We start from the raw sequence: 72,089 nt of genomic DNA, 5'->3' as shown, positions 1-72,089 counted from the left end.
CCAAACTCATGTTCTTTCTGCTATATCATTCTGCCTCTAAATATTACAGATTTGCAGGATTCCTCATACAGTCAAGTCCTATTTTTTGTGTTTTCATGGATGAGGCCTCTCAATAACCATGATCCAAACCTAATGAAGAATAAATACATTTTAAATATAGACATGTATTTGGATAGGTAACTTTATAAATGATTTCTATAGAGTTCTAGGGAAATCCACAAAGTGATTTCTAAATGTATCTTGCACATGGTATTTTGCTTAGATTCTTAGACTAACAGTTAAAACAAAATGAAACCAACATCTCAACTAAACAGAAGCCCCTTTGTGGGCACAGAACATGGTGTCGCAACCCCCACCAGTCTGAGAAGAAAGCAAAACACAGCACAAGTGTCTTGGTTTTAGCACCCCTGGCTCTCTCTCACTCACACTGTGGTTATGAATACAAATTTTGGGGTCAGAAAGGACTACATTTGAGTTCTGGCTTCTTAGCTAGTAGATAAGAGGACTTGGGCAAGTTATTTAATTTCAAGAAGTCTCAGGGGCCTCATCTAAAAATGGGGATAATCATGGTGTCTACCTCAGAGGGTTTGTTGGAGTGGCTATGGAATGATGCATGTAAAATCTCAGCACAAATGCCTAGCATGCGAGAGATGTATAATAATTGTCAGCCATTATTTGTCTTCTTCACCATCATCTATGTCATATATTCTCTGTGAGCCGACATGAACATAACGATAACCCCAAGGTCAAACAGACCTGGGAATTCCCTAGAAAATTAAGCATAAACTTACCATATAACCAATAAATTCCACTTCTAGTTGTCTCCCTCCAAAAAAATGAAAGAGTATGTACACATAAATATGTGTATGTAAAAGTACATGGCAATAATATTTATAATAGCCCAAAATTGAAAACAACCCAAAAGTTCACCATGAGGTCAATGGGTAAATAAACTGTTGTAGCATATAAAAGAATACTATTCTACAGTAAAATGCATAAACTATTGATACACACTACAACTTGGATCAATCTCAAAATAAATAAGCTGAGTGAAAGAAGCCACACAAAAAACCCTGAACATATACTATACGATTATTTATATAAAATTCTAGAAAATTCAAACTAATCAGCAGTGTTGCAGATCAGTCGTTTGGGGCGGATAGAAAGGAGGGAGCCCAAGAACATTTGGGGGGTGGTGATGAATATGCTCTCTATTGTGATGATGGTTTTATGGGTATATACACATGTCAAAAACTTATCAAATTGTGTATTTGAAATAAGTATGTGTAGCTTATTGTATGTCAATTAAATCTCAATAAAGCTGTTTACAAACCCTTTACAATGGCTTTCATTGCTTTCAAAATAAAATCTACACTCTTTATGACATATTATGTATTACTTATTTCTTTTTTTTTTTTCTTTCTTTTTTTGTAATCTCTCTTCTTACTTCCTAAATGATAAATTTCTTCTGGGGAGAGGCCATATTTGTTTGGTTCCCTATTGGCTCCCCAGTACCCAACATGGTGCCTGGTACAAAGGCAAATTGTTAACGAATAAATAAGGAATACAAAATCATCAAAGGCCAAAGGGTAGTCTGGAAGATATGTACTATACTAGAAGCCAGAGGGAGGAGAAGGAAGAGTGGAATTTAACTGCCATGGGGAGGTAAACACGATGTCCTGAAGGATGGTAAGAGTGTAAATAGTAAGGGAGAAAAAAGGAGGACTCCATTTAGAACAAAGGTAAAGAGGCGATAGGCTATCAGTTTGTTTGCGACTTAGGGAGGGAAAGTAGGCTGGTCTAGATTTTGAAGAGCCTCGGTTCCCATCACAAAGGCAGCATTTAGGACATGCAGGATGAACTAGCGAGAATGAAGGGAAGCATGCTAGTAAGGAGGTCAGATGCAGAACAGTAACTGGACAGCCATAAACATTTCAAGGACTTTGGATTCACCTAGGACCCTTCTCCCAGTAATCCTGAAAGGGATCATCAAAGCCAAGCTGCTGGACCAAGCTTCCTAGGAGAGCCTCAAGCCACCTTCCTTCCTTCCTCATCATTTTCAAAGTAATGCCTACACACCCAGTGGAGGTATAGTCCAAGCGCTTTCCTATGTACTTCTCCTGAGGTTACCCTCAGGGAAGAGAAAGGCAATTGCCTTGGAGGTACTTTGCCCTGGCTTGGGGCTTGAAAAAAAGTCATGTCTTAATTAAGAACCAAGTATAGTTATTTTTAGACACCCTTGTTTCAATACCTCACTTTTCTCCATCCTCTAAGGCCCTGGGCAGGAGAATGGGTGGGGGCTGGATTTGTAATCCACCATTTCTTTCTAAACTCAGCAGGAAGCACTTAAAGGGCCTGGCTTTGTTTTGAAGGGAGAAGAGAGGAAGCAAAGCAACTGAAAAGGTACTGTTTACTTTTCATTCAATGCTAAAGTCAAATAGAATGTGTTTGCTCTTTGCTGAATACGAGGAATGAAAGGTTTGTATTTGAACCTCATGAATGGGACAGAGTAAATGTTCTCTTTGCCTCACATCCACAGCAGTCCATTTAGATAGTGCTTGAAGTTTACCAAGAACTTTCACAGACATTATCTCACTTGATCCCTAGGGCAATCCTATGATGAAAGGGGGTGGGGGGAGGGAGGGAGGATTATTATGATTTCCATATCACAGATGACCCAATGCCCTGAATCTGGAAGCAGGAGCTCAATAGATGTTTCTTTAATGAGGTTACTAAGGTTAAGTGACTTGCCCGGAGCCACAGAGTTGAGTTAATCAGTGTTCTCCCCCTGCCCCCTATCAATAATCCTTAAACACAGAGGGAAGCTCTACTGTAAATTTCTATTCCATGGATCTGGGTATCTTTTGGTAACAGGCCCTGCTTTTGCTGACACTCCTCATCATTACACAGGAAGATAATAATAAGAGGCACTCATTATTGAACACCCACAATATGATTTCATTAGCATTTCATTTAATCTTCACAACAATCCCAAAAAGTTAATTATATTATCTTCTTCCTGCAAATGATAAAAGTAAGTTTGAGCAAGATAAATTAACTTTCTCAAAGTCACTAGTTGTTCCAACAGCCAAGTAAAAAAGAGTCGGGATTCAAACCAGACCTTCTGGGGATTACCTTTGGGTCCATCCTACCCCCCCCCCCCACCACTCCCCATAATAAATATACACACAAGCCATAAGGGAATGATGAGTTTTTTTATTTAAAAAAAAAAAAAAAGGAAAAATCTCCTGAACCTTACTATTTGGTGGAGCCTTTCAATTTAGCAAAGCACTTCAGAGTTTCCTGTCTTCATACAGACTGCCATTGTTAAGCATTAGGGAAGGGCCAGTCTGGTATGAGATGAAATACCTAGTAATTCCAAAAGCAATGAACCCCAGCAGGAACTCACATTGTAAAACAGACCAAATAATGAGAAACACATTTATGTTCCCCAACCAGCAAAGCAAAAAGAGAGAAGGAGACATGGTCTTTTGTTCTGAGCAGCTGGGTTGCTGGAAATTTGTCATCAATCAAAACACTAGACAGAAAGAGGGAGCAGAGACAAGCTCTCGTGGTCAGAGCAAACAGGTAGGGCAGACGGTTGAAGGGGTTTTGCCTCATTAAAAAGATTCTCAAATTGAAAAGCTTGAGAAACTCGGTGCTAACTTACAGCGACTGCAGAGACAGGGTTTACTAGGCAAAATGTCAATCTTTAACTCTCCTAGAGAGGCCTCTGGGACATTGCCCCAGTCAACTCTGAGAAAGGGGGTGAGATCCTCTGTCCTTGGAGTCTCAGCTGGTCGCCTGGATTCATTGTGACAGTCTGCAATTAACCTCATTATCCATATGCAACAGGCTATTATTTTAGGAATTGGAGCTTGTCAAGAGGTACCCCAGCTAATTTTTCCGTTTTCCTCAATGCCTTGTCTGTTATTTGTAATATTCTCCATCAAAGCTTTCAAACTGATGTTGTCATTATTAAACAATTTATAACAATTATTAATAATTGTTAAAGCTAGCCGATGGGTATGTGAGATACTATAATTTTTACAAAGAGGTTTTGTCTTCATTTGAATGATAAATAACATTTAACACACATTAGCATCCTTTCTTAAAACTCAGAACTAACTCTCTCTTTGAAAAAATTATTTTTAAACTCTTAAGCTGTTCTACAAACATTATTTTTTGGATGCGTTCTTTGCCTTTTCACTTTGTAGTCCCTTTGTGTCCTCATCTCTCTATCCTACACTCAGCAAATGGCTTCTGGTAGATAATGCTCTCTAGAACACCCAAAGACTTAGGTTCTGTTTTCTGAAATATGTGTAGTTTGCTCTCTTGGACTGATGCGAATCTTTCCTGACACCTGGTCAGAGGTTAATCCAGAAATGTTCTCTGAAGGATTGGTACCAGGGAACTCGCAGTGACTACTCAGTACCCATTGGTTTCTCCTTGAAGGACTTCAAAGAACAGATTGGCTTAGGGATCTTCAGGGCCATATCACAGAACTTCTGTTGTTATACATGTGCAGTGGTCTATTGTACTCATTGCTAAGACAAACCTAAATGATGACAAAATATCATTTCCTTCTTCACCACAAGGCCATAAAAGTTTTCAAGTTCTAGATAATCCAATTCAAATATATATCAGACGCAGGTCATGAGAGTTGCTCTGACAACGTGCAACTGCCCAAGTTGAAACTAAACTAGTGTGGGACAAACAAATTTCTAAACCAAAATGAAGTAAATGATGCTATTGACTGTGAAAAATGGATGAAATTCTGTGAAATCAGAAACCACATTTCATACACCTTTCAATTGCCCATATGCTAGTGGCATGCATATGTAGCCATTATTATTGCCCCCCAAAATACTGACATGTGAAACATCATTCTACCATCAAACTCAAAGGCAATGCCACAGATGTATGTAATGCATAATGCTTATAATTGGCAATATGCACACATTTCTCTAAGTAATATCTGGAGGATTCAAGTAAGACTCCATTATGCAATCAGTGTCTAGAGGAAGCCAAACTGGCATTTACTATGCTTATCTCCCTCAAAAAATATTATACATACCCACTTGCATACATTTATCTTTTTGTATATTTGTTATGGGTCAAATTGTGTCCCCTAAAAATTCGTATGTTGAAGTCCTAATCCCCAGTACCTCAGAACATGACCTTATTTAGAAATAGAATTGTCGCAGATGTAAGTAGTTAAGATGATGTCATAATACTGGAATAGGGTGGAACCCTATTCCAATATGACCAGTGTCCTCATAAAAAGGAGAAATTTGGAGACAGACACACAAAGAGGAAAAATACCAGCCAACATGAAGGAAGAGATTGGGGTGATGAATCTACAAGCCAAAGAACACCAAAAAGTGCCAGCAAACCACCAGAATCTAGGAGAGAGGCATGGGACAGATTCCCCCACATAGCACTCAGAAGGAATAACCCCTGCTGCTACCTTGAACTTGAATTTCGAACTTCCAGAACTGTGAGAAAATAAATTTCTGTTATTTAAGCCACCCAGTTTGTGTTACCTCTTTACAGTAGCCCCAGAAAACTAATACAAAATATATTTACAAATATATAAATCACTAGGTCTCAAGAACTCAAAATATGGGGGAATAAACATTTGAATCTAGTTCTAGAGGCAGACCACTGCCCACAGCCTGGTTTCTCATTGCCCCAGCACTACCGGTTCACAGCTGTCATAATTATCGTAATAAGATGATGAGAGTAGGAAAGTCTGAAGGAAAAACATGCTCATTTAGTATCAGGTAATCTTTAGTTAAGTCCCATATCTGTTTATCCATTACAAAAGCAAATATTAGTTTAAATAATTACTAAAATCATCACCTACTTGATCAATTAACCAGTTTGTAGTTAGAAATATGATAGTTGTTTATTCTACAGGCCATGGGTTCAACGGTGAACCTGACCACCAGCCATAGGTACAACGGTGTAGATAGGAAACTTCTGACCAGAACGGGAAGCTGATATCCTTCCAATTGCTCTCCAATAAGGGTTTTCACAGCACTAGGGGAATCTTATCTTCAAAACGCATGCACACATTTCAATATAAGTTCAGAAAGCTGTTTCTAACATCAGAAATTAACGCTTTTGGTACTGGATCCTCTTAAGGGTATTTAAGAATGTCTGTGTCTTTAAAACTGTGTGTGGATTCTGAAATACCATTGTAAATTCAGAAATCTGACTTTGACTCTCAGATTTACATTCAACATTTGAGGGAACTTGGAGAGTATGTTCCTAAGTGTTGCCATATACAAAACAGAAAAATATTTTCCCTTGGGATTCTTTTGCAAAATCTCAGAACATTAGACTTTGACCTAAGGACCAGTGTCGAATTTATTTTCCCTGATGGATTCATTTATAGAAAGGCAAAGTTCAAACTTCAACATTTGGCACTCGAATGCAAAATAAGAGAAACTTTTTTCGTTTGAGCACAAGGCTACAAATTAATAGCAAGAACTTGAACTTTCTTGTATTGTCTTTCTTGTGTGCGTTGATTTAGTGGGATGATGGGAAAGGGCGGGTAGGGAAATAAAATTTACTTTCTGGGTATTCTAGAACAAAATATGTCGATCTACAGTGTTTTGTAAATTTACACGTGAGAATAAGAGGATATATATGTATAAATATAAAAATGTTTGATTTTTGAAAGTATTATTTGAAGAAGGTCATTTACGGTCTCTGCTGAATTCTGAATTTGAATGCAATCATTAGCTCCCTGAATGAACACTGTTAGAAAGCAATATTATACATTATTTAAAATTAGAAAAGACAGAAAATAAAAATTATCATTAATTTCACCACTCAGTAATAATTTGGAATACTTCTTTTTCTATATTACTTTTATCTCACCCCTCTCAGAGTGTAATTACACTGAATAGTTAGGGGTTTTTTTTAATGTGTTGTTCTTCTACTTACCATTACTTTGGAATCATTTCCTTATTTCACTCTTTTCTAAAGCACACTCTATCATTGATGAGTAGTAGTATTTATAGGGAAGGAATGGGTTCTGAGGTAGAAGGGAGACCTTTTTGTTTCTTCTCTTTTGCATTATTTAAATTTTGAAACAATATGCATGCATTAATTTCCAATTAGAAAACAAATGCATCTAAAACATTACCTTCATTGACTGTATAATTCCACTCCTTAGAGGAACTTAAACATATTTAGGTGTTTACCATCCTTGGTCACATAAATCTTTTCCCCAGTATTTTACTATAACGTATAACACTTCAGTGAGTACCCTTAACATACATGATCATCAACATGATGGATTATTTCCTTTGTCTGGGTTCTTAGAACTTAAAATATTGGATCAATGAATGAAAACTTTTTAAAGGCTTTTATATATTCCTGCAAATCATTTTCTAAACTATGGCACCAATGTGCCCTCGAACCAGCCAAATACACCTGAGCTACCTCACCTGGCCTCTCATTGCTCTGGTACCAACCTTTTCTCTCTCTCAAAATATAAGAAAGAAGATGAAGCAGTGGAGTGTCTGGATAATTGGGTCAAGCAAGGGTCCTGGGTCCTTGGATTAGGTTTTCAAGAGATGAGATTTTCATTACCACTCTTTAGTGTATGTGATTGTCTCTGTGTTGCATATATATACATGTGCTGATGGGAAATGTGATACAGAGTGAGACTGAAGCCAATTAAAAAAAAAAAATGCAAACTGTGATCTTATCTTGCCTCCAGTCATCCTTCATTTAAAAGTAGCACACTTTCTTTTCGTCAGTTGCATCAGGAAATGTTCTCATGGGTAATTTCAGGGAATATCTCATTGCTCACATTCACGTCATCCTCCTTTGGATCTTATTTGCATTCTCACCAGCAAATGCACCTGAACTCAGGTCACCACACCTCTTATTTTGTCACCGAAATGCAAGGTGGACTCTTCTACCTAATCCCCTTGTCCTTCCTATTGGTGTAAAATAAACAACAAAAACCAAAAGGATTGCTTTGGCTGCCCGAACCTTGTCATTTTGTGCTGCTGGTGAAGAAGAGGGGGGAGAGCATCAAAGGAGTCAATTTGTGGGCTCTTGATAGGACTGAGAAGGCGACTAGGAGAAGAAGAGATCCAACCTTCTTGGAGCTCCGAAAGTAAAACACGGAGTCCCACCCAGAGTCGTGGGCTTCTCTGCTTCCTCCTCACAAGGAAACATGAGCACTTTCTCAGCCTGAACTTCACAACATCTGGAGAACCAGAGTGACTTACCCATGGTCCTTAGAACATACTTTACAAACCCCTGCATTCAAGTCTTTCCCTGAAAAGAAAAATGACCCTAAAGCCCTCTGTGGACTAAGAGCCAGGCTCCATGTTTGTGGCCACTGTGTGCTAGAACATGAGAATGATCTTGAATATCCCCTGGATCAACTTCACTCTCTTTCTGTATGTTTTACAGACGACAAAGGGGCACAGGTCAGAGAAACTCAGCAGAGAAGAAAAATTAGAATGAAGTAGAAAGTGTATTATTCCCATTGTACATCTGAGGAAACAGACTTAGTAATATTAAGTAACTTGCTGAACATCGCACAGTTGGGAAGTGGTTGAGCTAAAGTTCAGTCCCAAGTCTGGCTGATTCTGAAGTCTGGGCTGCTCCACGTCACTCCACATGCTGACCCTGTGAACTAGGAAATAATGTAATTTTCACCTCAGGGTAGAAGACAGAAGGAACGCCTGTTAACTCACCTGTATGACCAGACCTGGGAGTGTGCTCAGTTCACCCTTACACATCACCGACAGAGCACTCTAGCACAGTAGGACCCCAAATAAATAATGCGAATATGAACAATGAAACAGCTTCTCTGAAATTACCCACGAGAATGTCTCCTGACTCAGCTGGTAGAAAGAGTGTGCTACTTCCAAATAAAGGGTGATGGGCAGCAAGATAAGAACCCACAGCTTCCATCTGTTGAATGGGCATTGGTCCCACTGTGTGCCATCTCGCCCACCACCTACAATTGTGTACATGTGCAACTCGGAGAGAGAGATTCAGTATTAACCTCCCAGCAGTTGACTCAGACTTCTGCTTTCATCACAGGTCAGACTTCCTTTCCACACCAAATGTGGTTTGCTGGTCTCTGCTCTTGACCCCTTTCTTTCCTCTTTCACTTTCAGAAAAAAGGATGTTGAGAGCTTTAGTGGAATGGGCACAATTGGGCTAATGGGGTAAAATAAATGCAACTTCAGCAACATTAATTAGTCTGATGTTTAGTAAGAACTGAAGTGGGAAATTAAGTCACGGAATGGCTAATTTGACCTGAATTATTTGAGATAACACTTTGTTTCATTTTACTTACAGAAGCTCAGACACAGAACAGATATATATACTGGGATAAATGTGGAGAAAAGGTGTCACCTGAAATGAGCTCTTTTTTCTGGGTCAGAAAGCCTTTTCTGAGTGCTGACCCTACCCTGGTGAGCTCATAGCCTCTCCCGTCCAGGAAAGCCAGGGGTTAGCAATAGTTGTCTAAGTAATCTCTCAAGTGACAACATACCACAGAGTGAGTCAGGAATGTACCTCCGGGTGCCTGTGTTAGTACTAACCGTCCTTCCCAAGTCTGCCAGACGTAAGGTTACCAAATCGTCCCAGTTTGCCTAAAAACTTTCCCAGTTCAGTACTGAGAGTCTCACATCCTGGGAAATCTCTCAGGCCCCAGCAAACTGGGATAGCCAGGAAGTGAGAGAGGAGCAAGGCATCCTCCAGTGTTATACCTGTCCATCTCTGCCTCTTTCCCTCTTACGAAAGCAGAGCTGCCTACAACCCTCGTAGGGTCTGCTGCTCCCATCTAGCTGCACGGAGAGGGCATTTATGGCAATCGGGGCAGAGAGCAGAGTATCCAAATTTATCCCTTTAAACTTTGTATTACTTCTTCGAACTGAGATTTGTGTATGTACATGCATGTGCATATGTTTACTTAACATACATGAACAAGTAATAAGAAAATTTTTAAATAAAGATAAAGAGAAAAAATATTCATATACTACCACCCAATAATAACCATTTTGAGAATTTTCACTTGTACTCTTGTAGATTATCATGTAGGCATATATGTATGTATACACATATATATGTATATATACATATATATGTATATATACATATATGTATATATACATATATATGTGTATACATACATATATGTATATGTGTATACATATATATATACATATATATATAAAAATGTAAGTAATAGTAAGTCCATTCAGAAAAAAAATAGTAACAGAAAAAATGATGCTTCAAAGCTATTGTTCACTCAACAGTATGACAACAGTATGGAAAAAAGTTTATTTATATAACATTATTTTAATAGCCACAGAATATTCTATAACATGTTTACACCAAGATTACTCAACCACATTGATTAGGTAGGATGATTTTTTATTGTTATAAACAGTGCTGAAACCAACGCATTTGTTGCTATATCATTAAACACATTTATTTCTTATTTTTTCTTATTTTAGAATAATTCTTAAAAGTGGAATTTCTGGGTCGAAGAGATTGCATTGCTTTTAAATCTTCTGACCTAAATTATAAACGTCTTCCAGAAAAATTATCACACTAGCATTCTATAAGAATGACTATTTCCTTTTTCCTTGAAGAGCTTAGGTTTGAGTACTGCATGATCTGTAAGAGGTATCTCAGAAACTATTATTAGGTCAAGAAGAAGCATTAGAGCATTTGCAAAACAGTTATTGCATTTTAGAACTAAAAAGAATCTCAGAGATCATCCAGTTCCTCCCTTTCATTCTCCACATGAGACAACTGGGAGGACAAGGGAGGAAAAATACCCACCTGGAATCAGCGGTGCTCAGAGAACAGGCTCTTGAGCATTGTGCCGGGCTGCTGATCCCAGATTTAAATCATCTAGAACTAGTTAAAACAAAGATTACTGGGCTCCCTTCACCTCCAAGGTTTCTGATTCACTAGGTCTTGGGAGTGGACCCAAGAATTTGAATTTAAAAGTCTCTAAGTGGTGATGATGTTGCTGGTTGGAGGCCACACTTTGGCACTCTCTGCTTTAGTACAGTCCCATAAGCCTGAAGTGCTGAATCAATTATTAAACTCACATGAATCTTCACAATTTTCTTTCGAGTGCTTTCAATGCTTGCATGTGCCTCTCTTCTCTTGCCTTTTTGGAGGTAAGAATGATTAGTTTGGGTATCAGTCAGGCTACCAAATGAAAGTCAATGGAATCCTCTCTAGTAAATGCATGAAGGAAAGATATATTAAGGTATATCAGAGAACTCACAGACACATTGGGAAAACTGGAGAAATATGTCCTCGGATCAGCTTCCAGGGACAGCTCGCAAAACGATATTGGAGAGTGAGTCTGATCGCATGTACCCACCACCCCTCCTGTTTCTCCCCATAGCTCAAGTCCCAGCCAAAGTCTCGTGCCAGGTGGATCTGATTTTCAAACTCAAGTCTTATGTATGGGTCCTGGGGGAAGGGGGGGGGGTTAGAAAATGCAGATTTTTTTGGCGGGGAGGGATTTTATATTTGGAAAGGCAGGAGACTAAAGACTATGAAAACAGCAGTGTTCAGAAGATTTGGGGTAGCCATTATGCATACAATTCATTACTGGGAAAGTAAAGGTAAGTGAGAAACTGGAAGTTATAAAAAAATAAAATAAAACTTCAGCTATCTGGGATTTGTTTCAGAATAATGGGTTAAGGATGGACAGAAAAGTGATGTGTAGATGAGGTAGTATTGATTATGAGTAGATTATTGTTGAGGCTGGGTGATGAGTATAGGGAGGTTTATTGTCCTGTTCTTCTTTAGTGTTTGCTTAAAATGTTTCATAATAAAAAAGTAAAATTTTAAAAGGCATCAAAAGCGGAAAAAGAATAGGATTATGCAGTGATTTTTGAGCTCTCAATGGTATGCTCTCTCCAAGGAACATATATAATGTAATTAAAAAAACCTTTGGAAAGGAATTATTTTCATGACATAATATTGTTTTAACAACATTCCCAAAGGAAATGTTGATCGGGTAGATGAAGGTAAGACATTATTATCACAGTCCCTGTGTTTGCTTCACCCTGACATATACACAATTACTACCTATTACATGCGATGGAACAAAAAGGTCCAAATGATTGGACGACTATATAGAGTCCCTAGGAAATAAAGGTGCAGGGCCCCAGTTAAACTTAAATTTCATATGGACAGCAAATACATTTTTTAGTATATCTGTGTCTCATTTAATATTTTGGACATGCTTATACTAAAAATGTATTTGAAATTCAAATTTAAAAAGGTATCCTATATTTTATCTGGCAACTCTACTTCTATAGCTTATAGAATGTAAGAGGTTCCCTCCTTCTTACCCTTCTCCAACTTATGCCACTCTTTATCTCATGCCGAACCAACTAAACTAGACTTCTATAATTATGACTCACTGAGTATGTGACCATCAACTTTCCTTATGTTCCTTAAAAGGCATTCTTTCCGACCCTAGACAAGTTCAAATTAGACTGTCAGCCTGACCTTCTGGCCCTTGAAGAGAAGTGGGAAGGAGAGAAGCCATTTGTCTAGATTTTCCCAAGCAGATGCTCTCTCTCTAAGATGAGGTAGACAGACTTCACTGTTCCGCAAGTACCTTTCGACATCCTTCCAACATGGCTGATATTAAGACCCCTGAGGCAGAAGGGTCATTCCTGTTGCTGCATCCTTTATACATCCAGATGGGCACCACAGACTCTGGACTTCAAAGAAAACAAAAGAAGAGAGATTTCATGCTGGAAAGCAAGATATGACCTCATCCAAACTAACTCTGTCTCAGTATGTCATTGCTAGTTTCTAGATTGTGGAGTTTTTGTAACAGGGAAGGCCCTTTAGTCTTGCCCTGCCTGTTGGTCACATGACAGCTCGTTAGCATCTCCACTGGAAATGAGCCAGAGGAAGGAAGTGATAAAAAATCATGAGTCACACGTGACTTGCCAGAAGTTCTGGTAAAAGGAATAAGAGTTGTTTAAAGGAAGAGAATACTTAGAAAATAAGAGTTTTAGAAGATTGTGGGGATTTCTATTCTTTCGTTCCTCCAAATCAGAGGCAAAGAGTCAAGTTTCAGGGCTGGACCTCTCCTGATGGAAGTTTTTAGACAGAAATTAAATTCCCTTTCCTAGAGTCATAGAAAATATCTACCCTTCATGACTTCTATTGAGGTTAAACAAATATTAGAGTTTTAATGGGAGAAATCCAGTGATTTTAAAAGCTGGCTGCATGATCTAGAGGGCTAGGAAGAAGGCAGAATTCTTCATGAGGTTAGAACTGCTTTTGTTCAGGAAAAAAACATAGAACAGTAGGTATTTCCAGAGTAGGCTGATGAGAAGTCTCAACAAAGAAGAATTAAATTGTTTGCTTTCAATAGAACAAAGTCTTTATTTTTTTTAGGTGGGGAAGACAGGGTTTTAGTAGGTCATAGAAAAGGAAAGAGAGATGAAGAAATGAGAGGCAGAGGGGAAGGGGAATCCAAGCAGAAATATCAGTAGGCAGGGCCACAGAGGAAAGAATGGCCAAGGAGAAACTGCTTACACCAGAGGCGGCTGAGGGATGCTAGGGCAGCGATACCTAGCATCCACTTTGAAAAAATTATTTATTATGAGAAATTGCAAGCACATGCAAAAATAGACTAGTATAATGAAACTCCAATTTCCATACCCAACTTCAATAAGTATCGCACAGTCAGTCTTGCTTCATCTAAAATGTACCACCCCCTCGTCCCTCCCCCATAAAGTATTTTGAATGAAACTCTAGATGTAGCATTCCGTTGGTAAATATTTTAATATACCATTCGATTTTACGTAGTAGCCTATTCTGGACTGTATTGTTGTTGTACAGTAAATGAAAATTCACACCAGAGGGCTCCTGGAGATGTATAAGGTACATCCATTCAAAGGGAAGACTACTTGGGTTATACGGTCATTTGAACTTTTATCAAGTTCCTCTTTTTTTGCTAGCTAATTCTGTACTGTACTTCATTCAACCACGCCATACTGTATTCAACACTTAATATTTCAAGTGAGAATAACAGTCAACAGTTTGTGTTATTCATTTTTTTTTTCCTCTTTAGAACAATGCACTGTTTAGGGAAAACAAAAACAGTCTATAGCCGAACTAACATTAGTGTTTCCAAAATAAAATGGTCACGGTCCAGAGCAAAGGGTTAAACTTGCCCTTCGATGCTTCATACGTGCTCGCTACACTTGGTGATCTTCCTGGATTGTTCCACCCTTTTACCAAAGGCCTGTTGTCAGCGGTTTTCAAAAAAAATTGTTTTAATGTCATTTCTTTCCCAAATCAAAAGCCCATAATAAATCTTTCTTTCTCCTCCCTCTGAGCTTTTCTGACACCCATGAAGAATTTTCCTTTCAAAGTCCTTTCTTCTTACCTCCTCCACTTAAAGTTTCACTTGACACCTGCCTTCCAGGTAAGACAACACCCTAGAACTCATAATCTTGCCAGTTTAGTCTTTAAATTTCTTTTTTAATCACCGATAAAAATCTTTGCTCAGTCAGCACTATAAACCACCCTCTCCTCTGAGAATTTAGGTTGTGTACTTGCAAACAATTGGATAACTCCCCCCTGTAGCTTCTGAAGTACAAGGGCCTCACATACACACAAAAAACCATAATCCTCTCTTACAGACCTGGTTCTCAGATTTGAGCATGCATCAGAATACCTGGAGGGCTTGTCAGCACAAAGACTGCTGGAGTCACTGATTCAGCAGGTCTGGGGCGGGCCTGAGAATGTGCATTTATACGTAAAGATAAAAATGACCTGGTCTCTGGCTTCTTAAAGATGGCAGTCCGATGGATAAATCTCTTCTTTCATCTGGGTAAAATTGAAAACTGCTCTCGCATTTAATAGATTTTTTTTTTTAAACTAAATCTCACCACAGTTCTTGGAGGTAAGTAAAACCTGTGTTTGAATTCTTATTCTACCAAATATTAGCTCTATGATACTGAACAAGTTACTTAAATTCTCTAAGCCTGAGTTATCAACCAGATAAGAATAAAAACCTCCCAGGTAGATAATGCCCCTATTTGTGAAGATGATTTGTGAGCTGCAAAGTACTCTGTAAGTGTATAATATTAGAAAAAGACAGCCAGTGTCAGGAAGACTGCCAGAGTATTATGGGAACACGGAAGAAGTGCATTCCGTGGGCATGAGGAAGGGCTGGATAGGGTAGGCTTCGTGGAAAAGGTGGAGTCTTCACTGGGCCCCAAAGGTGTTCAAAAGGCAGGGAATTGAACAGAGAAGGGAGGTATTAGGAAACGAAGGGCACACAGGCAAGAAAATGCATGACATATTAAGAGTGGAGGGTAAAGGGAGATGATTAATCTATTGATATAGCTGGACAAAAAATTTAAAGCCATGTTACAGAAAGCTTTGAATACCAGGAAAAGGAGTTTGAACATGATTCAGTAGGTAATGCGTAGTCAACTAAAGGTTCTAATCAACAATTCGTCCTGCTCAAAAAAATAACTAGCACTGGTCTGCGAATGGGGGAATTCGGAAGGGGAGGCTTATTAAGAGTCTATTTTCCTTAACAGCTCTCCCTACCTTCCCACTCCTTGTTCCCTATCTACCTCCCCACGCTCCACCCGTGCAGCCTTGTAATGGCAATCCTCTGAATCATCTTATCTCCTCCCCAGAGAGCCCTTCAAAATGCCGGGCTGTCCTGCTTCGGGCCTAGTCCCGCCTTCTGGAGTATTACATTCCATACCTCCCTTCTTCCTAATGTCCCTGGCAGGCCTCTTGTCCTTATTCAGGTTTCTCTTCCTATTGCTAAACGTGCCCGGTGTTTCTGCCATGCCGGTTACCCTTCTCTAGATATAATTTCCTTTCTCCGATAGAAAGAGAAGCAAACGAAATTCATTACCAAAGGCATTGGGATAATTTAAGCAAAAATTGGTGGATGGATAAATTTAATTCCCCACCCCTGCCTCTTTCTCTTACTGGGTAACTTTCTTGGGAGTGCCTGAGAGAAGGTTAAGTTCGATGTCCAAGTGGGTTCTCACTTGTCTATGGTGTCACTTACACCTCGAAGCCTTGGTCATATTTAAATCCTTCATCTCATTCTGACTTGGGTTTGCTCTGCTTTATAGTCGAACATGATATGTTCCGTATTTTCCCCCTTAAGGAAGTTTATGGACGCCAGTCCTGAAAATTCCACCCTCTCTGCTTCACCCTAAAATGTGTCACATGATTCACTTAATTTTCTCCTTAAAATTTCCTTTTTCCCTTTTCACAGGAATGATAGTTAACTTCTGGACGATATTACATTGCTGTTCCTTCATTTCCATTTTCCCGAGCTGATGGGGTTAACCTGTCCGTGGCTGAAGTGTGCATACCCTGGGGATCATTTGTGGATTCACTAAGCCCATATTGTAAGTCTCTTTAGCAGGAATATGCCAGAATGAACTGCTAATAAAGTCCTACTTCTGATAACTGGTCAGTACTATTCCCAGTTAAGACCATGTTCAACCATGCTGTATACACAAATCCCATCACCTAATATTTATATAGAAGCTCTCAGGAGTTCAAAGTACCTTTAGACATTTCATTATTATTGTACACAAAAGTCCTCAATAGCTTCTCCTCAATCCCTGAATCCTGAAAGCATTTTCCGATACGTGCCTCCCTCATTTCCACATACTATATAGAACATGTGTATCTAAGGAAAAATAAGAACAGATTGGATTTTCACTTTGTGTAGAAACAGATTTCATTTTGCTTACAAAAGTGAAATGTTTGTCTGAGCTCGGCTGATGAAACAAGATGTTTTGATTTGATAAAGATTCTCTTTCGCATAGTAGCTCAGTGTGGAGGCAGAGTGAGATTCATTTGAAAACAATTTTTATTGACTGTGACTCATTAGAAAGAATGTCACGTGCTGGCATCTCATCACTAAGCAGGGGCTCTTTCCCTTATAGGGCTTTGGCTCAGATATGATTCAGGAAAGAAAAAATGAACTTCCGTGGGAAAGCAACTAACTCAGCCAGGACCAGATGAATACAAATAAACACATGACACTCTCTGCCACTCTTTCGTGTTACCTCCTGCGGCATTGGAGGAGAAAATTTGGCTCTTACGGCTCTGAAGATGAAGAACTCAAAGAAATGCTGATTTCTCCTTAGAAAGACTAAAATAAACCAAGAAGACTATGCCTTCTATTAAAGAAAGCTTCAGAAATTAAAAAGGGGGAGGGAGATACAGGAAGTACCTATATATATGGGCACTATAAAGTGCAGTGTTAACTGCATCGTGGTATTTTATAATATACTATAAAATTAGATTTTTTTCATAAAGTTAATTATTAATAAGGGAAAAACCCTAAAGCAAAAGTTTTACTGGACTAAATATAATTTCGTCCCAGCCTTTACGGCTCTGACTGTACCAGAGGGAAAAGAATTGAAGTATGTTTAAGCTCATTTAAGAAATAAGAGGCTTTCTGATACCACATATTTTTTACACCAGAAGAACATATTATATAGTGACATTTTTAAAAAGTATGACGTCATGTGTCTTCAAAACAAAAACTGAATATGGAATGGTTAAAAACCTTGTAATTGTTTAAATAAAAAAAGAACTGGAAAACCAAAAGAAAATCGTGAAACTAGTTATTGACTAGTTTCACTGGTCTCTGCCATGCTCCATTTTCTAACGTGCCCACCAGTGATGAGGGCTCCTTCTTCTTCCCCACCCACACGTTGCTATGCACACCTTCTCTCGTGCTTACACTTCTTGGAAGCATTCAGAAACGTAGGTGGAGAAATTTTAATAAGAGAATGAACAATACTCTTCGATAGACAAGAAGTCTTCGTCTAGATAATATATAACATCTTGCATCTTTGGGATGACTTGACAGATTAATGCTACTATAAGGTGGTTAAGACACAGCCTTCAGCAAAGATAAATGTTGTTGATTCACTGTTCTTCCAAAACCAAGGGCAAAGCCATGATGTGGTTTATGGCTGAGAAGATAACCAATATTCGAGTTGACTAACAGCGAAAGCCAGAAGAAAGATTATATATTTGTTATCCAATGAACATGGTGGATACAGAAGAAAAAATCCTGAAGATGAACTGAGTAGAAGGTGGATGTAAATTAAAGAAAACCATGAAGGTACAGTGAAAAGCCAGACAAGAAAATGTTTTTGTACTTCAGAAGAAGCAAAAAGATGAATCCTGTAGTTTGATCTCCATGAAACAGATTTCAGGCTGAGGAGGTTCTCTAAATGGTGGGGCAAGATGTTCAGTGCACCTGAGAACACTGTGTAATAACCCGGATGCTGAGCTTCTCTCTGCACTGCCGCTTTCGTGGGCGGGCCGTGCTGGTCCCTCGTGCGCGGGCTCCAACTGAAGGGGAGAGCACACGTCAGGGTTTAATGAAGAACTGGCCCCAAAACAGAGAAGGCTTATATCAGCTGCTCATTCATGAGAGCTTCAGAGATTAAAAAAGATGAGGAAAGTAGGTTAGTGGTCGTCTCGGGCTGGAGGGGAGAGAGGAGGTAGCAAGGTGATAGCTAAAGAGTGTCGAATTTTTCTGTTCTAAAATCCTCCGTGGCGATGGCTGCACATATCTGTGAATATATGAGTGAATTGTATGGTATGTAAATTATGTATCGGTAAAGTCCCCCTTTTTTAAGCCTGTAAGAAATTAGAAGTCAGTGCGCCATGAGAATAAACCTTAATGCAGAAACTTCACAGGGCAAGGCTGAGTGTCACTGACCCTGAAAAGGAAAGGTATTTAGCAAATGCTAAACACAGAACCACAGGGAAACTCAAAATTGCTATAGTCCTTATTTCACACCTCTTAGGGGAATTATGCCTCTCATTCTCTAGATACCACTGTTTCCAAAATTGAATGACCTTGTTGGTGCTCACAGACCACGGGTGTGACGATGAATGTGTTAGAGTTGAACACTTGAAAGGAAGTTATAGCCATAGAATGAATCACATGGGAACATTTTCCACGTTTCCCTATAGAATGGGGAACCAGTGAAAGGAGTCAATTATCCTGCCCTATTTCTCAGAAAAATGAATTGGGAACTGAAAACTGGAAATGGTTTTTTATTCCTTTACATAATTAAGACATCACTTGCAAGACTTGTACTTCTTGGGTGTCCCCCAGAGCGCTCCACACAGGGCTGGCATTACTAGAAATGTAACAAATACTTTCTGCTTTTAATTATATTGAATTCCAAAGAGGGAGCTTAAAGGTTAGGCATTTTACGATGGGTGTGCATTCTACTTCCAATTGTAATAGCTAGAATATAAACCCTAGTAAAAGAAAAGTATTTATTAAACACCAAAGCTCCTCTGAGAAATGACTGAGTCAAGTTTACTGGTTATCATTAGTTTTATTAAAATCTTTCGGAAAAACTGACCTAGCAGATGTCTATAACCATGCAATCTTCAGCTTAGAATAATGTCCTGTATTATACCGTGTAAACACAAGAACTTTCTTTAGTGAGCCCAATAATCTTAGCAACAGCTCCCTTTCCAAATGTGCCAAGAAAGATATGTTGCTTTGGGTTACGGACACTGGAAAATCAACAGACCAAAACACCCAGAGGAACTGAGTAGAGAGAGGATTGAGTCTGGTCACCCTACAGTCTCTGAAGAGCTGCAGAGTGACAAAGCCAACTGCAGTGCCCTTGCAAAGTTCTCTCCCACTGTCTGACCCCCCACGACACCCCTGGGCCCTTCACACATGCTCTGCCAAAATGCCGAGGAAAAGAGAAATTCAAAACGAAGTCAGCCCCAAGTTAGAAACGTAGTTCATAGAGCCATAGTTTAAAAAAATAATAATAACTTTGACCCGTTTGACCTATACACATGAGACCGGAGCCAGATCCTTTCAGACACCAAGTGTTCTCTTTCTGTGTGCATTTGCAAGGATGCAATGTATTGGTTAAGTGGGTTAATTGGTCCTTATGAGCAATGAGTTCTTGTAGGTATTCATTATGAATGTGCTGTAGGTAAATAAGTGGGTGGGGGGAAAAGCCAATCAATTTCCTTCTTTCTGTCCATACTGGTAGTTCTGACAATTCTAAATACAACAAATGCCTCAGCAAACATAACTAACTCTCTTTCCGCTACTTTACATATGCTGTTTGAGTAAAACCGTCTTTGTCCCCTGCACTCGCAACTCGCATCTGCAGGATGACAAACCATTATGATTGCATAACTTGTTTATATTTCTTAAAATGCTTTCATATGTGTTTGATCTTCATAACTGAGAGAGGCATGCTCAGGAAAAATTAACTAACTGAATTTTCTTGCCTTTATGTTACTATTGTCAAAACAAAACAAAACAAAACAAAAACAAAAACAAAAAACCTTAACCAGACACTGCAGAGGAGTTGGTGAATTTTGACGTTTTGGGGAGGTGATTTGATAATAGGGGTCCAAAGCTGTATACATGTTTTAACTTCTCGACCCTATAATTCTTTTATTCTTTTAATAATATTTGAACATCTATCAAGTGTTAAACACTCAAGATACACTGAAGAACACAGGCCATCTCTGTGCTCTCAGGAAGCTTACATTTTCATAAAGAGAGAACGACAATGAAAAAGTACACAGGTAAATAGAGAAGATAAATTCAGACAGTGATACAGCCTAGGAAGAAAAGTAAACCACGGATACGATGGAGCCTTGGGCGAGTGAGGAGTTTTCTTCCGTTGGTGGCAAGACCCCATGGCCAAGAGGACGATGCCCTCACAATACTCAGCCTCCTACTAAGAGAGCCCCAAGGAAAAAAAGAAAACACAAAACCAAACCCACCTTTTCCAGGCCTTCCTGAAAAGCAAGATAGCGTGTGAGACAGTGTCAGGTCAATCACGTATAGTAAGATTTCAGGGACAGCTGGAAAAACAAAAAAAAACCCTTGAATTTCTTTTTTTTCTTGGTACATGTATACAATGAAATATTACTCAACATTAAAAAAATGAAGTCTTACCCATTTGGAAGAACTTAAATTTCAAAAGTGGTACATTAATGGTAAGGGAAAGAGAAATTCCTGGCTTAGCTATGGCTCTGAAAATATATGTCCTCTGCTTACTGTACTTTTTTAGCTGTAAAGTTTTAAGTAAAACTATTCAAGTTTTGATAGGGAGAGAGGCTGTTGTGAAAGAATGTTAAAGAATATATAGGTGGTGTAACACTCCGTGCTAATATGTACAGAAAAATTGCATAGTACCTGATAGAAGCAAAATGGGGTAGGGAGAATACTGGAGTAAGCGTCCATCGACCTGGCTGCCAGTCCAGGTTCTGCTCTAAGAAGCTATGCAAGCTTGGCAATCGGTCATACAACACCACAGATCTCAGCTTCCTCAACTTAAACTGAGTAAATTGGAGTAGGTCATCTATAAGGCCTCATCCACCTTCTGTAAGGCCTTGTCTACATTTCTTCTTTTTCCCTCCTTCTACTATTAATATCACACACACACACACACACACACACACACACACACACGTTGAAGATTAAATCTCACTCTGACCTTTATATGAATGGGTCCATGGAGAGGGAAAATTATAATCATGAAATAATGGACCATTTATGTCCAGAAAACTTAATAAAGATTTTAAGATGATGAAAGAATGTGTCTGTAATCTTTGGGTATAACATATTTTATATGTGTGAATAATGTACCCTGTAGCTAAATCAATAATAGAGGCTTATATTCGTATAATGCTTTAGTGTTTACAGGGCAATTTTATGTTATATTGCTTTCACTTTTGAGCCTTTGAGAACTTCAAGAAATAGGAAGGGCAATAAGAATTGTTTCCTTTTTACAAAAAGAGAGACTGAAACTTGAAAGTGTTAAATGACTCCCCCAGATTTACACAGCAAGGGACCATCTGGGACCTCATCCCAGCTTCAGGGCTCCCCTTTCCCCTTCACTTTACCTTTCTGTTTTACCCATTTGCATAGCCCAGCTGAAATCACTAACACCAGAACAGTGAAGCAAGGGGATACCCAAACTTTCACAGTTTTCCCAGAGATATTCGACCACTGCTTCGCATTAACTCACACGGTGGTCACATTTTAGTCTCTTCTTGGTGTATGTGTGTGGGGGGGGGCAGTGTGGGGGTCTAAGAGACTCCTTTTCCTATTCTTTTTTTTTTTAAATTTTAAATAGGAAAATAGAATGCATAAAATATGCTAAAGCCCTTCATTTAAAAATAATAACTAGCATTATATATCCATCATTCATAACTGAACTCATCTTGAATAACAAAACAGTCTACATCTGCACAACATAATCTACTGGATTTCTTTCTCCCTTTAGTTGATTATCCACTTTCAGTATGCCTAACAATCCAAATACAATGTGAACTCCAAATTGTTGCAAGTATTAGTGAGTTCGTAAGACATCATAGAGTTCATATAGAGGCCTACTCCTCTATAAGAATCACAATTGGTTACCAAAATAGTAAATATTTATTTTAATTCAATTGAGTAAACAAACAGAAATATTTGAAGATCATAAAAGGATGGACCAAATACCACAATCTTGTTTTCATTTTTATTTGTCATCTCATTAAAATGGATAAAACCACTGCCCCTGAGTTCTGAAAGCAGGAATTAAGTCTCATGGCCTTAATACCTGGAGCTCTCTCCATGGGCAAATATGCTTCTAATTTTAACTCTAGAAGCGTTCAACATTAATTAAGGGTCCATTGTGCACAGAGTCACATAAGCGGTCTTAAAAAGAAATAGTCCTTGACTCCACCCTTTTTCACACTTCACATTCACTTCATCGGGAAATCCCCTGGGCTCCACCAGATTACCAGACCTTCTCAGCACCTACACTGCCAAGTGAGGCCTCTGGATATTTGCAGCAGTCTCCTAACCGGTCTCCTTGCTTCTGCCCTTGACCCCCCGCAGTTTGTTTTCAATGCAGCACGAGACAAATCATATCACTCTTCTAGTTCAAAACTTTCCAGTGCCTCACATCGCACCCTAAGGAAGGCCCTTACCACAGCCCCAACACACTGCAAGATCCTGCCCTTTGACGTGTCTGACCTCAGCTTCTATTAATCTACCTGTCTGCCACTCCATTTCAGCCTCCTTGGCCTCCTTGCTGTTTTTAAAATGCACCAGGCATATCTTGCTTCAGAACTGTCATCTCAGCTGGTGCCTCTGCCTCAAGCAGTCTATAACCAGACCATCCTTGGCACATTGCCTCATTTCTTTCAAGTCTTTGCTCCAATGTCACCTTCTCAATAAGGTCTACCCTGACAACCCTGTTTAAAATGGCTACAAGTACCACCACCCCTCCCCAGTGCTTTCATCCCCCTTACCCAGTGCTTCCTTTACCCCTCGCGCTTACACCTTCCAATCTACACAATAACAGACTCGTTATGTCTATTCTCTTCCTCTCCCCACTAGAATGTACACTCCATAAAGGGAAGAAATTTTGTCTGATATGTTTCACTGTGTCTAAAACGGTGTTTGGTATATAGAAGGCCCACAAGAATGATTTGGCGAATAAGTGAGTGAATATAGATACCTACTCCTTATTTTGCAAACCAGGAGCTAGTTAACAAATATGATTTCTAAGCCTGGAGCTCCAAATTATTAGATTTCTGAGCTGTATGCTGAATCTTCTATGTGGCTACTGAAGTGTTTGCCAATTCCTGATTCAATGTTCATTGGCCTCATTCTGCTATTAGAAGCCATGAGGGGAAGAACAGACTGGAGCTCGGAAAAGTATATGAACAAAAAGAAATAAGTGACTAAGAAGCACATGAGGAAGGACTGTTTAACTTCAAGGATAATTGAAGAAGTATATATCCAAGCAAGAAGACCATCTTTCAATTATTATGTTAACAAGGGTTTTTAAAAAATTATATTACTCAATGCTGGCCAAAAAAAATGTACTTTTAGATACTGCCCTTTTTTTAAAAAAAAAAAAAGATTTTTTGGAAAGTTATGTGGCTAACGTGTCAAAAGTCTTAAAATATTCAGGAATTAATTTGTGCAATTTTACCCTAAATGTAGAAAAAACTTTATGAGCAAAGATTTTATTACAGCTGTATTTACAAAAGCAAAATTTGGAAGCAACTTAAATGATCTACTATAAGAAAATGATTAAGCAAACTATACATGGCTCAGGAGCTCAATATAATTTTTAATGATTTGTTAATAATTTAACAATATGGAAAAGTCCTAATGTGATGCTGAGTAACCCCCCACCTCAATGAAGTAGGGAAAAAAGGTGAGAAGGGGGTTGGTTGAATACAAACAGAGGGGGGACAAGGATAGAACTTCGCTCAAAATTCTGAGTTGTGCGACCCAGCCAGCCGTCTCATCCCAAATCCTCACGTTGATAGTGTCTTCTGCTCTCATGTATCTGAGGACAGTAGTTCCAATGGCCAGAAACCTCACTGTTTCCCAGCTCTCATTCACTGTCTCTCCTCACATAAGCATGTAGGCATCCAGTGACCTACCCTGAAACCCGCTGTTTTCAAGGGGCGTGTCTGAATTAGGCCCCAGAGTGACCTCATTCTGAATACATAAAAAATAAATGTAAACAAAAATGTAAGAATAGAGGTGTTAAATAGACAACAAATGTATTTGTAGAAAAGTAAAGCCGAATCCCACAAAAAAGTGGATCAGAGTCAAGACTAACTGGGCCCATGATGGTATATTTCGATGAACATAATTTGGCCCTCAGAACTGATTTGTAATGGGAATCTGCCACACAGATAAATTCAGTCACGGGTTATTTTAAATACACTTCAAAATACCATTACCATTACAAATGTGTATTACCTTTGATACATCCAATTCTACAGCATTGCTTTTACACAGTAAGATAAATAGATCACTCTGAGGAGTTTCAACAGAATATATAGCGAATCGGACAAACATCCTATGTAAAGGTGGAAATGGGAGCTCATTATGACAACAAGTAGCATATTGGGCCTCAGAAATTTGTATGTCACATGATGTTGTTTACTCACCTATCATGGATATATCTTCTTTCATCTCAAAAGGATCTGTTGAACATTATGTTTTGTCTTCAAGTGCTTTAAAGTGTTTTCTGGGGGTGATCAAAGACTAGGTACTTGGCTGCTTTTCAGAAGAGAGATCTTATAGCCAGTTCCTCCACAGTTCTTACCTGGTTTCCACTGCAATTTTCTAATGCCAGCTAGGTGTCTTACGATTCAATGCAATTCTGACACTAACCAACAGGAGTAAGCATTAGATCCTGCAAGTGAAGGACTCGCCCTCATTAGATTGCCCCCACTTCAGATGCCAGCACAAGGGGGTCCCCAGGCCACCCACACTTCTGCCTGGCTTCTGTACAAATATCAACTCATTATGCTGTATACCTGACACTAATATAATGTTAAACGTCAATTATACCTAGATTTAAAAAATGTCCAAAAAATTGGGGGTTTCCAAGGCACCGGTCGGGTTTAGTAATCTGTTAGAACAATTCTCAGAACCCAGCAAAAAGTTATACAATAGTCTCCCCTTATCCATAGTTTTGCTTTCAACAGTTTCAGTTACCCCTACTCAACCACCATCTGAAAATATTATATGGAAAATTACAGAAATAAACACTTCCTAAGTTTTAAACTGCAAGCTATTCTGAGTAGTGTGATGGAATCACATAACGTCCAGCTCTGTCACACCTGGAATATAGCTCACCCCCTTGTCCAGAGCTTCCACAGTGTGGACCTTCCCCATCCATTAGTCGCATAGTGACCATCTGGGTTATCAGACAGGCCATCCTGGTGTTGTGGTGCCAGTGTCCAAGTCACCTTTATTTTACTTAATAATGACCCCAAAGCACAGGAGTAGTGATGCTGTCAATTCAGATATGCCAAAGAGAAACCATGGAGTGCTTCCTTTAAGTGAAAAGGTGTGTATGTATAGGAAAAAATATACATAAGTTTGGGTACTATTCATGGTTTCAGGTATCCACTCTGGGTCGTGGAACTTATCCCTCATGGATAAGGGGAGACAACACCATAGTTACAGTTTTATTTTAAAGGATACAACTCAAAAACAGACAAATAAAAGAGATGCACAAGGCCCAGAGCGTCTATCTCTTCCAATGCTCCACCCTCCCAGAACATTGAAGCCCTCAGAAATGCCTTCACTGAGCTGTGGTTTAATGTCATGCTCTCAGCTTTTATCAAGAATCCAGATAAGAAATGGCCATTTAAAGAACACTTTGTGGTCTTCAGAAAATTTGCAACTGAATACATTGTTCTTATATCTTATATAATGAGCACAATATTCTGCCCGCAATTCAGAGACAGAGGAATATTTTTTTCTCCAGCCAAATATGTACGCTTATTTTTGTCAGACAATGTGAACTATATAGCACGTTTCCCTTTTTTGCATTGGCCCCTGCAAATCACAAGTTAAATTTAATTGTTCCAATATCATCCTAGGATGCCTCCTAATGAGTTTTGATATCGCTTTTTGTCTTGAACCACCTTGGGGGTGTTTTTCTTAACTTTTTAATTATGAAGTAGACCATACATACCAAGGAGAGTGCAAAAAGAAAAACATAAAATGATTATCTCAAGATAAATAACCATAGAACCATTGCCCGGGTCAATGAACAAGAGGAATTGCCTGCACCCCACAAGCCCTTTCATCCTCCTCCCAAACACCATGCATCCCCTCTCTCCACTACCCCTCCATTATTATTCCGACTGCTTTCTTCTCTGTATTCTTACTACCTAAGAGTGTCTCCCTCAACACTATAGCTTAGTGTTGCATTTTTTCTCTTTCAACTTCACATAATTAGAATTATGCACTATGTAGTTTTTGTGACGGGCTAATTCCACACGATGTTACATTTGAGTATATGTACAATCCATGTTACTATTTATATTTGCAGTTTATTTTTTTATATCTGTATAGTATGCCATTATATGCCTAGATCACAATTTATTTATTTTGCTGTTGATAGACATTGTATTTTTTTAAATTTTCTTTTCATGGATTACTAACATGGCTGAGCATCCATGTTCATGTGTCACTTAAAAATCCTCTTGTTAAACCATCTTTTTGAACTTCTTTTTTTGAATCAAGAAAATGGATTCTTCCCTAGAGCCTCCAGAAGGAACAAAGCTGTGTCAACACCTTGAGTTTAGCTCAGTGAGACCCATTTTAGACTTCTGACCTCCACATCTGTGGGATAATAAATTTATGTTGTTTTAAGCCATTAAATGTGTGGTATTCTTACAGTAGCAATAGGAAATTAATATACAAGGAAAGGGAGGATGTCTGTTTAGATAATAAAAATAGCTTCTATTAAAAATAATGTAAAAAATATTTTTGCATGATGAGGACATTATAGCACCACACATTTTCCATATTTACTATCCCATCATTTAAAGTAAAAAAAAAAAATTTTTAAATTGAAGTGTAATTTATGTGTAGGGATATGTACAGACCTTAAGTGTACAGTTCGTTGAGTCTTGACAAATGCCTACATTTGTAACTAAGACTCGGATGAAGATGTAGAACATTTCCACTGCTCCAGAGAGTCCTGATGTCCCTTCCTAGTCATTCCCCAATGCCTCCCTACCCCCTCCACCCAAGAAACCATTGATCTGATTCCTAGTTCATAGATTAGTTTTCATTCTTCTAGAACTTCAAATAAAAGAAATACACAAGGTCTACTCTGCTGTGTCTAGTAAGACTGTTGAGTTTAAAGTTAAAGACTCCAGTACAAATCCTTGTTCTTCCTCCGTTTAGAATATAGACTGCCCACTTCAAAGTTGCTATGAAGATCACAGGAGATCGTATGATAAATATGCTTTGTTGTTTCTTAAATAGTATACACTCATAAACACTTATTTCTAACTCAAAACAGAAATTGGATTCTAACAACCTTTGGGTAATGGTATAGTAAATGATTTCTTAAAAAAAAAAAAAAAAAAATATATATATATATATATATATATATGTCTCAAGTTTCTACATTAACACATATTCCTTTTAGAATAAGTAAAGTCATTTTAAAATAAGCACAGGAGTCTATGGTCATGCCACCCTGAACAAGCCCGATCCTGTCTGATCTCAGAAGCTAAGCAGGGTTGGGCCTGGTTAGTACTTGGATGGGAGACCACCTAGGAATACCAGGTGCTATAGGTGTAAAAAATAAAAAATAAGAGATGACAAGTTCCTTGCAGTCTGTGATGTCAACCAAAGGTTGCCTAGATAGATAGATAGATAGATAGATAAAATAAGCACAGGAATGTTTGAATTTTACTCACCGCTACACAAGAAACATCAGAAAATAAGATATAAAGATCCTAGATTATTATTTTCTAATTTTATAAATCTGAGGAATGCCTGCAACAGTGTGAAATATGTTGGTGTAATGCTGTACTTAGGAACAAGTCAAATCATTGAGTACAGCACATATAACTGTTCAGATCCAAAATCCAGGGGCAAGGCCATTTCTTGTTTGTTTGTATCCCCAAGTGCCTCCATCAGTAGCCAGCACATAGCAGGTACCCAATGTCTGTGGATAAATCTTGTTTCCATATCAATTATGATGTCACATTCTAACTTGACTATCTTGTCATCAGCTAGCCCCAAATGTCCCTGTTCTGATAGCAGAACTTTACAGCAACCTCTATTTCTCTACTTATCAAATATAACCTAGAACTGTTTTTAGATATGGGTACTACTGATTTCATTTTTACAAAAACTATTTAGCATCAAAAAACAGCACAAATAACTGAATGTTAATGATACCAATCAAATATCAGCAATTTTATTAGAACTTTGTTCTTCATAACTTACAAAATACTGTTGTAGACTATCCGTAATGGACACAGGACTGAAAAAATCACAGAAATGTCTGTGGCTGCAACCAGTGGGTGGACTGGGAGGAAAGGGGAGAGCTGTTTAATATTAGGAAACAACAGAGAATCCTTCCCATTGCCTCTATGAAGAGAGGAAGAAAGTAAAGAGAGAAAGGGGGAGGGGAGGGAGAGGAGGAGAAAACATTGCCAGGAAATGTAACAAGGAGCAGTAGTTGGAATTCATAAAAGTTGCCCCATAGAACAAGCCTCTAGTTTCAGAATTGCACACATCAGTGTAATAACTAACACAAATGGGGCAACGCAATAATGGCTAACATTTATGGAGTGGCTACTATTTGCTAGGCACTATATTAAGCATTTTATAAACATTAATTCTTTCATTTGTCACTACAGCCCTATGAGATCGGGGTTCTTGTGCCCCATTTAACAGAGAAAGGCCACTTATTTAGTGGCACAGCATGGCCTCAGAGCCCCTGCTCTCAATCATTACATGCTCACTCTATAACGACGGCTGGAAAACGACTACATGTAAAATTTGAATTATAACTATTACAGTCAGAAAGACTGAAAATTCTCATGAAGTAGAGCAGGAGCTTTGAGAAAAGGAAGTGATTATTCAAACACATACTTGTGAAGAATGTGTAATTACATGGGACACTTAAGAAGATCAAAATAAACAAACTCAGGACAACAAGACAGGATAAAGAGGGAGACAATCATGCTTCTTAAAGTAACCCCCGTTCCTTACAGGAAAGTAGTTTGGTTAATACCAGAAGTAACATCTATGCTCTCTGCTTAAAGAATTCAGCAAATAATATGTAGTTCAGTCCATCCTCCAAGTTTTGTTACTCTCAATCAATCCTTTCTGCTATCATTATAAAGTCCTGAATAAAGGATCTACTGCCAAAGATTGTTGAAATTCAGTATCAGAACCAGGTGAACCAGCCCAAAGAAATGAGCCTTTGTAAAGAATTGCACCTTGACAAAGCTTATTTCCATCTGAGTGTGCAACTGTGAGTCCTTTTTGCACCATTATCTCTTTGAGCCGCACAGCTGAGAACAACAGAAAAATACTATTATTATTCTCATTTTACAAGGAAGAAATAGAGGCCAAGAGATGTAAAGGGAAACACCTAAGTTCACAGGGCTCACAGGTCCTAAACCTGCAACTAGAATCTAAGCTTCTCCAGTCCTTCTCCAATCTGGACCCATTTTAGTGACGATTTTCGCATGTACTCATAAGCAACAAAGCTGGCTGATTTGGCCTCCCCTCTGGTGGGTTACCAGTGAGCGGTGTAGTATTCTAAAAGTGGACTGAGATAAGAAGGTAGAGCTGCTACAACAGACTTAGAAAATGCAATAGTCATATTTTTAGCACTTAGAATGTACCGGAAGTATGCCAAGTGCTTTATATATACATTACTTCCACCTGTAAAACATCTCTGTGAGATCTGAAAGTGAAACAGGTTAACTTACCAGGGTAACAGAATCCTGTATGACAGAACTCAGCCCTGCTTAATGAATTCACAGAGACAGGAACTCCAGCCACCCTTGGTGACATGGACTGCCCATCTTGCGGTCACCATATCCTCTCCATACATGGTGTTCCACGCTCCCTCTCTTCTCACCTGCCAGTTCTGAACAGGGTTATTTTGTTGTTGTTGTTCCAGTCTTCGCTTTGATGCAGGAAATCCCATCAGGCTCTGGGAGACTAGTGTTCTTCTGATGCTTTTGTGATATTCCCCTCCCTTGATTCAGAAGGAGCCAAAGCTTATTCTTTTTTAGGGAACGTTTACTGAGACTCATGGTGGGGCCTAAAATTTAAGAAAAATAATGCTTTAATACAATACTTTTAAAAATCAAAATTAATGTAAAAAAATCTATTTTAAATAAAGAGAAATCCAACCCCACACCCATACCACCCACCCGACTCCCCTCGGCAAGCCCCGGCCCTGTTGGATTCTGTCTGTATTTAAATTCTTGACACTTTGTGAGTGTTCTTTGCACTGATTATTTTTATTTTTTTAAATATCACACTAAAACATTACATATCTTGATGACGGAGTTTGGGTTTTTTGGGGAGGGGGCAGCGATGAGATCTGATTAAATTTTGTGCTCGAGGCCTCACTCACTGTTGTGGTGCGATGAAATCTAAGACCCACGGAGCCAATTGAGATGAATTGTGAGCTTTATTAGCCGGCCTGCGACTGACTCTCTACCAAGGAGAGTTAGAGGAGATCAGCCTGGAGCCTCCAGAAGGAATAGCTTAAAAAGCCCAAAACCCCCTCTAGCAAGCAAGCAGGTTTACAGAAGTAGAGGCTGACCATTAACATATCTTTACACAGGATAACTACACCCTTAACATTAGCATATCTTTGCAGAGAATATCTCCTAGAACTATACCCTGTTTAACATTAAACAATGGAAGCAGAAGTTGACCTTTTGAAAAATTTCCACCCTTAACATCACCTCACCCTTCCCCAGTCCTGGACTGAAACATAAAACACAGAATCACAGACAGTGGCCCTGAATCCCAGTTCGCAGTTTTCCCGTGTCCTTCCCTACCTCCTCTCCTGTTAGCTGTTCTCCACGTAACCCCCACCGAGTAAGCGATGGCCATGTGCATTCGTTCAAGTTCATAGTCGAGTCATGGGGTTGAAGAAGGAAAGAAAGTCCTCTCCATCCTGCACCAAAGCTACAGAAGTTTTGCTGTGTTTTTTACAGGACACTTTTTATACCATTAGCTGAGTAATTGCCATGAGAGAAATTCCTATCTTGGACACCCTCAAATCAGTGTTGGCATGTAATTTTAATTATTGAATTCCTTTCACTGCTTTCTAATGCAGTGGTTCTTAGTCTTTAAAAACTGAATCCCTATGCCCGAGCTGCTTCCCAGATCCATTATATCGTATCTCTGACAGTGAGAACCTGGCATGCACAATATTTAAAGCTTCCTAGGTGAACCAAGCATGCAGGCAAGGTTGAAAATGATTGCTGAAGTAAAAAGGCAAACTTTTTATGTTCCTCCCTCAGATAGTTTTCCCTTTAGTCCTTCCCAGAGGACAATATCAGTCAGGGCCCCAGGGTCAGAGAGAGCTGGATTCAATTTCTGGCTTTCCCACGTACTAGGTTTGTGACCTTGTACAAGATACTTGACTTTTGTTTCTTCATGTAAACTATGGAGATAATAACAGAATCAATCCCTTGGAATTGTTTGAAGAAATCAAACTCAGTCACATAAAAGGCCTAGCACAGTGCTTAGTGTGTATGTGCCTACATTCATTCATGCACTTACACACTCACTATGAGCTATTAGTATTATTAGTTACGAATCTATTCGGCAAAGAAAATGGTGAGAAGCCCAGAGAAGCCCAGTGGATAGGCAGATAAAGGTGGAACTGCTTTGTTGAAAGCCAGGAATGGGGAGAGACTCAGATCCCACTCTCCTTTTTCCGGGTGCTCTGCAGAATGCTTGGGGGTTCTGAGAAATAACTTTAAGGCTGCGAGTATGGGGCATAATGACATTACGAACCCAATTTCACTGTTTGGAGTCACTTTTTCGGCCTCAGAACTGCTGTGGCGCATTTTGAATTTTTCATCTAATGGCAGGCATCCGGCTGGCTGAATTCAAGGGACGCTCTGTGGCCATAGGGGCCAGTAGAGCAGGGCTGCTTGGCCCAAGTGGTTTCTGCAGCCTCAGGTTAATTAGTGGAGTAAGCAGCCACTGAGCTCACTGACTGACTTGAAAGACGAAAGACAGCTCTAAATTCCCAGTCCCCTGGCTGGATGAACGTCTCTGTTTGGTTTTTAGGTGTGTGGTGGTGGCTAGGAGGCTTGAATGTGTTTCCTGTTTTAAAGTAGAAGAGCGTTTAAGTGCTCTGTGCAGGAAGACCCTGAGGGCATCCTGGCTTGGCAGGGACTGTGCCCTTTGGGAAAGAATAGCTCACCTGTGTTCCTATCTGAGAATAGCTGTGCTCTCAGTTTGTTTCTTGAGCAGTATTGATTATTCCAACACAACTAGTCAAAAATCTCGGCCCACTTGGGAGACCTCGGCCAGCCTCAGGCTGATGCAAAGGGTGAGGCAGAAGCTACAGCCTGGGATCAGTGTAACAGGTTGGCTCCGCCTCAAAATTGCTGGTGCCACCAAATCAGCTGTGGTTCCTCTTCCCTTTGGGAAGTCCACCTGGGCCCTGCCGGTTCCTGTGTGGCTCATTGCTTTCTTCCTTCCCGTCATTTTTTTTTTTTTTTAAATAAAGGAATACTCCTTGTACCAAGCTAATAGCTAAATAAACTACTCAATAATAAGAGTGTTTTGTGTTTTCCTCCTGTGAGCCCATTCCCAGACTCGTTTGAGAGGAAAGTTGATATTTCACACCATCATGAGTTTAAAGTGTATGCCCTGATTGTTCTTTTAGAGAAGCTATTTTAGTTACACTTGTCGTAGTTGGGCTCTCTAATTGCAGGTAACAGAATCCAACTGATGCTAGCTTTGGCCACAGAGGGGAATTTATTATAAGGATAAAGGAACATCTCATGGAAGCAAAGACAGAAGTGTGGCCAGGCTTCAGGACGGAACTGAGAACTGGAAAGCCGCCAGGACACCGCCACTGTGTCTCATCTCTGAAGCTTCGCATGTGTGCTGCTTTCGTCTCTCTCTCTGCTAACTGGCTTTTACTGCCTCTGTCTACAGGGAGAAATGTTGCTGTCACCAGAGGGGAGCACTCATCACTTCCACTCAAGAGTTGTGCTCCGAAATAACTAGTGTCTTTCAGTATCGATTCACAGGAAAAAGAACCTAATTTGTCAGATTCATCAGCGATGGTCACAGGACAGATAGCCCAGTGGCTGTCTTCACAACCAAGGTTCCCAGATCTGGCTGATGATTAGAGTCACTTGTGGGAGATTTTTATTTTTAAACACAGACCCAGGCTCTACCTTAGAATCTAAGAGTAGGAACTGGACCCTGCATTAAAAATTCCTCAAGTGATTCAGATGATAAATGAGATTTGGGAGTTCCTGAAATACAAGTCTTCGGTGTCCATTAATCTTTCTACTATGGTCTAACGAGAGACTGCCTTTTAAGCTACTATTTGTGAGGCTATTACTATACGGCTGGAGTGAGCAATGAAATGAAATGAGCCAGGTGGGGAACTTCCTACCCTACTGAGCACTTGCTGTAGAACCAGTTGAGTGGAAATCTGAGAAGTTAGCTCAAAGTTGGACCTAATATCACTATTAGGCTTCACGATCAGACTTTTAGACAAGATTCAAGAACAGTTCTTACCAGGAGAAATCAGGCTCAGTGTTAGCCAAGCAGATGACGTAGGTAGTGTTGCAGGTCAATGTGAGAGTCAAGAACTAGGTCTTCGTATTGAGGAAAAATATTACTCTGTTGAAAAAATATCATCTTAGAAAATCAAGTTGTGTTTTATGTTCCCATGTTTTTTTCTTACCCATGCTGTTTCTGCTGCTTGGTAAACTATTACCTTTTATAACGTCTAGTGGCTTATTCTTTAAGACTTAAATTGTTTTTCCACTGAGAGGGAGGTTTCTCTGACTCCCTAGTCCACTGATATTTGCTTCTGCTCATATAATATCCTCTGTGTACCTTGACCACATTAAGGACTGTAATCATTTTATTTCTCTATCACCTCCACTTGATGAAGGGTAGTTGGCACTTTGGTAACTGAATCTGCTTGTATGGCGTTGGTGTGAGCTGTCCTTCTACTGATTGATGGGGTGATGTGTCTTTTAATCTGGCCCCTTCATTCCCTCACATCTCTCCTTTCCCAAAGCCAAAGCCATTTTGCTTTGGCCGATAATCTCAATATCATTCCAGGATCCAGGATCTCATCCCTTAATCACAGAAAATTTAAGGAGCCCTAGACCTGCAGTCCTGCATCTAGTATGCCCTGCTGGTTAGTGACACTCTTTAACACCATGATGAATTTGGAAGATGTTTATGTTTTACTCTACAATACTCTAGCTAAATCAGCCATAATGCGCTAGGCATGATTCAGCTAGTGCCTTATTTAACTCCGACAAGCCTAAGACGAAAGCTGTGTAGGGAAAACTGGGATTCAGAAAGGTTGAGTAACCGCCTAGGGCACACCATCAGTAAGTGTCAGAACCAAAACAGAAATCCAGATCTGACCCCAAACCCTTATGTTCTTAAACACCAAGCGGCACTGAGGTTCTTGTCCCCTTGTTAAACTTAATTTACATAGTAAGCAACTTGGTTAATTAATTTACATAGTTAGCTATCTTGCCTTGTGTATGCCTTATTTTCTCCCTTAGAATGAAATAGTAAGTATTCGTTGGTTGAATTTACAATATAATTATGATAATATGTCACCGATCTGAACTAAAAAAAAAAAAAAATGCTTAGAATCTTCTCTTATCTGTTATTAAGTACAGAATGATTTTTTAGAAGTATCTTTTTGAAAGCTTCCAATAGAATGTGAGCGTATCTCAAATATACTTACCATGCCTAAGGGAAAGATTTCTCCACTGATATCCTCATTTTCCATAGACATTCCTGAATTCCAAAAAAGCCATACGTCCACCGTGCTATCTGTCTTAGGTGTGGCCCCTACATGGTAGAGTCTGAGAATGTACAAGTACTGTATCAAGAAAGGATGATACAGCCAGCCACAGCTCTCAGAATATTCATAACTGAGTCACAAGAGTCACATGAGCTGGCCCTGATATTAGGAAGTTGGGAGTACTGCATACATACATGTCCCAAATATTCCATCTATATATCTGATAGCCCACACAAGAAAACATTCATCACTTATCTTAAAGGAGCGGTTTTTCAGAAGAAACAATAGTTCTGGGGATATCAGAAATGGTTTGCATCAATTAAGTGGGTAAGTAGAAGAAAAATTTTTGATAACTTATAGTCGTGCAGGCCCTTCCCACTTAAACATGATTTAAAGGCTGGAAATCTAAAGAGGTGCACTTTGACACGAGGAGAGTCAAATCCCACCCACTCCAACAGAAGACATGAAATGCAGACTGCAAGAAGGCAGAAGCTAGTCCAGAGCCTTGCATAGATGACAGATGCACCAGGCAGATATATGACCTTACATTTGGGAGCAATAGAGGAAAAGGCTGATTCAAGCAGGCTCAGGTATCATCACCTGAAAGCATAACAATTTCCTCCAGCTTCATTAGCAAACTTTTTATTCTAGATGCAAAGGGTAATACATTAAGCCTTCTTCCAAAGGGCAGAAAGCCATGGCATACCCGCAGTGGACAGATGAAGCATCCCCATAAGCACAGAGAACAGGGACTGGCAGCCTTGCCAAAGATTCTGAATGTGAGCGATGAGCAGGTTAACGGAAGTAAAGGCTGGGGTAAGGGATAACCACATGTTTGTTTCTTAACATATTAATTTTAAGATGCTGGTGACACTCATGAAATATCCAGCAAGTGGGTAGAGAAGAACTTCTGGAACTCAAGAGAGAGTTCTGGGCAATAGATTTTAGAAACCATTTGCAGGGAGGTGATAAAATCTTACGTGTCACAGGCAGAAAATAAAGCAAGGACACAAGCTTAGTGAAACGTAGACTGGATGAGGCATTCCGAGTATACAGTCCCCAAGTTCTTCCACTTCTTTGTACAGATTCCTCTCAGCCTTGAGATTTCCTAATGCATACTTTATTCCATTCTACCTTGAAGAGAAGTCATAAATTTTTCTCCCAAGCCTGACAGTCAAATAGAGCCTTGGAATAAATGACTTAACTCGGCAAAGCCATAGAAAATGTAGTAGAGTGTAATCTTTGAATGGATTAATAACCTTTCTCAAGAATAAAGAACTGTGGTTTCTAAAACGGTGTAAAATTCTATTGCACCCCATATAGTTGAACAAAAAATCACTTATAAGGATGCTTTAAATGGACTAGTGGTTACCAGAGGGGAGGGGGGAGGAGAGAGGAAGAGGTAGTGGGGAGGGGGGATTTAAACAATTTCTTCAATTGAAATAATTAATTAATTAATTAAAAAATAATGCTTTAAATTGTTAAGTTGGAACTATATTACATCTATTTTATCAGTTCCCCTTCCTTCTCTCCCCCCAAACACCCATGGTAGAACAGAAGGAAGTTGCCTGTATAAGGAGTGAAGGATTTAACATGTTTTATGACTTAAGGCTTATTTATTATGTTTTACCTGTCTTTCCTGAATTTCCTGAATCATCAAATTACTGTTTGAAGTCCCTACATTTTTCTCTCTATATACACAGCATGAACAGAAAGTTGTGGTGATTGTCCACCCCCACCCCCACCCCCACCCTGGTGCATTTCAAATACTTGGAGCAGCCCGCAGAAGTGCAATGCAATCACTGGAACACTCCGCACAGCGAGGGACTGGGTTTCAGCTGTCTGCACTGAAAACTGTTTCCTAACACTATACCTGGTGTGTGTGCAGTTTCAACACAGCTCAGGACTGAATAAGCACTACAAGGAGGTGGGAAGAATGCTAACCCAGGTGTTCTTGACATTATCAGATAAAGGGAACTCAAAAGCCTTGGTGTTGGCTGGTTGACAGATAAGCTTTATGACATTAATGAGGCAGGGGCAAGTTAGTTTGTTTTATACTCCTCCTACAAAAGATTAACCCGGCTTTCACAACGCCCACTAAGGAAGTCCTGAATGAGAGCTTTTATCAAATGTGAACTCAAAAAAAAAAAGTGCAAATCACTAATGAAAACATTTTAGAAACATACAGGAATAAAGACAGAATTTTCAACACTCTGAACCAGACATCTTCATATGGGGTATGTCTACCCCTATGAAGGGAACTTCAAAACCTTTCAATGGTAATTTTAAAGAGCTCTTTCTCCATATTCTCACCCTTCATACACACTCTTCCCTCAAACTAAGCAATCTGAAAAGCACCACATCCCCAATATTTCTTCCATTCTACAAGCCGAAGGCACGCAAGTCCACAGGGCACACAGATGTTAGTCCTTGTAGCTTCCGAACTTCCCTGTTCTATATTTTTGTTAAGAGAGGTTTAGAGATGGGGTATTTGGGGGATTGTTAGGATGTTCAAAATTTGGATATGTGGTAAAGTGAGGTACAGTGGAAGTTATTTTTGCTTAACAAATTGGCTACTTCCAACTCCAGATTCCTGCCAGGGGAGAAATACATCACTCTTGATGAAAGCCCCATTGCAAATCAGCAAGTACTTGTAAGAAATAGTGAATGCTCCAAACAGCTCTTCTCATAAGCAATTTTTTCCTTATTTAAAATACTCATCTTTAGATCACTCACCCACTAGAAAGAAAAGTACTTTTGACCAGTCAAAACAAGAATAATTTAGTGACATTGATTACTTTAAATGTAACTTGGACTATTTTTTCAGGATGACCAGAATTTTCACGGTGCACTGAATAAAACCTACATACAAAACTTTTCATATTATCATGAAATATATTTTCCAGATACAGTCAAATTTTAATTTATATAATCTTATAAAATGATTAATATTTCCTATCACCTCTAAACAGAAAATAAATTAAATTTTAACTGCCATACTGGTTAGGTTTTAATAATATTCTACAAGAAAAGTCTGATCCTATCAAATAATATTGTTATTTTTATTTGATACCTAATTCTACCAAAAGCCAAACACTCTCATTCATTATATGCCCACACCTTTATTGAAAGAATAGCCTGCCTAATCAATTTGCTTTCTAAATAACTTATAATCTCAGTTTACAGATTATTGTGATGTTACAAGTTAAATAATGAGGAAAAATATATATTATTTTTTAAAAATTATGTTAAACGTATGTGATCTTAAACCTTGACTACTTATAGTAATCTCTTATAAGAGGAGTTCTGTGATATTTGTAATAATATTTGTAATGAATTTTCTTCAAAATTCATTAACACAACATTTGAATTTTCAAGTCAGACTTTTTCTGCCAGAAAGAAAGTCTGATTTGATTATTTGATTTAATGATGAGATGGTGGATGTTTGACTTGATTTCATTATATAGTGGACACATAACCATAAATAGAACAATTAAATCTGCGGCTCCAAGATTTTGATTAAGTATATGTTTAATGAGATATATTATGAAAATATACTAAAAGCATTAATTGTATCAAAAATACATCTGAAAAGGTGTTTCGAAAGTAACAGGTTGGATTTTCCAACTGGATAAAGCATACTGGATTAAATAAAAGTTTTCTAAGTGGAAGAGTAACAGGTACAATTAATAATCATTTAATAGTCTTGGCAAAGCCTTTTGGGTTTACATCCTGTAATTTGGTAATGAACAATACTAAGTAACAAACTCTTCTAAAAGTTAGGCAGCTACCTACCTTCTCTATTTTCTACAAAAAAAAAAAAAGAACAATAAACTAAACATATTGTCAGCTGAAGGATGATTAAACATGATTTTTTGACATTGAATTTAAAGAATTGAGTAAAATTGCTTTGCTAAAGCTACTTTCGTTCCCACCTCTTTATTTGGGAGCTGTTTTTCAGCATTTACATAGACAGAAATAAAAGAAATAGAATTAATGCTGAATCTGCTTTCATTCTAGCAATGCTATCTTTATCCAAAGATATATAAACTAATCAGAAAATATTACTCATTAAAAGAGGACTTTCAAAAATTTTACATTTCATTTAATAAGTATACAAAGTTTAAATATATTTATATCTATCATGTAAAATAATTTTAATGACTCAGTATGGAAGAAATTTAGCATAGCCTTACATTGACAATAAATTTAAAAATTTAAATGTATATACTTATATTTTTGCGAAAATTTATAATAGTGTGACCGATATGATTTTTAGGCATAAAAATATGTAGTAAAATCCTATGACAACAAACTTCAAGAGTGTAACATTCTGATCTAATGAAATTGGCCCCCATCCTCCAGCCCAGCCCCCTATTCCCAACATCCTAAGTTTCTCTGGGGAACGCATCTGGTGGTGCTAGTAGTGGTTAGAAAGTGACTTACATGTGATCAATGGGGACTCTCTCAGTTTAGTGAATGGTCAGTTTGTACAATAAGTTTCACCACCTTTCCTTTTTGTCCTTTGTGTGACAGTTCAGACTAAAATATACTCTTTTTTCATTATTGTTGCAATAATACGACCTTGCATTTTCATCATTGAAAAATTATCATTTTTAAAAATGATTCATTTAAAACATTTGGTTTCAAAATGCCAATATTTTATACTGTAAATTATATCCTTTGCCAATATTTAAACTTAGAAATAGCTTTAAATGTGCAAAAGAATAGACTTTCCTTTTAAAACTATTTTTTAAAAACTACACCAGGGAGTACTTGTGCAAAAAAGTTTGAAAATCACTGTTCCAGACAGAGGAAAGGTTAAGCAATGATCCTTTTCAAGGCCAAAAATTCTTGGAGCAAGTTTTTTATCAGCAGTGCACAGACTGAACGACTAGGAAGGAGAGCTTCACATTCGTTTGCTTTTCCTGGCACCTAGAGGGAAAACCAAGCATAGACAGAATTAAACCTTTCTGCTATCAAGTCCAAGTCTCTAAAAATTTATTTATGGTGCACAGTATCAGGGACGGGAACAGCTCATGCCTATAACTCTGCCCAAGCAGCAACTCCTTTATCAGAGTAGTCAAGACTTAAGCTCTCTACCTTTTGCAATTTGAGGAAAAGGTACTGATCTCATGGAATGTATTTGACCACCACTAATTATTTGTAACTCAGTATCCCTTATGTATTAGGTTCTAGGGATACATGTACCTGCACTTGAAGAATTACAACCTTGTTGGAGAAAAATTAAAAACACTGAGGTAAATACAAATCTGTGCAGCATAAATTAAGGGTCCGATGACTGTAACAAAAATGTAATGAACAAATGGAGTTACTGTTAAAGGTCAGGGTAGTCTGGGAAGGAGAAGGCTGGACTCAAATTAGGGCTTTGAAAAACCAGAATCGGGAAAACAAGATTGATAGGCTAATTTGCTGGGGACAGAAGTGGGGTGGTGTAGGTGTGATGCAGGTATGACAGTGACAGGAATGATGATTAGCCCAGAGCAGATGGCTGCTATAAAACTTGGAAGGTAGCTAGAAACCAGACTGTGGAGGGTGAGGGTCTTACTTGCCAATGGAGAGGTATAATTGATCCTATGAGAAATGTGAAGGTTTCTGAGTTCACTATGCAAAAGTTTAGGAAACTTTTATAATGACAGCAGTATATACAAAGAGAGAGCAAGAGACATGAGTCAGTTAAATTTTAACAATAGTCTGGGTAGCTAGGAAGGAAACAGCCTGGGACAAGGAAACTGTGGCTGGAAAAAAAAAAAAATCAAAGGACATTATGCTAAAAGGAGAGGGGGAACCACAAATAATTCCCAAGTTTTAAGCCTATGTGACTATGATAATCACAATTTCACCGATAATGATAAATCAAAAGTGAAAGCAGGTTTATGTTCTAAGGAGCAGGGTCAGCAACCAAGAATGGACATGTGAAGGAGAAGTTTCAATCTCTGATTCATCTATTGTCATCAACTGAACAGAAAATCATATGCTTTCTCTTATTTTGTCCTCTTGCTCAATAGGGGAAAAAAGATTGATATTCTAAACTTGTTATTGATCATACTATATCCACAATGATTTATCAGTAGTCACCCTGAAGAAATTTAAAGACATTTTCCTTGAGAATACTCATTTAGAAGTACAAAAGCAGATGTAGCTAATGCCTCAGACTCATCAGCCTCTTTCTCATGTCTTGCGGCAGGATCCGTAAAAATTTACCTCTACCCCTCAGTGTCTCCTCAGCCAAGCTTGGGCCCTTTGACCTCTATGTCTCACTGGATTCAATGTGGTCCTCACTTTTAGAAAACTGGGAAAATTTTAAACATAAACTTTTTCTTTCCCTACTCACTCCTATCCCCAACAAGCCTTTCGATCTTGTCAACTTTGAAATGAACAGTATACGTATGTTTGTTCCATTCGAAGAATGAACATCAAATCACTTCCTGATACGTAACATTTAGTACAGACACTGAAAATGTCTAGTTTACACTGTACTAAGAAGATGTTCAGACTATGTAGGACAACCTCTCTGTTCACAGAATATCAAATGAGCAGACGCCTGTAAGGGGAGATGACATAGCAAAGGGCAAAAGGACAAAGGCACAGCGCGGATCGTCTAATTTGAAACACCACCACTTAATTAAATTTTGGCAAATTAACCTCTCTGTATCTTAATTTTTTCATAAAATCGGTATGATAATCCTGCCAGATTGTTGTTAAACAATGGATTAAAGTGTGTTCAGTGTTCACTGTTTCCTGCAATTGTTATTATACTTTAGCGTTCAGCTCTAGGTAATCATGTTACCACAGTCGATTTCTCATTTATTGATAGATACTTATATTGATCAAGGAGGCAGGGATAGGCAAACTTTTTCTGCAAAGGATAAAATGAATATTTTTGACCAAGCAGGCCAGATGGTCTCTGTTGCAACCACTCAACTCTGCCATTGTAGCACAAAAGCAGCGAGATTAACATGCAAAACAAATGAACATGGTAGCTGTGTTCCAATAAAACTTTATTTATAAAAACTGAAATTTAATTTCATATAATTTTCATGTTACAAAATACATGTTTCCCCTGCTATCCAAAAGTACAGCATTCCTGTGGCTTGTCATAAACTGAAATGGCATAAAGTAGAGTATTCCTGCTTTCCAGAAGTTTGTATTATACAACTTTGCTTTTACAGAAGATTTATACGGGTATCTGTTTTGCTAACCAAAAGAAAATCCAAAGAGGATTTTTCCTTTTACAGAAAAAGGCATTACTATGCTAACATAGGTCTTAACTGAAGTGTTATAATTTGGACTTGCAGAAAACAATACCTATATTATTATTCTTTTGATTTTGTTTAACAATTTAAAAATGTAAAAACCATACTTAGTTCATAGGCCACACAAAAACAGGCAGAGGGCCAGATCTGGCCCATGGGTGGTAGTTTGCTGACCCTTGGTCTAGATTAACAAGTTTATGGATTTTGGAAGCTTTGTAGGGGCAGGAAAATTGAAATATAGGTTCATAGTACAGAACAGAGAGGAAAATTTTAAGTATAGTTCTAAAAAGGATATTTAATGCTATTATTCATTTATTAACACTGGGCTCAATTATGTGCAGGACGGTTTTGGAATTATCCGCTGTTGGAATCAAAGATGGAGAAGTCACAGTCCCTGTTCTCAAGGAGTTTATATTTCTCCATATTAGGTTAGATGCTGAAAGTCTTCTTTCAAAATACAATATATCCTATCAAGGTTTTATAACACATACAGGTAAGTTCAAACAAGAGGCTGGTAGTTTTTCTGGTGACCCCACCTACAGCCTATGCCAAACATGCAGTTAACTTGATTACTTCTCCTCGATTTTACTACCAGCTCTTTTCCTCTCCTCCAAATTATCCTGTTTTGCATGATCATTTTGGGGATAATATTCATAATGATGTACTAAATAGAACAAAGCAACTGGCATCACCTTAAAAAAATAACTATTTAAACTAGTCATATCCCTTTTAATAGATAACATAGCGGTATCTTATTGTTTTTCATTCTGATCTAGGTGAAAACTTGTCCCTAAGAGGCAAAAAAGACGTTCACACAGCAAATGTTTTGAAGTATTTTATCTAATAGATTACCAAACAAAACACAAACAAAACACAGTGCCCCAGTATATACTTTAGTTGGTTTTAAAGATTGTACACTTGAAATAATACAACAGAAACCCAGTATGACAATATATCATAACAAGTAAAAGTAGAAAGCAAAGAAATTAATAGAGCTAATGGTTAAGGAAAAAACAAAGGTTTGTAAATAATAATTATTTAAATATTTAGTAATAATTATTTACATATATAGTAATAAATATTTACTATATGGTATATATTGCAATATTAAAAAATAAAAACTGATATAAACAAAAGATTACTAATATTGTTGATTTTCAGGAATACTAAATGGCATTTGTCTCTTAAGCATTTTCCTTGTAAGAATTAGCAGTACTGAATACCTTAAAGACAAAGGATCACAATAAAAATCGCCCATTTGATATGAGGTATACCAAATTGGAAGGGAGGATGGAGACTCAACAGAACAATTAAAAATGAAAAATAAAAATGAAAAGGAAGAGGGTAAGTTCAGAAAGATGGAGGCTAGGAAATTTCAATGCTCATCTCCCCCATAAAACAACAAAAACAATAATAAACAACTACGAACTGACAATAGGGCAAGTTATGTTTAAAGCTCTGGACTACAGTGAAGTAGCAAAAACCCAGCAGAGCTCAAAAACCAAGGATGGTACATAGAAAAGTGTAGGCAACATTTTAGCTGCATCACTTCATCTCACAAGCCACAGCAGCAAGTTACCAGAAGGGAGATACCCTCAGGAGAAGAGGAGGGGAGAGGCCCAGTAAGCCTCACTGCTGTAAGACGTTTACAGCTGTTGCTAGTGAGGACCCCACAGCCTGCACCAACACTGAACCCTGCTGACAGAACTGCCCAAGCCTCTGCTGCTGCATCTCCTCCTTGGGGCTGGTGCCGGCGATGCATCAATTCCTGCCCCTAGGTCTCAAGCTATGTTTGAGTTGCTGCTGTGCCCAATTGCTGCTATGTCCACTTTCTGAGATCAGGATGCCACAGCTCTTTGCCACATGTAGGATCAGAGCTGTTGCTGCTCTGCGAACTCCTCCCTGGATCATAACATGTGGCTTTAATGGGCCTCCACCAGGGAAGTGTTGCTGCTATTCTGAGACTGCCTCCTAGGGCCAGAGTTGAGACTCTGACCCGCCACCCCCAGGCTGTGCTGCTATCGCACTCTGCCCTCTGGGCCTGAGCCATCATTGCACTGTTTTCCAGGGTCTGTGCTGCTGCTGCTCCATCTCCCTCTGCCCCATCCCACCCAAGTCACTGTGATGAGCTCCAGAGACCCAGACCCTGGTTCCTCAAGAGATCTGCAAACACCCATACCTTAGACACCAGTGCCACTGAAGCTGCAAATGCACCTGTGCTCGTTCACCCAGCCACTGTTGTAGTTCCACTTGCACCTGATCCCAGAACCCTGCTCCACCACTGCTCTGAGTGCCAAACATGTTGGACCAAGGGCCAGGAAGGATCCCCTCAGCTAGAACTGTCTTCCATGAGCAAAAAAGGAAAACAGGAGGACCCCAGCAGCCTTTGCCTCTGAGGATCCCAACAGTCCAAGCCACCACTGCCACCCGCGGGACCTCTGCAGTCTTGGCCACAGAAGATCCCCTTGGTCTGCACCAACGTTGACCTAACGGAGCTGCGCTGAAACGAGGCCACTGTGCTCTCCCAGGAACCAAAGACGCTGCATCCCACCCAGCCGGCGCCCTCACAGCCACCTTCGGGCAAAAGTCTTTCCCACCAAAGCCAGGCTGAAGTCTAGAAGAGGGAAGCGCTCCCTCAAATGCACAGAGATCAATGCAGAGCCATCAGAAAAGTGAAAAAGCAAGAAAAATGACCCTACCAAAGGAACACAATAATTTTCTAGTAACTGTCTCCTCAGAAATGAAGGTCTGTGAGTTACCTGAAAAAGAATTTTAAAAAAAATTCATGAACAAAACTTGACATTTGACGAAATTATATGTACACACACACACACACATTGTGGAATTAAATACAATGAAGTGAACATAGAACTTCAACGATAGGCAGAAAATCTGCAAACTTGAAAACAGATCTCAGTATTACCCAGAGAATAAAAAAGACATTAGAATGAAAAAGATTAAAGAAAGTTTACATGAATTGTGGGACCCCATCACGTAGAACAAGAGTCAGCTGTCCGTATCCACAGGTTCTGTATCTGCAATCAACCGTGGATCAAAAATCCTAGAACAAAAAATTCTAGAAAATTCCAAAAAGCAAAAATTTGCCACACCCCGAGCACTATGCTGAATCTACAAGAAGAAGGTGATATGTAGCAGAGCCTGCTGCAGTCTCCTGCCATTGCACAGATCAGTCTCTCTCCAGCACTCATTTGAGCGCTGTTCACCTTGCATCTCATTCATCTGCTGCTTGTATTGTCTAATATCCTGCTAGAAGGTTCGAGTTAACCCGATGACTCACTACTTACCTACAGTGCCACACATCTTGTTACCTCACCACTTTGGCACTGTTGGCACCATACAGCAATCATCATCATCATTATTCGAAGGTTATCAAGAGACAAGAACCAGGCTTTTCGTGTTAACACAGTGAAAGAGAGTGAATTTATATAGTCTCTACATACTTGAATATTGTGTTTTATTTTATATATTTCTCTTTTGGATCATAAAACGAAAGCTATCTGTATATGTTGAAATGTTATGTTGTCGCTGACATGCAGTTAGGCCTACAATGGTTGTATGGTTGTATATGTACTGAACATATACAGACTTCTGTCATTATTCCCTAAACAATACAGTATAACAACTATCTGCATAGAATTTACATTGTATTAGGTATTTTAAGTCATCTAGAGATGATTTAAAGTATATGGAAGGACATAAGTTATACACAAATCAATGACAACTTATATGAGGGACTTAAGCATCTGTGGATTTTGGTACCCATCATGGTATTCCTGGAGCCAATCCCCCATGAATACTGAGGGACAACTGTATTTGCATCCTTAGAGTCTCAAAAAGAGAGAGATTAGGGGACAGAGACTTATTTAATGTCTGAAAACTTCCCAGATCTGGGGTGAGATATGTCCATCCAGGTACATGAAGCTCAAAGATTCCCTAGATTCAACCCGAAGAGATCTTCAGGAAGACACATTATAATCAAGATATCAAAAAAGAAAAAAAGAATTTTGAAAGCATCAAGGGAAAAAAAAAAAAAGATTCATTACATACAAGGGCATCCTGATATTGCTATGAACAAACTTTTCAGCAGACATCTTTCTGGCCAAGATAGAGTGGAATGGTATATAAAAAGTGCTAAAAGAAAAAACTGTGAACCAACAGTATTCTACCTAGCAAAGCTGGATTTCAGAAATGAGAGATATAGACTTTTCCAGACAAACAAAACCTGAGGGAATTTATCACTAGAACTGCCTTAGAAGGAATGCTAAAGGGAGTTTTTCAAGCAGAAATAAAAGGATGCTAATTAGTAACATGAAAATATATTAAAATACAAAATTCACTGGCAAAGGTAAATATATACACAAATTCAAAATATTCTAATACCACAGTGGTGGTGTGTAAATCACTCTGAACTCGAGCATATACGCTTAAAGACAAAAATGTTAAATATAACCAGAGCTACCACATTTTGTTAACGTATACACTATATAAAATAATGTCAATTGGGACATCTACAACATAAAATGTGGGAGACGGGCAACATGTAGAACTCTTTATTCAACGGAAGTTAAATTATGTTTCTTTTTACTACTGTTATTTATTTTTATTTGTGCCTACAGCACCTGGTCTTCCTAGGTGGTCTCCCATCCAAGTACTAACCAGGCCCAACCCTGCTTAGTTTCCAAGATCAGACATTGGGCTTATTCAGGGTGATATGGCCATAGGCCATGGACCATGTCTCCACTGGAGGACAAACCCAGGACCTTCACATGTAAAGCAGACGTGCTAACCACTACACTATGGAACCACGTCCCTGTTATAAGCTTCTTTAAAACAGAATTATAAGATGTATTATGAAAACATCATAGTAATCAAAAAGCAAAAACCTATGATACACAAATGATAAAAAAAGAATCAAAGCATACCACTACAAAAAAATCAACTCAAAGACAGAAAGAGGAAGAAAGGAACTACAATACAATCAGAAAGCAATGAAAGAAGTAGAGATACTAAGTCCCTAGCTATCAAAAATTACTTTAAATGTGAATGGTTTACATTTTCCAATTAAAAGACACAGAGTGGCTGAATAGATATAAAAACAAGACCTAACTCTGCTGCCTACACAAGACTCACTTAAGCTTTAAGGACACTTACAAGCTGAAAATAAAGGGATGGAAAAAGGTAATCCATGTAAAGGGATGGAAAAAGATATTCTATGCAGATGGAGAATAAAAGAGAGTAGCTTTAGTTATATCAAACAAAATAGACTTTAACTCAAAAGCTGTACAAGAGACAAAGACAGTCATTATAAAATGAGAGTTCAATTCATCAAGTGGATAAAGGAAGTATAAATATGTATGTACCCAATATCAGAGCACTTAACCATATTAAAAATTATTAACACATCTGAAGGCAAAAAATAGACAGCATTGCAATAACAGTAGAGGACTTCAATATCCCACTTTCAACAATGGAAACATCATCCAGACAGAAAATCAATAAGGAAATAACAGACTTGAATGGCACTTTAAACCAAATAAACCTAAAATACATATGCAAAACATTCGAAGAGCAGAATACATATTCTTCTCAGGCACACACACAGAACAATCTCCAGGACAGATCATGTTAGGTCACAAAATAACTCTCAACAAATTTAAGACTGAAATAATATCAAGTATCTTTTCTGACCACAATGGTCTAAAACTAGAAATCAATAACAGGAGGAAAACTGAAAAGTTTGCAACTATGTATAAATTAAACACACTTCTGAGCAACCAATGGATCAAAGGAAGAATCAAAAGGGAATTCAAAATATATCTTGAAACAAACAAACAAGATATATATCTACATATACAATGGAATATTAGCCATAAAAAAAGAGGGAGGAGGGGGAGAAAATCCTACCATTTGCAATGTGAATGAAACTGGAGGGCTAAATGAAATAAGCCAGACAGAGAGAGACAGACACTGTATAGTCATTTCTATGTGGAATCTAAAAAAAAAAAAAGAAAAAAAAGCCAATTTCATAGAAACAGAGAACAGAATGTTGGTGCCAAGGGCTGGGAGTGGAGTAAATGGGGTGATGTAGGTAAAAGGGTACAAATTTTCAGTTATAAAAAGAATCAGTTCTGAGGATCTAATGTGAAACATCGGTGACTATGGTTGTTTATACAGTATTACATACTTTACAGTTACTGAGTAGACCTTAAGCATTCTCGGCATCAAAAAAGAGTTAACTATGAGGTGATGTGTGTTAATTATCTAGACTTTGGTAATCATTTTACAATGGACATCAAATCATCATGTTTACGCTTTAAATATATACAATTATATTTGTTAATTCTAAAGTCTAAAAAAAATGAGTTAGGGCAGTAATGTATCATCAGATAAAAGTATTTGGTTGTGTCAAAGGATATCGAGAGCTTAAAATGCTGAAGGTCTTAACAAGAAATACAAAATGGGCTTATTGTTGCTTGGGTACTTGGCAAAAAGAAAAACAGGCAAAGAAATTAGCACCTTCACTTAAAAACAAACAAATAAATAAATAAAAGAGAAGGGCAATTCGCCATTCTCACATTTCCCACTTGAAATTTTAGTTATTGATGAGAAACTCTGGAAGCTGGTGAGAAATCATTACAATTTTGCTACAGCATAGATTTGAATTTTACGGTAACATGGCTACATGGAAAAAAATCATCTAAGGCGTATGCCTAGTGGACCTCCTGGCATTCACATTTCAATAGTGATTTGCTATTTCCTACTCCTCTGCCCTGGCACAGTGACTAAGGATCTGAAGGAAATGCTTTTAAAACTTTCAGTAATACTTTATATTTTATGGTGCTATTTGGGATTCACAAAAATCTCAGCATAAACCCACTTCATCTCAAGAATTTACTGTATAAACCTAAAATATCTATTTCCTTCTTTTACTATATATAATCAGTACGTTTGTCTAAGGGCATCGCAGCCTGGTGCCTTCTGTTATCCACTTATTATGCTGATTCCACAATTACCGCCCAAGAGCATAAATTCATTTTTCAAATAAGAAACCTACAGTATTGTGTATTCTCATACCAAGAAAAATACCTACTTTTCTCCAATGTATCAGCGTTGGAAAATCTTTATAAATTCATTTTATTATAATATATAAATTAAAAGAAAGTAGCATCACAATTATTAAAATATAAGAATGTCAATGAAATTGTCCCATGAAAGCCATAAGGGGAAACGCAACTCTAATATGTAATTTTAGCTTCTAGATAGTTTTACTTCCTCGACCCACATAGAGGCCACTCACTATAGAAAATCAGTTTTTAATAATAAAAACATAAGATATGGTAGAAAGTATTATTTGACTTTATTAACCTTACTTATAATGTTGAATACAAATGCAGTATTAAGTGGTGATCCTTATTTTTAAGTCTACTTCAAAGCATGGTCTCTCAAAGAATAAGGGCGGATATGTCACAAGGAGGAAGGGAACCAAAAGCCAAGTCCAAAAACCCCACTAATTTACGTATTATAAAGTTTGAGCTATAACCCTTGTGTTCTTTTAAATGGCAATTTTTTCTGATTTAATCTCATTAGCAACTAAATTTTTTAAACCAGATCATATACTCCATCATGTCTTCTAATTACGAATTGAAAAAACACACAGGCAGACATGTGTACCAAGTACTTTATGAAATTTACCACATACAGCTGAATTTCACATATAAACTTCAAAAATCAAAAGGATTATAGTATTCTTAAAACCCAAAGGCTAGATAAGCTCCACCTTCCAATCTTTCTGGCATTTTAAGAAATGATCTGATCTAATGATATTAATGTAGAAATAGATATATTGTAATATCAATAAGAGATGACATTCAAAGGGAGAGCCAATAAATCTTTGCATTTAAAACCAAAAGGAATACATCTTGGACATCTTAAATTATAAAATTCAGTTCTAGGCAGGAACTGTTACTGTGTAACAAATACTGTTCATATCAAAAGTGCTGGTGACAAATAATTCAATATGCCCTTCCCACAGAATCTGTTTGCATACATATGTACCTATACCTGTAATAAGATTTTAAATGTTTAAGGTGCTTAAATTTTGCACTGCAAGACTAATTCAATAAGTATTCATCTGCTCCCTCTTTGTAGCAACTCCAGTTAGAGTGAATGATCCATGGGCAAAAGGGCAAAAATGCTGTTATTTTCTAGAATGCGGCATTTGTGGAGGTGGAGCGCCCTCTATTGGTAAAGAAGAGGACACACTCATTAGCTGTCCCGCGTGCATTTTTTCATTAATCCGGAGTTCACATCCATCCTGAAGCATTCGAACTGCTATTCGGGCAATGTTCTTAGAGTCATCAAGTCCACTGTGAGGTCGCCCATCATAATCCATTCCTAATTTTTCAAGCATTATTGTCAGTTTGGTTTGGCTTCTAGGAACCTGTAAGATAAACAACAGTAAATAATTCTTTACATTCTATAAATCACTGTGAAGTAGAAAAACAAGAAACCGAAAATTAACAGTAACAGTTAAATAAAGTTAGGCAAAGGGCAAATACTCCTTGGTCAACTGAAACAAATAAATAGCTCAAACCTTCAGAACTTTAGATCTTGTATTTTAGATAAAAATATACAATCAACAGATGGAATCCTCGAAACATCTAAAAAGTTTGCATTTCTGTAATTTAACAAATCATTTATGAAATGTGCTGTTCTGGGCATTTAAACTGAAGTGCTACCATTTTAATCCAAACTAACTCTTTTTTGCATGGCATTTTTCTGTAATGTATTATTTTATTTGACTGACTCCTTAGATACTCCAAAAAAAAAAAAATTAACCTTTCTAGATGATTAAGGACAATGAAAATCAAGAATGAAAGATATGTCATGTGGTATTTTTCAACTGATTTAAATACCTGCTCCATTTTGATAAACATAAAAACCTCACGCGCTCCCCAGATTTCAATGGGCTCCTCCACTTTTGAGAACTACTATTCTGTCCTTATAAGGAAGATTTATTAAGTTTTACATTCTACAGTTTGTATAGCTATGTCACCTACACATCTTAAAGCTTCATCTGTACAATAACAGTTGTATTGTTAACTCATTGGATTACTGGGAGAAATTACAAAACAAATGTTATAAAAGTGTCATGATAAACATCAATAATTATCCTAACCTGCAATACCTTAATGTATTTCGGACCTTCCACTAAATAGAACCTAAAAAATTTGCCCTAAATATAACTTTCCCAACACACTGAATAACCTGGGTGAAACAGACTATCTCTAGAAGCACACAACCGAGACTGAATCATGAAGAAAACATAAAATCTAAGCAAACCTACTGAAAGTAAGGACGCTGAGTCAGTAATCAAAACATCTCAACAAAGAAAAGCTCAGGACCAGTTGTCTTCACTAGTGAATTCTGTTAAACAGTTAAAGAACTGACACCAGTCCTTCTCTAACTTTCGCAAAAATTGAAGAGGAGGGCACACTTCCTAGCTCATTCAATGAGGTCATCATTACCCTGATACCAAAGCCAGACAAAGACACTACGAGAACACTGCAGACCAATATCTTTTATAAATACTGATGAAAAAAATCCTCAACAATACTAGTAAGCCGAATTTAGCAGCATATTAAATGATTTATACACCATGACAAAGTGGGTTTTATTCCTGGAAAGCAAAAGTAGTTAAATATATAAAAAACAATCAAAGTAACATACGACATTACTATAATGAAGGGAAAAAACACATGATCCTCTCAATTGATGTGGAGAAAGCACTGGACAAAACTAAACACCCTTGAAAAAATACCCAACGAATTAGGAATAGAGGAACCAACTCAAAATAATAAGGGCTATGTAGGAAAAACCCACAGTGAACATCATATTCTACAATGAAAAGACTGAAACCTTTTTCTCTAAGATCAGGAACAGGACAAGAATGCCCGTATTCACCACTTCTATTCGAAATAGAAAACCCATGTTCACTGAAGCATTATTCACAATAGCCAAAAGGAAGCAACCCAAATGTCCATCAACAGATGAATGGATAAACCAAATGCAGTATATACATAAAATGGAATATTACTTAGCCTTACGAAGGAAGGAATTTCTGGCATATGCTACCTGTATGAACCTTGCAGATATCATGTGAAGTAAAATAAGCCACTCGCAAAAGGACAAATACTGTATAACTCCACTTACAGGAGGTACCTAGAGTAGTACAAGGTATCAAAACAGAAAGTAGAATGGTGGTGGCCGGGGGCTGGAGTAAGAAGGAATAGGGAGTTATTGTTTAATGGGTAGTTTTGGAAGATGAAGAAGTTCTGGAGATTCTGGATACGAATGGGGGTGACAGCTGCATGATAACGTCAATGTACTTGATGACATCGAACTGCACCCTTAAAAGGATAAATTTAAAAGGATAAAGTTAAAAGGATAAATTTTGTTATATATATATTATATATATATATAATATAAATGAGTCTTTGGAAAAATCATATTGCAAAAGGAAATCTTTAACGTTCGTTTACTTTCTTGGGCTTGATAATGAGGAATGCTATTAGCAAGGCTTAGAAATTACTGAAAGCCATCTGGAAAAACTGGAAAATTGGACTATTTTTCCTCCCTTTCAACAAACCAGAATATGACTAGGTAGGACCCTTTCTCTGAACCTTTTGCTCAGTGTAAGAATCTGACTTTGAGAAAAGAGCTTTGTACAGTCCAATCACAAACTGGAGATTTACTGATCTGCCTCTAGAAAGGTGGATTTCGCAAAAGAAGAAGGTGTGCTATTCACAGGAAAGTAATGAACATTCACTGCTGTTTTCAACTTTTTATGTGTGTAACCAAGCCTTTCCTTGTTTAACAATATGAAGAGCAAGGGAAGAAGCTGTCTAAGTTCAGTGGAAAATGAAATCCACGTGAACTTATCTCAAATTCCTTCCCAAATTGAGTGTTTTTATAGGAAAAAACAAAAAGTACAAAAACAAACACAGGTTTCACTTAAAGAGGTACATTTCATTATTTTACATCAAAAGCATTTTAATGCATATATATACATAACTATACAAGAAATTAGACATTTGTATAATTTTGTACATGCTAATCCTACATTAAGTCTGGTCACACAGAAAGAAAAACTTTTATTTCCTAAAATCTTGTTTAAAATTGTGTTTTAGGCTGTATTTTTATTCACAGTGTTTCAGCCTACTTATGAAAAATCAAAATCCATTTTAAGTTTAAGCTAGTTATTTAACAAAAATGTATTATGTTTGCCTTATAAGTTTTTAAAATTTATAAAAAGGAAAAAATGATTAATTTCCATTTTAAGTAATCACTCCCTTCCATCACCTTCCACCACCATCACCACCACCCACTCTCAAGAAAGGTAAGTTAAAAAGTCATTTTCAGTTTTAAAAAGGAGAAAATACTTTATACATACCGCATACCAAAGACCTTACCTTATTAGCATCATATGTAGCAGAAATTTGTAATAAGACTTTTAAGCCTACTTGGATAAGACAAAAAAACAAAAAACAACCCAAAAAAGGGGAAAAAAATGTTTTAAAAGGAAAAAACCTAAGTTTCCTCATCCTATACTAATTGGCATTATAGTTGATATCTATTATAAAGAGGGGAAAACAACACAGAAAACAGCCTAAGAAAATGGTCAATATAAAGAGATTTATAGAAAAATATTCTCTACTCAAAAGAGAACTGGCAATTTTATTGAGTTATTGCATCTCCAGCTTTGATCACTCTAATGTACTGTGAGCTGTAGATATTTTTATGCAGATCTGAAAATTATTTTATGGTTTTATTCGTTATTATCCTTAGAATAAATTATTCCTTTAAGTTAAAGTTTTGAAAACAACACCCTAATGTAAGAATTCATTACCACCTGAGAGTTGTAGCAAAAATCACAGAACCTTAAAGATGATCAAGCCCCTACAAATTTCCATGAAATACAGAGAACAGAGGCACATTTGAAACTATAATACAGGCTATAATAAGACTATGGAAAACTACAGACCAAATGGCCAAGTTTTTTTTTAAAAAAATAATAAAATGCGAGAGGAAAAAAGATGGAAAAGGAACTTATAGATTAAAAACTTGAGACATGTCAACCAATTGCAAATGTGTGGTTCTTATTCTGATCCTGATTTAACACACAAAAAGTAAAACAAAATATTTATGACATTTATGATGATTTGATGATGTTAAGCAACTATTATTAATTTTTTTACTGTGATAATGGTATGGTGGTTATGTTTTCTTAGAGTCCATATCTTTTGCAGTTATATAATGAAATGTTTACAGATCAAATGAAACGTTTGAAATGTGCTTTAGAAGAACACAGCTGAAACAAGGCTGGCCATGAGTTTAGCTGTGGAAAGGGAGCAACAAAGGTTCATTGTACCTCTGTACATGTTTGTAACTTTTTTCATGTTTTTTTTTTAAAGTGTTTCTCATAACATGTTTAAGAAACCACAAAATTAGCAGAAAGGTAAATCCATAAAGAAGGAAAAAATATTTACCAAATATTATCAAAGGACTAGTATTTAAAATAAAGATACAAACCAACTACAACAGGAAAGACTACCTGATTTTTAAAAAACGGGTAGAAGATTTAAACAGGGACTTCACAAAAAAAAATCCAAATGGCTAATAATTAGGAAAAGGAGCTCAACCTCATGAGTAATTAGGGAAATGGAAACTAGAACCTCGGTACGATACTAGCACACATTCAACAGTACAACGCTAATTATATCATGTTCAAAACCAAGCAAAACCTGGTGTAAAGATGAACATAAATATTAAAGCTATGAGAAGAAACAAGAAAATGATTCTCATGTAAAGTATGGATTATGGGAGCTCTGAGAAGGGAGACGGTTGAGTGAGTGGAAGTTATAAGAGATTTCACTTTAAAACACTATGTCGAACTCTACTTTTTTATATGTGTAGTTCTCAGTTTTAAGAACTATTAAAACCATACACATACGCACACACATTTTTAAGAAAAACAGTTTTTCTCATAAACCTACTTTAGAATATGTTTCACCAAAATGGAGTTATAATGGGAAAAAGAAAATGACACAAGATCTAAGACATGAGAAAGAAGCAAAGGAAATCTCCTGGATAATTGTAGAAGAAACCTGAAAAACTAGTTCAGGTTAAAACAAAAATAAAGGCTCCAGGAAGGTAGTCTGCAAAGGAAACAAGAAAAACTGTCAGACTACCTAAATGTTTTGAGTACATATACAGAGAAGTGATTTTACAGTTTGAATGGAAAGGAAAAGAATAAAGAAAACAACTAAAGAAGTCAATCATTAAATCTGGGGAAAAGTTGTGAATACTGTCCATTGTCATAGGAATGTAAAAATGGATATAATTTGATTATAAAAGTAACGTAACTATATTAGAAAAACACAGGGAGAGGAAGGACACGCAGGAATGGTGGCTTTGTAATTGAGCTAAACCTTCAACTTCTGTTGCAGGAATTTAACAGATATCTCAAACTAAAATCCAAGCATAAACATAATTTAGAACTATTAAGGTTAACATTAGAGGAAATAGCTTTATAAAGTTGGCAGTACCTCAGGAGAACAGGAACCAGTACTGGTGAGGGTCATGGTGAGACGGCCATTTGTTATAAACTCTGCAATGTTATTTTCAAAATTTACACTACACAAATGTATTAACTTTGATAAAATTAAAATGCAGTAAGGGACCAATAGTTCCACAAACTATTCCCCTACAGTTTCAATCCTGTTATTGAAAATCATGTTTATCTACATAAGAAACAGGATGAATAAGAAAAACAGCTTATCAATCTAAACTCAAATGAACATAATAATTTCGAATCTGAAAAGTAACAACTAATTATATGACCTTTTTCTGTGAAAAGCATCTTATAAATCACAACCTACATATGCAAAATATAATAATTTATCATTAAGAACATAAAAGTATAATCGTTAAAATATAGAAATTTTACCTTGTAAAAGTTTCCATACGATTTTCGAATATTGATCCATTTTTTAGCAAAAGGAGGATATTTGAGCCTGCTCAGCTGGCACTGAATGTTCAGGAACTTACTCATATCCCATGAACTTACAAAACAAAAACAGGAAGAAAACTGGATAAAATAAATGCTATAATATTCTCACAAATGAGTATTTTAAGCCATTCTGATTTTTTTATTTACATGTCACCTTTTTCATATTTACATTATATCAAGCTTACACAATTAACCTCTTTTCCTCCAAAATACTAATTCAAAAATAAACTTTAAAAAACAAACAAACAAAAAGTCAGGTATATAAAATATTTTTCACAAACTAATTCTTATTAGGCTCATATTGATCGTTTTTATGATTCTGATTATCTGTATTTTTTTCATAATTCTAAAATTTGAGGGTGTATTTTGAAATAAAACAAAAACAAATTAAAAAAATACTTGAAAGAGACAAAAGGAGTTGGTATCAAGTAGTAAGAATACTATTTGTTTCTACAATACTAATCGACCTATGTAGTTGAGAAATTGTGTTGGTTTGTACATGGGGTTTCCTAGGCAAAAAAGGAGCCAGAATAATGACAGTTGAACTTATAACCTTCACCACAGAAGAAAAAACTCTCAACTCAGCTGCTGTACTGGCAAGAGGAGTACTTTCAAGTGTATTTTAAGAAAATTAAAAACGAGTGCCTGTCTCCAGGATCTTACTGCTTCGGTGCATTTGTAACATCCTCTGAGGCAACAGCCATTTACCCTCAGTTGCTTGCATGGGCTGTTCAAATTATTTCTGAAGGTATCAATTATTGTTTTTGTTAGTGCTCTGGTTATGAAATTACACAAATTTTGAATGGTCTATTCCAGAACGTGGAGTTTTTGCAGAATTGCACATACTGCTCATTTGTTTGAAATCAAGAAGAAATTTTTAAACAGGTCCATCAACATCTTCCCAAACTTCTATTTTTAAACACAATTATGATGTGATTAAATTCAATGCTCTTTTCCTGTTGTACGTGAGGGTCTCTAAACCCTTTATGTACGTGATATCACAGCTTTAGTATACAATCTGTTCATAGTTTGAAACAGAAGTTGATTTGAACTTTCTTCTTCAACCTTAATAGTGTTATAAGAGAGGAGCTGCCTTGTACAACGCCTACAGTCTTTGTTTTCATCTTTCTCATTTTCCTACTTACTTTTTTCATTTCACAAATGCTTTTCCAGCATACCTTTTGGACTCAGCACTACAGTAAGCATTATAGAAGACTACCAAGCAGCAAAAATTCTTGCTCTGAAAAATTTTTAAACTCTTAGTAAACATAAGTCTTACACAGATAAAGTTTAGACATCAGAATATTTAGCCAGATGCCAACACGAATGGTATATATCACACAGGCTATAAGACTTCAAGGAAAAGAAAGATCAGTGTGAACTGTAGCGTCTGGAGTACAACATGAGGTGGGCTTTGAATAATCATAAAGAAGCCTTCCAGTGGAGAGAAACGCAAGAATAAGCACAAAGAGAAAGGATAAATCATGTGATTCATGGGCCAGCCTGACCAAAGTAAAAAGAATAATGGCAGGTGAATCAGGCTATACGGGTAGGGCGAGATTAGATGAGAGAACCTTGAAAGCCAGACTGAAGAGTTTGACCTTTTCTGAACAAGGAAGTGTCCTGATAAAAACAGAGTTTTAGTAGAGGCATTTTAGTTTTATATATCAATATTTATCTTTCTCTAGTTTTCCAGTCCTGGATTAGACAGTTATCACTGCTTTCCCTCCCTAGGATTCAAATTTAACTAGGAACAAGAATAAGAAAGGAAAAATGCTGCCTCTTTTATTTTATTTTATTTTAGTAAATTTTTTTTTGCAGTTATTCTAAAAGTTAAATGAAGATGGACAAACTTAATCTTAAAAAGTAAATGAAAAAGGTAACAACTTTCCTAAGTACTTACCCATCTGTTAATATGCAATATTTATACTTTGTTCCTAATTCCTTCAATTTCATCCAGTCAATTACCTTTTTCAGTACCTGAGGGAAGGTATCAGCTCTGTCTACCTGGTCCTGAGGATGTAAAAATAAAATATATAAAAATCAGAGTAGCAACTTTTATTTCTCTCTTGGATTTCTCCCAGATCCAAACATTGGAGGGTAAGGAACAATAAGAGAAAGTCTTATTTATGATGATTTAATGTCTTCATGATTTCCTTGGCTGAGATTCACCAAACGTTTCATTTTTTAAAACAATTAAAAACTGATTATAGCCAAGTATTAGGGACTGTTTTCAAGTGAAAAACACAATCTTCCTAAAATTAAGATTTAAGATCAACCTCAGTGGTTCTCTTTGTTTAGGCCTCAACCCAGTAGCTCAAGAACCTACAGAGTAGAGAAAAGGGAAATCTCTTCTTGCTGAAAATCACAGCCTTCTAAAGAAGCCTCCTTACCTCAAAGCTCACATTTCTCTACCACATACTACATACCACTGCTAGACTCATCTTCCTAAAATAAAAATCTAACCCATCACATCACTTTCATACTTAAAATCCTCCATATATTCCCAAGGCTTTCAGAATAAAAAGATACACAAGACTCTTCACGAGTGGCTTGCCTCAGCCTACCACTTTAGCTTTATTTGCAAACATTTTCTTCCTAGCGTATACGTATTTGAACCACCCCGAACTACTTAAGTTCTGCAATTCACACCTGAAATGCCAGGTCATTCTTTTCCACCTATCTACCTATTGTGACTTGGCCCAAGTTCACCAACTTGAGGAATGTTTTCCCAGGACAATCTGCCATTCCCTCTGTCATGGGAAGCCCTTTTTATAGATGTCTGTAATATCCTGATGAAACAATGACTGACTTGTCAGCCTTCCTAACCACATTGCGACCACTGGTTTATTCTCTGTGTCCTCCTGAGTATAGATTTGTTAAATGAGCTAAGAGACTGACTTGACCATCTCTGTATCCCAAAACCTTGGCAAATCCTATAGCAGGCACTCAAATATTTGCTGAGTAAATTAATGAATAAATGAATAAACAAAGGAACTAAATAAAGGAACAAAGGGTCTGCCGCATTGGAATACACCCAAAAATCAGAGACCTAAAAAAATTAAGCTATATTATATATAAAGTAAGGTTGTAAAAAGATACATTTTTAAAACTTTAGCTCCAAGTTCAGTATGGTAGCGCTTAACTTTACTAGTGTTCCAAACAAACGAACCTTTAGATTTATCATTATGACTCCTTGGAAGACAAAACAGAAAAAATTTTACCAGATGTAAAATTTGCTTTTCTATTCCTTAAACATCACAGTACAAAAGATCTTTACCAAGCAAGGAAAGTATCACATTAATTTAAATTGTTTACCACAATAATTTTTTAAAACTATGAAATAAATCCCTAATTTTAAAACTTCTTTTGAACTCCTGAAAAAGGAACATAGAATTATAACCTGAGTAATTCCAGTTAGATTGATGCAGAAATCAGAAAGTTGTGTGTTCACCTCTGGTCTCACATACTGCTGAAATGTATCTTCCTATAAGAGAAGGACAAGTTAAGGTATTTTCTCTGACTTGAGATCTATGACACATGATACATGACAAATTCAGCCACATGAGGTTGTAATTTTACAGATGCTCATGGCATAGACCTTTCTAGATTTTTAACAATTTAAATATAATTTCCTACTCCCAAAGGACTCTAATTTTTTAATTAAAAAATTATATTTCATAGTTTAAAAAAATTTAAGATAAAGCAAGTATCTAAAAGCAAGCCTTCAAAGTTTAAATAAACATTTTCCTGAGGAGCAGAATGTTGATAATTTTGTTTATATTTTGAAACCATAAAACCTATTAATGCAACCTTTACTTCAATACTAAATGCTTTCCAAATAATAATTCTTTTGAAGAAATGCCAGTCTCCAGTTATAATAAATTAGCTCAATTACTGCTCTCATTTAGTCCTAAATAGTTCTTTTTATTACATTAAGATTCCACTAAACAGAATTCTGAATAGTCGAAACTTGACTATATGATATAGTTTAAAGGGCAATAATACTATGTATATACATACACACACATATATACACACACATATATATTTTCAGCAATTTTTAACCTCTTCAAGCTTTCAGGTTTGCCTTATTTTATGGTCACAATAACTCTGTGAACTCAGGCCAGTATTGCTATCATCAGGCTCAGATCTCTAAGTGCTTTTTCCTCCAGCCCAACTGAAACTAGATCACACTAAGTTGCTTATCAACAATAAGGGACAACTTCACAGCCTAAAGATTTACAGGCAGCAACTGTTAATATTAGGTAGAAATGGAGAAAAGACAAAGAATATAATTTGAGGTAAAAGATTTAAAAATTAAGAAATAAAAATAAATACAAAATAATTGTTTACATTTCCTAAGAATAATTTTTATACACTAGTATATTAAACGATGAATTAGTTACTAACAAGTGTAAAAAAGCAAAAGTAAAGAATAGCAAAGAACATTTGAACTTAAAAAGTTAGATGCTTTTTACTTACCAAATTTTGTAAAAGAAAATAAAATTCTATTTAATTGAATTTATAAATGGAGTCTCTATTAAGTACCAATATTTTGTTCTATCATTTTAAATGAAAACCTTTCGAAAATATGCTGCAACTTCCCTTACCATCACAAGCAGGTGATACTAATATTAATAAAATTTTATTCACTATTTAATACTTTTAACAGATGGTGCTATAGAGAACTATGCATCCACTGACCAAATATTTAGTAATTCAATAAATTACATAGTAAGTTAAAAAGTGATGAAGGTTATTAGCAAATAGAATAGGCAAAAGAGATCGGGGTGTTTAAGCTACATTTTTAAATAGGCAATCAGTTAGGCTTTATTTAGAAGGTAAGAGTTAAGGAAGGACTGGAAGAAAGAAAGGGAGGATGGGAGGAAGAGGGGAGGGAAGGAGAGAGGGAGGAAGGAAGGATAGGAGAGAGGATGGGAGGGAGGGAGGGAGGGAATAAGCAATGAGACCTTTGGAGAAAGCCCTGGGAAGTGATGAGGCGGAGCATGTCTGGCATTTATGACAAACAACAAGCAGGTCAATATGGCACAATCCGAGGTAACAAGAAGTCAGATCATAAGGAATACAACTTTAACTCTAAGTTAAATGGAGAGCCATTGAAGTGTTTTGAGCAGGAGTGAAATGATTGGACTTATATTTTATAAGGATCACTCTGACCACTATGTTGAGAATTGGCTGTAGGGAACAAGGACAGAAACACAGAAACCAGTTGGCTTGTAAATCCAGTAAATCCAGACAAGAAATGCTCATAGCAGTGAAGTGAAGTGGCTGGGTTCTGCATATATTTTGAAGGCAGAGTAAACAAGAGTTGCTGTTGGTCTGGATGTGTGAAACAGAGGTGTCAAGGATGAACTGAGCAATTAGAAAGAGTTGCCATCACTCAAGCTATGGAAGGCTTAGAACAGGTAATTCAAGGTAAATTCAATTTGGGATGTGTTGAGGTGTCTGTTTAGATGTCCAAGAAGAGATATTAAGTAAGCAGTCTGGATTTGGGACAGAGGTCCAGGTTGGAGCTATGTATTTGAAAGTCATCAGCACATAGTTTCTAAAAGTTATGGAACTAGATGACAGATAAGATCACTAAGGGAGAAGATCTAAAAGGAGAATGAGACCTGGGATTGAACCTGGGGTATCTGATATTAAGAAGTTGGGAAAAAAAGGAGGAACAAGCAAAGGAAATTGTGAAGGAGAAACTAGTGAGGCTGGAGAAAAATCAAGAGAATGAGGTGTTATTGGAAGAAAGTGTTTCAAGGAAAGAGTGGTCTCTTCTTCCCAGATTTAGGTAAAGGTCAAAGATGACTGATTTTAGTGGAGTGATGGGACTGAATATATAATAAACCCATGGTGATGCAGGTTTAAGAGAGAATGGGAGGAAACAGAAACAAGTATATATAACTTTTTCAAAGAAATTTGTCATAGAGGAACAAAGAAATAGGGTACTTGGCAAGAAAACGGAATCAAGCAAAGGTATGAAAAATAAATGTTTGTATATAATGGGAACAATATAGAAGCAATAAATCATTAATGTCTAAATGAGGGAGAACTGTTAGAGCAATGTCCTTGAGTAAGAGACAATAAGTGGAATCCACTGAGTTATGCAAAATTATTTGCCTTCGGAGCTATCACTTTACCTCTTGATTTACTGGCCTTTAATTTGCTTTGGACAAGGAAATTATATAAATAGGCTGATTAGGATTATAACTAAAAGAAGCTCTGAACAATACTGAGGAAAACTTACACATTTTAATGCATAAAGCATTTTTATACTTATTCCTAGTGTGTTGGTAGCAACTGGAGATTCTACAGAAGGATCTTTTGGCTAGATGAGATGTTATAATATATCCTTCCTCAGATTTTACAAGGCAAACAGTACTATTTTAAAGAATTCTTGCTGACTTTCTGAATTAATAATGGAATGAAAACTAGTATTCAAAGCAGACATATTATATGGCTTAGAAGCCAAGGTTATGGAGAGTTGTTTTCCCCCATAACTTTTCACCAGAAAGATAGCCAGTTCTAAGTCGGATGGCAATTTCTGTAAATGATCATTTTCAGAGATCAGAGCATACCTCTGTCTATAGCAGTGGTTCTCAACCTTGACTACTAATCAAATGAGAAGCTCTTTAAAAATGTAGATGTCAGGGGCCCCAGTACAGAACAACTAGATCGGAATCTCTGGGACAAGGGCCAGACATCGCTATTTTTTTTATATACCCTAGGATATTCTGACGTCCAGCCAGATATGTGTTCTAAGCAAACAGAGAAAAAACACTATTATTTTAGCTACTGGAAAAGGAGAAAAGCAGACTCTGAAATAATTTTATTATAGCTTTTCTATTAATCAAGCTGATATAAAGCACACAGCAAGAACAAAAAGCCTACCTTAGAATTCTAATTCTAGCTGAAACAGCAAATGAGATCCTCTGCCTTACTAGCCAACCCCAGAATAGTTGCTGCTAAAAATAAAATTAAACTATGACAATTCACTTACTATTTCCAAAGTATTAGTATTCAGTAAAACAACAGGAAATTCAATTATTTCATGTACAAACTCCGGTGGGTTACCCTCTTCACAAGTGGCTTCAAAGTCAATAATACAAATATAGTCATAGTAACTATCAGCACAATTGCTCTCTTTCAACATCAGCTTCTGCTTCTTATAATAGTTTTTCAGCCTCTTCTTTAGAACATCCTTTACTCCTCTAAGGAAAATAAGAACAAAATTAACTTAGGTAAATTTCACAGTCAAGAATCTAAACTCTTACCTGCTTACACGGGTTGAACGTTGACAGGCAAAGCATTTTTAGCAAATGTTAGCTAAAATAAATGTTAAGAAAGCAAGACTCAAAGCTAATTTAGCAAAGAATTAAAATATGTTTAATACCTCATAAATAAATATTTTCCTTCACAAGCAACTTTTCATCTTAGTAGTATGTGAGCATTTTCTCCAATATATACTGCTATTTCAAACCATAAGCCTGTCAGCATACACCACCTACTTAACCATACTGCTTTATATACTAAGATGACATACATGATACAGTAACCGAAATTAATTCTGAATTACTCTACTGGCCAAATACAAATTTCAGTGTCTGAAAATTCAGGTAAATTGAACATATTGTGCTCTTTCCTCTCTTTTGGCTTTTGTAGGTCAGACAACTAAAAAGTCCATATGAAGATTAAAATATTATGTGACTAGTAAAGTCGAATGTCTGTTTGCTATTTAATTAGGGAAACTAATTCAGAAGATATCTTAGAATAAACTGTATTCAGAAAAACACTGTAATACTCTTAATTATAGATTTCTTAATTTACCAGGGTAGAATATGATTTATATTTCAGTATTATGGATATTTTTAAAACACATGTTCCACAAATGGGGAGTGGGGAATTGGTTGTTCTAAATAGAAACAATGGCTGGTGATGGTTACCTTCTTCAAATAGTATGAATTTCTTCAAAAAAATTAAAGGCCACAACCCGTGCTCAGACTTCCTTCAGGACTTACTAGGTAGAGTCCTATAATGGCTTACAAATACATAACAGAAGTAAAAACAAGATCTAAGTTGTAATTAATGTGCAGTGACAAGGCACTTTGATCATAACATCTGTTAGGGACTATTAAAAAAATTTTTTTATGCTTGTTTTCCTTTCTAAACTACCACTTAAAAGGAATCCTATCCATGAAAATACTAATAATTAACCAGTTAGTTGTTTTAAGACAAAATATCTTAATATATTTATTTGCTTGAGATTTTCCAAATTACCAAAATAGGACAAGGAATCCCCTTACCTTCTTTCATATTAAGGTACTGTGAGTGACCTCAGAGTCATGTGAGAATAATGAATTATTTTGTCTTAATTTCTTTTCTTTCTTTCTTTTTTGGAGAAACTTCATTTTTCTAAAGGATAGCCTGTAATGGCATCTTTAACATCTTCCTTGCCCCTCCACATTCAAGTCATAGCTATTTTTGCAAACTCTAACTCAGAAAAACATTCAGAGCTGATTCTCCTTAATTCTCTCTGGTATGGCTCTCATTAGCTTCTTGGACTATGACAAATGCCTCCTCTATCATAACCCTCCTTTCACTCTTTACCTTACTTGAGAGCTAAGCACTAATGCCAATTTTTTTTTTTTTTTTTTTTTTTCTGCAAATACCTTCAGTGGCTCCCTTCTGCTTACAAAGTAAAATGCAGACTTTAGCAGAGTTCCTTCACAACTTGGCTATGACCTATCATTTCAGCATCATCTTCAGATGCTCCCACTCCCCATGGTACATCGCACACTGCAGATAAAACATATTACAAGTCATTGCCTGAATATGTGGTATGCTTTCATGATCTATGTCAGCTGTATGATAGCTGAAGAAAAATAAAACTCACGTAGCAGAAAACATACAAGCAGAAATGAGGTGTCTTCAGTTTTTTGCCTGAAATTCCCTCCCTCCCTTCCTTTTCTGTTTGGCACATCAAATGTCACCATTAAATTCCTAAGACAGACTTTCTTCTGTATTCTCATGGTGTACCTGGCCAGACCTCTAATGTAGCACTGGGTACTCTGTATTGTGATTATTTGTTTGTGTTTTCCCAACAAACCATGAGTTTTCCAAAGTAGGGAATATTATCTGTTTTACTTTGATAATTTTAATGCTTAGTGTAGTGCTTAGAATTCAGTAAGTGTTTGTTGAATTAATGTATAAACTTACATCTAGATCGCTAGCTCTCATGCAAGTGAGTAAGTAATTGGTCTTCACACCTGTGAATGACCACTATTTTGCTCAGAAAACCTTCTGTAGGCTATGGATTCTATCTTTATAATAGAAAAAGTCAAAGGGAAATGAGGTACAAATTTCCTTCACAAATTAAGATGTCGACAATCTAGGAGAAAGAAAAAAAATGTATGTGTGTACTCTTTTAAAAAGTAGTGAAGCTCTATTTTAAAGCAAAAAAGAGGAATACTTCTTATACAAGAAGATTTCGGGGATACCCAGAAACAATAACAGTTTTCATCTATTGTATGTAGTCAATTTTTTTTTCCTGATGCCTAGAATTTCTATCATCTGCAAAAATCTTCACGTTTTTCTGGATTCCAAAGGTCATTCCTACCCCAGACCCTAAGTCAATATAATTTGTTGTGCAAAAATTATTTAAAACTGAAGTGTGTATATATCTCGCTGAAGACACACATACACACACACTCTAAGTTGACTAAACTATATTGAATTCTCATTTAATATACTGTTAAACATAATAAATACTATTATTTTGCAATTTTAGAAATGAAAACAGAAAAAAGAATACTTCCTGATAGGTGAATGACTTTTCTAAATTACTTGGTTTCAAAGAAATCCACCTTATAAAAATAATACAAATGGACAAAGGAAAATAATAAAGGAAAATATTCAATCTCATTAATAAAATAGTATACAGCAACCAAATAAGCAACTAAAAAAAAAATTAAAACACACTTGGTATAATAAGATAGATACTCTTATACATTGCTGGTAAATTATCAAAATATTCATACACTTTGATCCAACAATCCTGATCTATCATCTAAATTAATGACAAATAATCGGAGTACACACAAAGATTCATGTACAAAGTGTAAATTACAGTTGTTTACGAATCATTAATGATGGTTGTTTCTTTATGGTAGGATTAGATTTTTTTAAAACTTTTTCAGTGTATTCAAGATTTTCTAGGATAAGCATGCACTGCTATTATAATTTTAAAGAGTTATTTTTATTTACCTGGTTTCAAGCTTGAATTCTGAAAGTTTAGCTCTGAGTTCTTCTTTACTCATTCTATTAATGCAACCATTCGTAATAGCAATCTCTTTATAAACTGGGTCACTGAAGTCACTTGAATTGGAGGTAATGAACTTAGATCCTTTTGTTTCTTGGCCATCATATCTACATCGTTGCTTTTTCTACCAAAAAATATATATATATATAGTTCATAATTAATTAGTACAACCATCTGAAAGATTAAACTCCTAAGAGAGGTCTCTTTGTGCTACATATTCAATGAAAAATGCCCACTGCAGCTACTAGAGAGAAGGCAGGAAAGGAAAGAGATATGTGTTTCCAATATAACTGACTCTGCTCTCTTCTGAGTCATGAGGTTCCTTATAGGCCATGAAGCTAAATAAAAAGGGCACCGACGTTGGGAGTCAGAACCACCTCAGAACAGAGGTCCAGCTGACCATTTATTAGCAGTATGACCTTAGGTAGATACTTATTAGCCTCTGATCTTCGGTTTCCTTATCTATAAAATAAGCATAATAATAATATTCTCAAGTGGCACTTGGTAACATAATGGTAAACAGTATTTAGAAAAGATTATAAGAATTAAATGAGATTATGTACATCAGGCTCCTACTACCATATTCCCTATGGTTATTAATAAATGGTAACTTTACTTACTAACACCACAGACTATTTAACAGACCTTTCATAGACAATATTCTAAAATTTACAAATGAACTAATTTTTTAAATCCATCTTTACAACATTACGCATGCATAAGTCAGTGAATTTCTGAGAACACTTTCATTTCAAAAAGTTAACGAAAGTTGTCCAATATAAAAGAAAATGGACTAGAAATCTATTTCAAAATGTCCTAGTACCTAAGGCAAAGAAGGAAATGTATGCAGTTTCAAAACACACAATTTTCAAATTTACACATATAACAGTTACTTATTATAAACCTTTCCTCTTTCCTTAAATCAAAATCTATGTTAAAAGAGAAATCACTCTACAGGTACCGCCAAAATACTAATATGTTAAGTTTCAATGATCATTTATAAGTTAATTATTTTCCACATCCAAGGTTACCAATTTTAGGTGTTCCAAAATTTTCAAAACTACTGAGTACTTACTATTAATCCATAGTACACCTTGTTAACTTAGTCACAATTTACCACCTTGTTCCATGTGAACTTTAATTAAAGATTAAGGAGGGAAAACCATAAACAGCCCTCTTTGAAAGTAGTATGTTAAGGAGATGAGACAACTATGCAAAAACCCAGAGGAAGAGCATGCAGAGCAAAGGAAGCATGCAAAAGAAAGAAAAAAGACTTAACACCATAAAAGAACACAAGGAAGCCAGCAGCACTGGAAGCAAAAGGGAGAACTGTGCGGGATGCAGTGAGCCATGGAGGCAGGACCCAGGTCCTGCGAGGCAGCAAACTGAAGACTTAAGGAGAGTAGCAATCCAGTCAGATTTATGTTATTAAAAGATCATTCTGGCTTTTACATGGAGAATTGGCTGTAGATAGATGGAAGGAGTTGTAGCTAGGAAGCCTCTTGCGAGCACCCACTCTATGAGGTGCTCAACATGTTTGTTGTTAACAGAAAACAACCGATTTTAGTATTAGATTATTTACAATCCCTAGCTCTAGTTAAAATATTCATTAACTAAAATGAATAAGCTGTAACACTTTTTTACAATTTCGCCACCATAACTAAGAGCTACCAATGAACCGTCAAAATTGTCAAGAAAATTAGCCATTTTCCTATGAGATAGTAGTAAACAGGCAAAAATCAGGGACAAAGCTCTAACTAACAGACAAATTCACCTTTGTTAAGGCTGGAGGAGATGAGCTTAAAGATTTTAAGAAGTGACATACACAGAACATATAGTGCGATTTTTTGTTTAATAGCTTACCAATTACCGATAAAGGCTAGGCAGAATGACAAAAGCAAGAATGTGCACAGAATGTTTAGATCAGAATCCTCACTCAGAACTTATAAAACCACAAGTGCACATACTTCTCCTCTAGACTGTTTACTCTCACCCAGAAGGTGATTCGGTTTAGAGGGGCCTCAATGACGACCCCAGGAGATGGAGACAGGGGAAGCGGTCAGGACTGGGGTCCACAGCGCGCAGGCTGCGGTTCCGCCGGAACACCCTAGAAGAAAGGGGCGCGCGGGCGTCTGCCCACAGCGGGGCGCAGACAGACTCCTTACCTCGGGATGCGGATGCTGCGGCTCCTCCCCAGACTCCGACCGCGGCGATTCCTGTCGCGCGGGAGCCACGGCCTCGCTGCCAGACTGTTTGCTCCACTCATCCTCCATGCCGCTGTCACGTACGAAGAGAGCTGCTGGAGGCCGACGCTCGCTCACTCTCACTCCGCCAAGCCCCAAAGCTTCGCCTTTCTCCGTGGAAAGATTACCGGCTCGAGTTCCCGCGGCGGCTGCCACACAAATCGAGCGGACACCTCCCACTTCCGGGAGCGTGTGGCGTCTACACGCCGCGCAGGCGCAGTGAGCCAGCGCGCGCGGAACGCGAGCGCTTCTGTCGTCGCGGGCAGGAGGAAGAAAGGGAGGGAGGAGCGCGCGCAAGAGGAACGAGATCTGACGACGCTGTGCGGAGGCGGCGCGGCTTCCTTTTCAAGTTACACACGAGCGTGGACTCTAGTCACTAAGGGATACCACCAGAGTAAAGGATCCCATCAACGTTTCATGAGGAAAAAAAACAAAACAGAAGTACCATAAAGGGAGGTGAATTTTAACGGTAGAAAACAACATTTATATAATTAAGACGTCCTCTTCTGAACACGAAGAAATGGGTCTGGACTTAGTAAAAAACTGAACGTAATGTAAGAAACAACAGTTTTCAAACATTGGACAACAAGTAGTTCTGAACTGTTGTACGTGACAGGAAAAAAGAAAAAGATGAACCATTTGTCACCAAGATGAACCATTTGTCACCCTGGCTTTCCTTCTAGGGGCAATTACCAGTGTGGGGTGCAGTAAAGGGGAACACAAACAGACCTAGAGTCTCGCTGAGAAGACAGAGGTCTTAACTGAGTTGAGAAGGCAGGGATTGAAATTTAGAGGACTTGGGGAGACCAAGTTGGTTGTCATTTATGAAATGGAATGCGTGGCAAAGGCGCTTCAGAAAACGGCAGAGGAGTACCCTTGAATCTTAGGCTGAATAAAAATCAGTGACTTTGTAATGTGATAGTCCATAAGGCCAGGAAAGACCGATTATTGGGGAACAGTACCTGGAACAATTCTCGGAACTCACACAGGACAAGAAATCATTGAGTTCATCTCAGCCAGAGCGAAGACACTGTTGAATATATCTAATTTTCTCCAAGACAATGGCAAAGGCCAGCACTCAACAACATTAAATTCAACATGTCAGGCATCCAGTCACAAATAACAGACATGCCAAGGAATAGGAAAATATATCATACAGTCAATAGGAACATATCCAGAAAGGACAAAAATGATGACATTAACAAATAAAGACCTTGAACACCTATTATAAATATATTAAATATGTTCAAGAATTTAAAGGAGAAGATAACAGGAGATAAACATTTTTTTTTAAAGAAGAATCAGAATTTCTAGAGATGAAAGATATAAAATCTAAAATCTCTACATGGGATCATTGATACATCAGGAATTTCAGGGAAAAAATAATGAATTTGAAGACAGCAATAGAAACAATCCCAAATCTAACACACAGAAAGAAAATAGACTGAAAAAAATGAGAGAGCCTCAGTGACATATGGGACAATATAAAATTGTAGTCCCCTGAAAGGGAATGGGGTGGAGAAAAAATATATGAAGAAGTAATGGACAAAAATCTTCCAAAATTAATGAAACCTGTAAACCACAGGTCCAAGAAGGTCAAAGAGGCCCAAGTAGAATAAATATAAAAGAAGCTACACCAGGCCAAATCATAATCACACTAGTGAAAAACATGTGATAAAGAGGAAAAATTTTAAAGCAGCTCAGGAATAAAGGTACAATATATACAGAGAACCAATAGTAAGAAAGTTCATAGACTTATCATTAGAAACCATGCAAGCCAAAAGAAAATGAAATGAGAACTTGAAAGTGCAAAAACAAAACTATCAACTTGGGATTCTATACTCAGGAGGGTGAGACAGACTTTTTCAGCCAAATGAGCCCAAGAATGCCACATCCTGAAGTAGAGCCAGCAGACTTGTCAAGAAAAATAAATGTTTATTGTAAGCCACTGGGGTGGTTTGTTATCCAGCATTAATATAAAAATAATGAATACAGAATCACTTCAAGTCACATGGTAATGCATGAGGACATATGCTGTAATTCTCTAATGAAGGGACACAATTGAAAATCTACTACAGACGTTTTACTTCTCATATCACCTGTTGCTTCCCAATTGGACAGAATTTTTTCCCATATAATCACAGTTACCTTTGTGTTCATAAACTAAGGTTTATAGGTTCAGAAATTATAAGGATTTCTAAGGCAAAATTTCTGAACTAATTATTTTTTTTTGCTAGGATTTATTAAATTTCACTTCATTAACGACTTTTGAGTCCTGCTATACAACTGCAGAGAAATTTCTGAGAAATGCTGATCTCCCTTTTTTCGACAAGGTAGCTTTTTCTCTCAAAGAAGAAAAAAATGACCCAGTGAATGCTATCAGGATCTACATTACATGGACATTAATAAGTACTAGTCAAAAACTGTTTCACTTGAACTTTTGGTTTGATACATGTGTCTCAACCATTAAGAAGCTTCACTATCAAAAACTGATAATTTATCTACACTGAAAATGATAGATTTATATCTTAGTGCTATTGTCTGTATCTATGGGAATGCTAAGGTACATTAAGCATTCATTCATTCAACAAATATTTATTAAGCACCTTCTATGTGGCAAGAATGAGCATCGAACAAAATGACAAAAACTCTTTGCTCTAGTGGAGTTAACATTCAAGAAGTGGAATACAGACAGTAAACAAAAGATATAAGTAACATGTT

General features: G+C 37.2%; 1 protein-coding gene and 2 pseudogenes across 2 annotated transcripts; 1 reads left to right on the top strand and 2 right to left on the bottom strand.

Moving 5' to 3' along the window:
* Positions 1–28,079: 28,079 nt before the first annotated feature.
* On the top strand, positions 28,080–28,198 carry LOC118609896 (annotated as a pseudogene).
* Positions 28,199–47,328: 19,130 nt separating this feature from the next.
* LOC118609529 lies at positions 47,329–47,444 on the bottom strand (annotated as a pseudogene).
* A 2,610-nt stretch (positions 47,445–50,054) lies between these two features.
* ERI1 (exoribonuclease 1) lies at positions 50,055–69,556 on the bottom strand. Of its 2 annotated transcripts, none has more exons than XM_016133190.2 (7): positions 69,291–69,556; positions 67,071–67,249; positions 63,808–64,018; positions 60,196–60,279; positions 58,696–58,805; positions 56,730–56,844; positions 50,055–51,161 (listed from the first exon to the last, which is right to left on the bottom strand). In XM_016133190.2, exons 1-7 carry the CDS (start codon positions 69,396–69,398, stop codon positions 50,919–50,921), a joined length of 1,050 nt encoding a protein of 349 aa, XP_015988676.1. In that variant the 5' UTR covers positions 69,399–69,556; the 3' UTR covers positions 50,055–50,918. The 2 variants fall into 2 exon arrangements, with proteins under 2 accessions (XP_015988676.1, XP_036084599.1); XM_036228706.1 differs by lacking the exon at positions 69,291–69,556 and adding an exon at positions 69,093–69,245.
* Positions 69,557–72,089: the final 2,533 nt, after the last annotated feature.

The sequence above is a fragment of the Rousettus aegyptiacus genome, unplaced genomic scaffold, assembly GCF_014176215.1.
Source record: "Rousettus aegyptiacus isolate mRouAeg1 unplaced genomic scaffold, mRouAeg1.p scaffold_m13_p_11, whole genome shotgun sequence".
Taxonomy (NCBI): Eukaryota; Metazoa; Chordata; class Mammalia; order Chiroptera; family Pteropodidae; genus Rousettus; species Rousettus aegyptiacus.
Note: the sequence above shows the minus strand (reverse complement) of the source record. Positions and strands in the feature narration are given on the sequence as shown.

Excerpts from the sequence above, each read along its gene's own strand:
- ERI1 (XM_016133190.2), bottom strand. The coding sequence starts at position 69,398 with ATGGAGGATGAGTGGAGCAAACAGTCTGGCAGCGAGGCCGTGGCTCCC. Across the intron at positions 64,019-67,070 it reads GAATTCAAGCTTGAAACCAG|AGGAGTAAAGGATGTTCTAA; the intron begins GTAAATAAAAAT and ends TATTTTCCTTAG. Across the intron at positions 56,845-58,695 it reads TATTGCATATTAACAGATGG|TTCATGGGATATGAGTAAGT; the intron begins GTAAGTACTTAG and ends TTGTTTTGTAAG.